Source organism: Muscardinus avellanarius, assembly GCF_963383645.1.
Source record: "Muscardinus avellanarius genome assembly, chromosome: 1".
NCBI classification, from domain to species: domain Eukaryota; kingdom Metazoa; phylum Chordata; class Mammalia; order Rodentia; family Gliridae; genus Muscardinus; species Muscardinus avellanarius.
This window is the reverse complement of record NC_137786.1, coordinates 88,469,990-88,542,078: the sequence shown is the minus strand read 5'-3', so window position 1 is coordinate 88,542,078 and position 72,089 is coordinate 88,469,990. Positions and strand designations below refer to the sequence as shown.

At 36.5% G+C, this 72,089-nt stretch overlaps 1 pseudogene across 1 annotated transcript; it reads left to right on the top strand.

Moving 5' to 3' along the window:
* Nucleotides 1-45,082: 45,082 nt before the first annotated feature.
* On the top strand, nt 45,083-66,061 carry LOC308272120 (large ribosomal subunit protein uL23-like; annotated as a pseudogene). Its single transcript has 2 exons — nt 45,083-45,245; nt 65,588-66,061. The product of its transcript is annotated as a large ribosomal subunit protein uL23-like (transcript).
* The last annotated feature ends 6,028 nt before the right edge of the window (nt 66,062-72,089 follow it).

Below are 72,089 nucleotides of genomic sequence, written 5' to 3'. Positions count from 1 at the left end.
AATAACATTTGTAAAATGTGATTTGCTTTTCCCTCTCAAAATTTATTTGGACAGGAGACTAAAAAACTACTTAATTTGTGGAAGTTTTTTTTTTTCAAATGTAAATATATTTTCAAAGACCTGTGCTTTGTTGAAGAAATACCCAGATTCCAAGTAAAAGGAATGTGAGCAGCTGAAGTCCTTCTTGGATAAGCCTTTGTACTTTCTATTTTGTAGTACAAGTTTCTAGGAATAGCCTTTTACATTATACGATTATAATGCAAACAAATTAGGAAGTTTTAGATTAAAAGGCTTTTTGTTATTGTGGAGGTGGGGGTACTGGAGATGGAACCCAAGGGCATTCTACCACCAGGATATACGCCCAGCCCTTTTTATTTTATTTCAAAACAAAGTCTCATTAAATTGCTGAGGCTGGCCTTAGTGAACTTGTAATCCTCCTGTCTCAGTCTACCAAGTACTAAGATCATAGGCATGCACTATTAAACCTGGCTTACCTGTCTTCTTTTTAAGAACTTTGTGACACATTTGTTATATTTGTAGCCTCTCTGCAATTAACATGACTGTATTATTTACATTTGAATAATAATCTTAAATCACATTCAGTTTATGAACTGTCCTGCAACCACCAGAGGTAGAAAGCATGACATTTCCAAACTCCTAGAAAGCAGTTCTAATGCCTGTTTTCTTTCCAAAGTACAAAAAGGATACTTGATAGTAAATGTATAAATGTGTTGGGGAGACCTGGGTGTAGTGGTGCACACTTGTAATCCCAGTACTTGGGAGGCTGAGAAAGGAGGATCACAGGTTCATGGCCAGCCTCAGCTACGTACTGAGGTCTTCCACTTAGTGAGAGCCTGTTTCAAAGTAAAGAATAAAAAAATAGGGCTGGGGGTGGAGCTCAAAGGTAGAATGCCTCTGGGTCCCATCCCTAGTACTGCAAAAAAATAAAAAAAAGTGTTGGGGAAATTCTGGTCCTACGATAATTTATATTAACATTCCCAAACATTGCTATTTTAATCTAAAGAATACTTGGTATTTGATAGAGACAAATGTTTCAGAATATTAGGACTGAGAACAGCTCTTCTATAGCACCGGATGATTTGAGCATGAAAAAGTTTAGGAATGAACCTAATAGGTGTTGTTTAATTTTTCTATCAGTGTTCATTTTTAAAATAGTTGCCATACTTATCCATACATCAAAATGATATAAAGTGATAAACACTGAGAAATCTCATTTCTGTATCTTTTCTCATTAGCCCTCTTTCACTTTCTTCTTTTGGTAAGCATTTGTTTTTGGTTTCTTACTTGTATTTCTTTATGTAAATACAAACACAGACAGATATATACATATAAATGTATGTATGTAACCTCAGTTTCCCCTTCCCATTTACAAGAGAAGGCTACTATATTTGTTGTTGGCACCATACTTTTTAAAATTTAATGTTGCATCTTGGAACAATCCCTATATTATTATACTGACTGAATGGCCTTGCTTTTACTTTTATGCCCTTTCCTTCATAACTAAGTTTCTTGAAGATTAAGTTTTCACTTCATGGCTCCAGCTTTTCTTTCTATGGCTTGATGGATGGCTGACCCCATCACACATCAATTCTATCAGTTCACCAGTAGACCTCTAGTTTTCAAATGGTTGTATACTCTCTTTTTCATTCTACTTAATATGTCCTATGAAATTTGACTCTTTAATCACTATTTCTTGAAATTATGGTCTCTTTTAGTGTTTTCATTATACTCTTTTTGCAGTATGCTTTATTTTTTTTCTAGGAAGAACTCATTGTATTACTCTTCAATTTTATTAATGTCTTCAGTTTGTGCATCATTTACAATGAGACATGTGCTTTAAAAAGCATTTTTAAACATAAATAGACCAAGGAACAGTTAAGCAATTGGTTCCTAAAACATGCACATTGAATTTATTCAAGTGTGTATAATAAAAGGAAATAAGCTTTAAGCCTCTCTACCCCTCATCTTATCCTTCTGCGTTGTCCCCATGAATCATGTTCTAGCATTTCACTGCTACCTGTATGTCGGGGATTCCTAAATCTATGTCTACAGTCCCCACCCCTGGCTTCCAAGATCAAGATATGCATGCCGAAGCGGCCTTATGGTGGGTGGTCAGAGATACCTCTCACACTGCTCAGAATTAACTCTCCCTCTGTATACCTCCTGTGTTCCTTGCAAGTCATGGCCACCCAGCCAGCTGCTCCAGCCAGGAGCACAGGAGTGAGCCCTGGCGCCTTGGGCTCTGCTCATCATATGTACTTTCTCTTCTGCCATTGCCTTCATCATTTCACCTCCTTAACATTCCCACATCACTAGCACTGCAGACCTTCTTTCCAGGTGTATCTTAATAATTTCTTAACTAGTCTATTGCATCTGATGCCATTTTTGCCCCAATATCTCATTCCATTGTTAGAATGGTCACTATTTTTTAAACCTTATTTGTGCATTGTAATTATACATCATAGTGATGTTCAGAGTGACAGAAACGTACATGCACGCAGCAGTCGTGGTATGTTTCCTACTGGGTCCCACCGTGCTCTCCCACACATAGATAATAGTAACATTGAAATAGGTAACTTTATGTATGATCAAAGGATTATCTGAGTTGTTTTCATTATCAGGTCTCCCTTTCACCTCTCCACCTCCCTCTCCAAATCCTTGTCCATTATGCTAAGGATGACCTTATTACTGTGCTTACCTTTCTTTAGTGCTTCCTCATAACTTTTATTTTATGTTTTTATTTATTTATTTATTTATTTATTTATTTATTTATTTATTTATTTATTTATTTTGTGGGTCTGGGGGATGGAACCCAGGGGCATTCGACCTCTGAGCTACACCCCCTGCCCTATTTTTTATTCTTTATTTTGAAACAGGGTCTCACTAAGTTGCAGAGGGCCTCACTAAGTAGTAGCTGAGGCTGTCCACAAACTGCAATCCTCCGGTCTCAGCCTCCCGAATGCTGGGATTACAAGTGTGAGCCACCATACCCGGCCCTCATACCTTTTAGAACAAAGTCCTCATTTCTTGGGTTGGCCTCTTAGGCTATTCATACTCTGATGCCTCCTGTGTCTTGCTTCATTGCAAATTAGCCCAAAACAGAGCTGGACTTGGATCATGGACTTTGGAGTTGGCCAAATCTGGCTTGAATTGTTGCTTTGCTGCTTATTCTCTTGGTTACAATGGACAACTCAGCTAACCTGAGATAATCTTTTCATCTGTAATGTTAAAAATAATATTTCTCTCTCAGGGTGGTGGGGAGGAAAAAGTAACTCTTATAAAGCAAGTATTACAATCCTGTGTCAGTTGCATGGTAAATCCCAATAATCATGTACATGGAGAGAATCCATGGCAACCTCATGTTGGGTCCTCTCACATTCTTTCTGGGATAATAATGCTGATCCAGACATCTGGAATCAAAAGAGGGCATGTGTGACTCATCCTGCTTACAACACTCTACTCCCTCTGTCACTTTCTACCCACTCACTTTTACTTCTCTGATCACTTTGATCAAACTACCTAATGTCTTTGCATCTTGATTTACCAATTCATGAAACAGGACCTGTACTGTTGCCCACCTCACAGGGGAATGGTAAAGAATCATTGTGAAAATAAACACAGACTGCTGGCCATTACCAGTTCCTTTGTTTTCTTCCACCTTAATATTTTATTTTATTTTGGGGGCGGTACCGGGGATGGAACCCAGTGGCACTGTACCTCTGAGCTACACCCCCAGCCCTATTTTTTAGTCTTTTTAAATTTTTGAAACAAGATCTCACTGAGTTGTGAAGGGCCTTGCTAAGTAGGTGAGGCTGTTCATGAACCACCACCTTCTACTTTCTGCCTCCTGAATGCTGGGATTACAAGCGTGCACCATCACGTCTGGCTCCCACTTAATATTTTAAGATGAAGAATATTAATATTCTATTATTACTGCTAAGCAGTTTTGAAATTTTGTGTTCCTTTCAAATGCAAAGTTGTTTCTGGCAAGGACTCTGCTGATAGTGATTGTGCTTTCAAGGAATATAAATCTAGTGAGAAAAGAAACATAGAAATAATCAGTCCTGGAAGGCACACAAAGTGCTAGGTTAGAGGGAAGACATGGAGGATGGAGAATGGAGGAAAGCACTGCTAGGGATAACAACGTGCCTGGCACATGCTAGGCGTTCAGTAAACACTTTAAAAAAATATTGATAAATTGTTGATTACGGCAATGCATGTCAAAAGAATTTGACATATAAAAATATATGCAGTGATTTAAGTAAGTCCACTAAATTTTCATAATATTAAGATACACTAATATTGATCTGTGTTACTTTATTTCATAGTAAGGCTTACAAGGGATATGTTTAAAGATACCTTAAGCTATTTTTCTTCTCCTTTTGTAGAATTCAAAAAATCTATCCAACAAAACCTTTGAGTTTGTGATAGATAAATGCTGACAAGTTAAGCAATCAGGCATTCTTTTCCTATCAGCCCCTACAGAATTTATTTAGTCCTGGAATTAGTTTTAAAAAATCATTAATTCTGTAATTTGTTGGAGCAGGACTTTTATTATCTTAAGTGAATTGCACTTATTTTCCCCCTCACCATATCCTTTATATGTGTCCACTTTTCATGTTACTAGGTCCAGAAAGCAAAAGGCATTCGACAGCAAAGGTTCTCAGACTATCTTTTAAGATCTCATGAAAACCAAATAAACTGGAACACAAAAGAAGTGTAGATATAAATGCTGAAAAGCAATCTGAATTTCTCTTTAAATTCTCTTTTATTTTTGTTTGTAGCTCAGTACAGATAGAAAAAGGATGGTTTTCTTGCCACTGCCTTATTGTTATTTCACATTTCCCGACATTGAGAAGCATAATCTATATGTTGATAATTTATCTTTGAAGTATAAATCATTCAGTATTTTCAGGGTAGAAGTCTTATGGTTTGGAGGCACCAGAAAGTCACATCAGTATTCCATCTTTATAAAGCATGACTGAGGTTTATTATTCCATTGACCTATGAAGCTACTTCTTAGAATTAATGTAGTGTACTGCATGTGTTATATACTAGGCTTGACATGTATAATATTATGAAAAATTACTCAGTTAGTTGGATCATTTAGCAGATTTAGCACTAATGATAATCATTTTAGTAAATATTTGTTAAAAATGACCAACTATTTCTTTAAATGTGTTAAATATGCGCACAATTTGTATCTACTGGTATCCATAAGAAAGATTAAAGCAGCTGTATTTCTGCAACAAATTATTTCATTCACTTTTACTACATCTTCAATTTCTGATATACATCAAGTGATCTCTATCTTCCTTAATCTTTAAGATTCCATTAAATATCTTGACCCAGAACTAAAACCAAATATGATAGCTAGCACTGCATTATATTTAATACTGGAATATGGTTCAGAAACAGACTCTTGCCTTGACATCTAAATGGTGATGGCCTCCTTTCTAAGGCTTAACATAAAAAATCATGCTATTTATCCGAATTGAGGGTTGTAATACTATGTAGGAAGTAGCACTCTCCTTATGTTTTTAAAATTAGCTTTAATGAATTGTATTTATATTGTTTAGAATTCTTCAGAGTTAGAAGTAAAACAGAATTATGATTTTTCTCCTAGTACACAATTAAAAAAGGAGGAAGAACTCAAATCTCCATGTTTCCAGTTCTAAAATGCTGATGGTAGATAAGTATATGTAACACTCAAAAGCTGGACACGAGAGCAAGAGTGGTAATTTGGCATTTAAGTGACATCTGAAATTGATGGTAATTTCTTTTTTTATAGTACTTTTATTGGTACATTATAGTTTCACATAATCATGTAGTTATGCTGATTGTGACATACACAGCACCTGGTGGACTTTCCCCCGCTCCCTCCCAAAGTGACAGTAATTTTAAGTCTGTGTGTATGTGTGTGTGTGTTTTAGGAAGGTATTTTTAAACCCATCAGAGCTTGCCTCCTCTTTGTATTCCCATGGACCTAGATTTTAAACAAAGAAAAAGACCTTATTAGATGTTGCTATGCCTGAATATTGGGGTCCTAAAATCATACGTTGGTGTTTGGTCCTCTATGTGAAAATATTAATAGGTGAGGCCTTTGTAAGCTAATTAGTTCTCCTAAAACGTGCTAGAGGAAACTCACTTGCCCCTCCTGCTCCTTCTTCCATGTGAGAACATGGAGTTATCCCTCCCACCCCCGGAAGACATAGCAACAGGGCATCGTCTATGAAGCAAAGAAGGAGCCGTCACCAGACACTGAACCTGTTGGTGCCTTGATCTTGGGTTTCTAGCCTCCAGAATTGTCAAAAATAACTTTCTATAATTTATAAATTACCCAGCCTAAGGTGTTTTGATATAGCAGTCTGAACAGACTAAGCAAGTCATCAAGTCTTGAGTCAAATCTTTAATCATCTCATAATTTATGGTAGAATCATTTTATTTTGAACTTATAATAATTATCTTTTAACCAATAGTCTAGAAATGTCCTTTAATTGAATGGCATTTGGCAGAATTTTAGCTTTTTCCTCACTACAATACACTACGTGGGATGGAGAGGGCTGTCAACTCTTTAGTGGTATGACCATGTCTTCCTTTTCTTTTGGAAGTTAAAATTTTTCATAGTTTCAACCAAATTCTCTGAGGCTATGCACATCATGGACATTCAACATATGATTTGAATGTAGCTGATATGAATGCAAATGATAAAAATTCTAGAATTCATTGCTCATATTAGAGGCCTATCAATTCTTGCTATAAAGATAGGAAGTTTTGAGATATCCTTTTCTTTTGCGGTATTGGGGATGGGATCCAGGGGCATTCTACCTCTGAGTGACAACCCCAGCCCTAATTTTTTATTCTTTATTTTTGAAACAGGGTCTCATTGAGTTGCAAAGGGCCTCGCTAAATAGCTGAAGCTGTCCAGGAACCACAATCCCCCAGTCTCCGCCTCCCGAATGCTGAAATTACAAGCATGCTTCACCACGCTTGGCTGAGATATCCTTTTCAAAATTAAATTTTTTCAAAATTTTGAAGAAATTTTTGCAAGACTTCCCTTGGGGTCACTAAAACTTTTGTTGCATGTTAAGTAGCAGAAACATTATATACTTGTTTTAGGGGTGTCTTTTCCTTATTCAGTTGTACTTGGAAGCCTGGATGGATGTAATTAATGAAGTCTTAATAGTAAACTGGAGGCCATCAGTCTAACTCAGTTTCTCAACCCTAGGCCTATTGATATTTGGAGTCAAATAATTCTTTGCTGGAGGGAGGTATGTCCTCATGTATTTTTAGATATTTTTAGCAGCATCACTGATCTTTACTGACTAGGTGTCAATTATATTATCCCAATTGTGACAACTAAAACCATCTCTAGGCATTGCAAACATATTCCCTGGGGCAAACATCACACTTGTTTAAGAACTACTATTCTAATAGATTGGTTTGACAACCATCTAGATTTGAATGGCTTTTTTTTTTTTTTGCCAAAGTATAGGTGACCTCTTCATGGGTCTATATTTCTTAACCCAGGCATGTGAGATAATTCTGGTCATACATATATTCATTGGTCTTCATGGAGTCCCCCTAAAAGGTATGAAAACCTAGCATCACAATGAAAATATGCTGGGCTTATATGGCACAGTTCTGGAATATCTTTCTAGGTTGACACAAGAGTCAGGACTATAAGCAAACCGAATTGCACAATGACTGGTACATAGATAATGCTAAGTAAATTACAGAGACTTTGTTGCTGCAATTTAATTGATTAAAATTATAAAATTTCACATTTTCTTCATTCCTAAAATCTTAAGTATCACTAAACATATGCTTGAGAATTTTTTGGAAAAGCAATCGTCTCTCTAGTCATATGTCCTTGGGCCTAGATAAGAGCTAGCTTACCTCCTAACTTACTTAATGAAGTTGTTTTTCCTTTACCTGCTGACAGTAAGAAAATGGTAGAAATTACATTATGAAACCAGTCAGTAGAGTTTGTCTTCTAAAGCAATAAATGTTTTCTTAAAAATTCTTTGGAATTAAGAGTTGAACTCTTGGGGAACATTATCTAATTTCATACACTATGTAACATGGCATTGGAACTACTGTCAATAACTCAGAAGCAGTCAACGGCTCAGAATCTGTCCCTACAATTTTGAATTGGTTGAACCTGGTGTGTAGTTGGGGCCCAATAAAAATCTGCTGATGAGTGAATGAATAAATAAATATAATGCAGTTTTCTGTCCAAGACATTTGATTTAAAACTGAAGGAATATTTAAACAGCTTAATGTGTGAAACTTTTATCATTCCTTTCCATGCCAGAGCACTTAACTGAGGCTCAGGTGTGAGGGCCCGGTGAAAAAGTGGGCTTTCTTGGGTTTCATTCCTTTTTGCTTCCATTTACTTCACAACACATTATTAGTCATAGTTGGCGTGACTGTTCTAGTTTATTTCTCTGTACAGGTAAATGCGGCTGACTGAGTAATGGTGGCAATTTTTCTAAAGGAATAATGAAAGCATAAAATAAGTCCACTCCCCTCTTGGTCATATTCAATGTATGAGAGGATTGGGACGAGGCTTCACAAGAAAAAAATCAGTCTCAAATGGAAAGAAAGTATGAACATCGTTTTTCTTTATGAAAGCATATTTTATGAAACACCTCAAGGCATTCTAGAATTCACTGAAAATTTCATCCTAGATATTTTTAAATGAATTAATACCCTCACATCTTATTTTTTGAGATATGACAAGTGCCAAATTTCATGTTTCTATATGTATGTGTGTTTATATTCTGTTTATTCCTCCAATTTCTCTCCAAATAACTAGTTTTTCTCTTTAAGCCCTTGCAACCAAAAAAAAAGAGCAGATGTTAAAAAATGTGACTCTTGCCTAATAACTACCCTACAAGTTAGTCATAAGGATTAAATTAAGTTGTTTTGTTTTTGAAAAAGCAAATAACTCAAGGTCTAGCACATAATAGGAGTTTAATAGGTATTAATAGCTTATAAATTTTAGTACTGCCAACTCACTGTTATTGTGCCTACTCAAAGGCTTGGTGTCTTTTGCAGACAGAATATTAAAAATAAATCCAAGGCATTTTCTTGAAGCTTGACTCTGTTTACATGGGCAGGGAGAGAACACAGTTTTAGAAACATGTGTTTTTGTTTATTTGTTTGATTTTTGCTATCCACCCTGACTTAAAGTGTTATTCTGCCATAATCTTAACTTTCATGTACTTCAGCTAGAATATGGAAACATGAAAGCAAAAAGGATTCCACTAAGCTACACACAGTGACCCATACTGTCAGTCATGCTCATGCATGACTTAGGAGGCTGAGAGAGAAGGACACAGCCAGCAAGTTCACAGCCAGCCTCAGCAACTTAGTAACCTTTGCCAACTTAGTGAGGCCCTATTTCAAAATTAAAAAAATAAAAAAGCAGGCTAGGGCTGTAGCTCAGAGGTGGAATGCCCCTGGGTCTAATCCCTAGTAACACACACACACACACACACACACACACACACACACACTAAATAAATAAGGAAGAATTCTATTCTTAATAAAATCCATTTCTATATCATTATGTTGAGTATTAAAAGAAAAATCAGCAACAAAATATTAGGAATCAGTAGGATACTCAGCATGATTCCATGTGCTAGAAGTTCTGGGTTATTTGTGATCAATCCATCGCTCAGGTGTGAATGTGCCATCAATGGACTTGATGGAATACATTACAGTGTTCATGCAGACAGAGGTGGCTTGTATATTTTAGATGGTTGTGGAGGGTATTAACAACAGGAACCATTTACTTGAGTAAATTTTCTCTAATTTCGGGTAAGTTTATGGTAAAATGAATTTTTTTTGATCCTGGCATGATGGCACAAGTTTGTAATCTCAGCATTTGGGAGGCTGAGACAGAAGGGTCACATTTCCCAGACAGCCTCAGCTACTACTTAGGGATGCCCTTTGCAACACAGTGAGACACTGTTTCAAAATAAAGAATAAAAAATAGTGCTGCGGGTAAAGCTCAGAGGTTGAATGCCCCTGAGTTCAATCCCCAGTAAAACACACACACACACACACACACACAATTTGTGTATAGTTTTCCACACACCCCTTTTTTTCAGTTGTTAGTAGTAATTTCCTTTATCCCCACTTTGAAGCATACAAGACAAGTTAGAGCCAATGACAAGATATGTTTGATTTTTTCTTTTCTGAGCCCCCTTTTTTTGGTGATACTGGGGTTCCTAGACACCCTTCTGCCTCTGGGCTATACTCCCAGACCTATTTTATACTTTTTTATTTGGAAACAGGGTCTCTTAAACCAGCTTGGCTGGCTTCGAACCTGAGCAATCCTCCTGTCTCCGCCTCCCAAGCGTGGGGATTACAAGCGTGTGCCACCACGCCCGGCATACTGAGCCCTTTTTATTTATTTATTTTTTAAAATGTGAAACAAGATCTTCCCAAGTTGTTGAGGGTCTCACAAAATGGCTCATCCTGGCCTCGATCTCGTGATCTTTTTGTCTCAGCCTCCTAAATACTGGTATCATAGGCATGCGCCACCATGCCCAGCTAAATACCACTGATTTGACATGTAAAGAAAAAATTCATTTTTTTAATGTAAGGAGATTATTATTCATACAGTCAGCAAGAAGGAAATATAACTGAAGGTGGTAGCTGCCAGATCCTTGTTTCACACAATAAAGGAGAACATGGAAACCAAAGGAGCAACATGACTTTAGTGCAATGCAGTGATGTATCATTGCTGGGCAGATGACTCCAGACTTCAGCTGGTTGGCTTTGTAGTCTGTTCTATACCCTAAAAGGCACAGGGCAAAAATCTCCACACATTGTCAAACCCAGAAGGAGATGTGAGAAACCCTTATGACAGCCACCTGGGAGAAGCAGAGAGGCAAGCTGGGGATGACCTCAGGTGGCACCTCACCAGCCTCCTATCTGCTCTGTTCTGAGAGGAGTGCAATTCATCGTGCCTACACCCATGTGGGCTGTGGTTCCAGCCTTTGACTGTGTGACTTGTGTGGATATGTGCAAAGTTACCCAGCAGCATGGCAGAGGCAATATACTACATTTAATAATTCTTCTTTTGCTTCAAATATTTCCCTACTACTTATTAGTATGTTTAATTAGTATCCTTTCCTTTTATAAGTCCAAAGTTGAATGATATTCTTGGTCTGCAACATGGTCATGGGATGTACATTTTACCATTTTCAAAACTCAGATGAAAAAATGACCTAGCTGGACACTGAGTTGTGTGAGTGTGCTTCCAGCTACTCAAGAGGCTGAGGCAGGAGGATCACATGAGCCCAGGAGCTTCCACAGCAACTGGGCACTAGAAAAAGACCCCATTCTCAACAAAGAAAACAAAATCCAATCCTTCAGTTTTTTTAAACCAGGTTGCTCATAACTGATTATAAAACCCTTGTTCATTAATTTGATTTAATGTGATTCTTTTTCTTGTAGTCTCAAGCCAAAGTAAGAGGAGTTTGAGGTTGTCCAGAAAAGGAGAGAAGATTTTCTCAACTTTGTGCCCTACGAGTCAGTGAGGAGCCCCTTACCAACGAAGCCTCTGTGGCCAGTGTTGAGATTTTTGCCCATCTGCTGACACATGGGCTCCATGAGGAGTTTGTCAACCTTGGCCGGGTTTCAGTTTTTGTGGGGTGGAGGTAAAAGGGTACTCAGCCATTCTTCAGAATCTTCAGAGCCCTGGCAGATATACTTGGTACAGTCTCTGCCACATTCCTAAACCCAACCTTACCTGCTGCCCTCTTTCATCATTTTTCTCTCCGTTCATGAGTCAGTCAAAACAGCCTCTCCTGAATGGGGTTTTAGCTGTACCATTTTCTCCGTTTTATTAGTGGGTGTGAAAGAATCATAAGGTAAAATCCATAATCATTTTATGTTTTGCTCCTCGTGCTGTTAAACATGTTGAATCATCAGTAGCCTGTGTGGTACAGGAGTGGTGCACTTAGCGAGTCAGCCTCGTTATAAAAGTCACTGAGGTTTGTCCCACAATTGTTAAATAAATGAGCATCTCTAGAGCTCAAAAGATGTCATTTTGAGTCAGTTTAGAGGTGTGCCAATGATACATAGAGGTGTTATTTTCAGTCTATTGTTTTTACTTCCAGATTTTTCCATTCATCTCTAATTACTTGAGAAGAAAATGTTGTTCATGACCTCCAAAAGCAAGACTTCACCTTATTTATTGCTATTTACTGATTATTGTGTCTGTTTAGTAACAGGATAGTTAATTATATTCATGCTGAGAGTGGGGTCAGGTCAGTGTAATTATGGGATAAGAGCTGGGATTGGGGTAATGGATAACTTGATAATGAGTCTTATTAGGTTTATGCAGAGATGCAGGTAGAACACCTGAATTAAAATATAAAATGCATTTCAACTTGTAGGGTGATGGCCAAATACCAACACTGAGAAGATAAGACCTGAGCCAATGGCAGTATGCTGTGAGTGTAGTGAGTCCTAGGAACAAAGCTCTGCCTCATGTCATTACCTATCTTTTCAGCTCTGGCTCAATAGAATTCTCTGAGGACTATGTGCAGCTTCAAATAACCAATTCCTGTACCAATACTGGCTTAGTCTGTCAATATTAGAATATTCCTGCCTTCTGTAAATGGGTGCAGGGTTGAACTTTGTGTCGCAACTATAAACTGGTGGTACTTGCAATGAGCCCCTTGGTGTCTGCTGGACCACCACACACAGCCTTCCTCCCAGCCCATCTGATGACCTGGTGCTCAGCCCATTGGAAATTTTGTTTGTTTCCTAGGTACCCACTACTCGCTTATTCCAATCATGAATTTCTTGATTATCTTAAAACTCTTGCTTTCTGCATCTATGGTTATTGATCCAGAGCTTTTTCTCAACTAGAATTGCTACCTGAGACCTAGAAATGTCTGTCCCCATAATACCTGCTCTAAGCCTGTTAGGTGTTAGTGCTGATCCCATTGCACCCAGAGCTCACCGTGACACTGTGGCAATCATGGTTCAGAGCATTGGTTACCCTTTGGGTCATAGGCCCTGCCTGGTTTTCCCTGTAGGCCTCTTCTTTCCTTAGTACATATGACCTCTAAGCCCACATGAACTATGTCCCATGATTCATTAGGCTGCCTACCACTCTACCTATCTTATTTGCCCTAGATACACACACTTCAAGTGGCCTTTCTAGCAAACCTAAACCCAGAAACCATACTGAGATTAACAACATATTCTAATTTTGGCAAAGTAAGGGTTTGATTTGTTTTTTTAGCTTTTTATTTATTTATTTATTTATTTATTTATTTATTTATTTGCTTGTGGTTTATGAAAAAGCCTATGATGGACACTTTTGCCTTACATGTTATTTCAGGGGAAGATTTCAAAATATGGTCCATGTGGAGATACTTCATTGTTTCCTTGCCATGAAGAAGGGTGAAGAAAGCTCAAAACAAGGTCAAAACTCCGATTGTCTGCTTCTTCCTATGATCCTTTCAGGACACTAACAGTTAAGTTCTTAGAATCATCTCTAGGACACAGCCCCAGACTTAAGTCACTCTCAGATGACCCCAGTGCTCTCAGTGAATGTCAACCTGTTGATTACCTAGAGATTTTATAGACACAAATTTATTTTAGTGAAAACCCTGGGATTTCCACTCACAAGTATGGCCAGTACAGATGTTTTCCTTGTTCGGGTGAAGTCGCTCCCAGTGAATGAAGCATCTCAGCTCATGAATCTGTCTTGTTGCTTGCCCTGAAGAGCTGGAGAGGAAAGGGCTGCCTATAGACGGTGTTCCACATGTGGGGTTCTAAACACACGTGGCTTTTCTTCAGGTTGCCAAACTCATTGTGTCCACATGTGTAATAGAATGGATTTGCTAAAAAGAGATCATGAGCAGTGTTTTATGATTAAAAGGGAATAAAATATTGATCTTCTGAGATAAGAAGGAAATTTAAGCTGAGCCCTTATGATGAAAAAAGGAAAGATGAATTACAAATTAAAAAAAAAAAACTACTTGTCCTAAATCCTCTATTTTTGCAGTGATTTTCCCAGTAGAGGATGTCTCCCTGGGGTACTGGGAGGTTTTAGTCATATATGTGATAGTTATTGTGAAAAATGACACTAAAGCCTTTGCCATTGTGACAGTTTCCTGTCCTCTTAAACTCTCTGCAAGACTTGTTACTGGTCACAGCTGTCCTCTAACCTTTGGCAAAGGGGTGAAAATTCCTTTCCATGTGGAGTAAAGGGCTCAAAGTTGGAACATGGGTTTGAATAACATAGGACACAAATTGGTATCAAAGATCTTTATGGAGAAAAGACTATTAAAAAACTAGAAGATGCATTGACAAGCAGAAATTTTAGTTTTTTGAAAAAATGGGTATTTTAAGTTACTTTGTTAGATTGAGAGCTTCTTGAAGACATCCAATTGTGTGTTGAAAGTAGGCACTCAACAAATGTTTGACTCTATTTAACTTAATTATTTTCAGAGTCTTTTTTTGTAATCTTTTTGGACTGGGAATTGAACCCAGGGCATTGTACTTGCAAGCAAGCACTTTGCCACTGAGCTACATCCCAGCCCTAACTGTGTTTTTAAAAAGTAGTAAGTGGCATTTCTTAACACCAGGATTGGTACTAGGATTATAATAGAATAGGTGACTTTTACATTTCTTCACTAATTTTCTCTTTGGGAAGTACCAGAGTGAGAGGAAAATGAGAAATTTTAAAAAGAGGAGGAGTTCAGTGACCATTCAGACTGATTCTCTTATTTTGGAGATTATGGTGGTGTCATTTATTTAGTATTTTCCATACCTGATATTGTGCTGAGTATTGAACATTGAATGTCTCAATGCTTTTTATCAGTGCCATAAATAAGTATTAGCCAGTATTATAGAAAAAGAAATTGGTGTATAGAGACAGGCTGCACAGCTAGTAAGTGATGTAGCCTGAATTAGCCCAAGCGGTTTGACTTGAGAGCTAGCATGCATCCTCATTTTGCTGCTTTGGCTATCACTGTAGTCTCACAGAGGTCAACAGATACATATAAAACGGTCACAGGATGAGTCTCAAACTTCATCTCATGATTCCAATCCCATGTATTTTTTCTCCTGAAGTATATTTGAACGAGTAAAAAGCCTCTCAAATAGCACATGATTCTAATCTAAATTTAAGATATATCTGGTGAACTGGTGTGATATATGCTAGGAGGCTGTCAATAGCAAGTAGAAAATCCTCAATCAACTGATTTTCATTATAAGTAAAATTTATTGTTCTCAAAATAAGTAGCCACAATATCGGGTGGTGTTGCAATGCTATCTAAGTATACGGACAGCCTTATGATTATTGTGCCAAGCCTTTATTAGTAAGCAAGTATACTAAAAGAACATATAAGGCTTGAGGAAGTCCCAACTCCTTACCCTTTTAGCATCTCAGACTATCATCTTCTTTGAAAGGATTCTAAAGGCAATTGCCAGCATTTTGGGGGCCACATCTACCATCCTTATAGCTAGTTGCAGGCAACTTGAGCTCTAGATTCCATAGCTAGAAATTATATTATTTAAAAATTTAGCCTGGTCAAACTCTCAAAGAATACAGTTTCTAGCCTACGAGATTTATTTTAACACAAAACCAAGTATTCATTCATTCATTCATTCAAAGGATTGAACCCAGGGGCATTCCTACACTAAACTATACACTCAGCCCTTTCTCTATTTTATTTTAAAACAGGGACTTCCTAAGTTACTACATACAGGCCTCAAACCTGCGATTCTCCAGTTTCACACATGTTGTTGCAAATGAAAGATTTCATATTTTTGTGGCTGAATAGTATTGTATTGTGTGTATATATACCATACTTTATTTTTTTCATTAATGGATATTTAGTGTGATTTCATATTCCAGCCACTATGAACAGGTATACAAAGACCATGGGAGTACAGGTGTTTCTTTGACATACTGATTTCAATTCCTTTAAGCATGTACCCAATAGTGAGATTCTTGAAGACCCTTCATACTGTTTTTCATAATGAATATACTAATTTACATTCCCACCAATAGTGTGTGAGCATTTCATTTCCTCTGCATCATTGTCAGTATTTAAAAATTTTTTGTCTCTTTGATAACAGCCATCCTAACGAGGGTAAGATTTTTATTGTATTTCCCTGATGAACAGTGATACTGGGCATTTTTGATATGCCTGTTAGTCATTTGTATGTTTTCTTTTGAGAAATGTCTCTTCATATCTTTAGCCCACTTTAAAATTGGATTATTTGCTTCTTTTATATGGAGTTGTTTGAATTAATTATATATTCTAGATATTAATTTCTTGTCAGATTTATAGTTTGAAAATATTGTCTTCTATTCTGTAGATTGTCTCATTTACTATGTAGGAGTGTTTTAGTTTGATGTCATCTTATTTGTGAATTTTTTCCCTTTTTGCCATTGAATTTGGAATGGTAACCAAAATATCTTTGCCAGGCCTATATTTTTTCATTTAAATGTTCATCTAGTAATTTCATAGTTTTGGAAGTTACCCTTGATTCTTTGATCCATTTTGAATTGGTATTTGTAACTGGTGAGGGAGAAGGGTCTAGTGTCATTTGTCTGCATGTGGATATCCAGTATTCTCAGCACTACCTATTGAAGAGAATGACCTTTCTCTATTGTGTGTTCTTGACTCCTTGTTTAAAAATATCAGATGGCTTTAAATATGCGTGGTAATTTCTGGGCTTCCCATTCTGTTCCACTGGCCTGTGTTCCTGTGTTCATGGCAATGCCATACTGTTTTAATTACTATTGTTTTGTAACTCAGGGTTACTTTTGATATTCAGAGTCTTTTGCAGTTCCATATGAAATTTTTTCACTTCTAATTCTGTGGAGAATTAAATTGGTTCTTAACAAGAATCGCATTAAATTTTTATATTGATTTGGGTAAAAATCCAAGATCTTGACAATGAACTAAATGTCTTCTTTTGACCTTGACAGCTAACAGATGCCCTGTTTCAAAGTTGACATTTCAGCCAGATGTAGTGGTGCATATTTGTATTCCCAGTACTTAGGAGGCTGAGACAAGAGGATTGCGGGTTCTCGGCCAGCCTCAGCTACTTAGTGAGACTCTCTTCAACTTACTGAGACCCTGCTTCAAAATAAAGAATAAAAAAGAGGGCTGCTGGTGTAGCTTAGAGTTAGAATGTCTCTAGGCTCAAGCCCCAGTAAAGTAAAATTTAAAAAGTAAATAAAATAAAATAAAATAAAAGCTGACATTTCCCTCCTTTATCCTTCCCCTTTCCTTCACCTTCTATTATCAAATAACAGGTTCTTAACTATTTACTGATGGGAGGAGCCCTGGCATCTGTGAATTTGAATAAGAACTGATTCAAAGAAGATTTAAAAATGAACTGTGTCCTTTCTGATAAACAGGGACCCTGGCCTGAAGATCTAAATAGGAGCCTACTCAAGGAAGACTTAAACATGAATTGTATCCCTTCTGATAAATATACCAGGTAGCCTTGCATCTATGGATCTGCATAAGAACTGACTCAACGAAGACTCAAATATGAATTATGCCCCTCCTGTTAAACTTACCAGCATCAGCTGAATAAGAACAGACTCAAAGAAGATTTAGAAATGAATTACATTGCTTCTGATAAGACAACAGCATAATCCTGAAGAACATACTCTTTTAAGGAATTTTAACCCTTTGTTCTGGGAATCTAGAGCTTGTTCTTTAGTGCTTAAGTTTACTGTTTTTTTTTTTTTTTGATTTGTTGGCAAATCATTACATTTTTTATTTACCCCAGAGATTTGTCCCAATTACTGGAGTTGCCTTTTGGGGGAGGTACTGGGATTCAGTAACAGTATGGACATTTTTGCAACATGAATCTTTCCAATCCATGGGATATATTCCATTTATTAGTATCTCCTTTGATTTCTTACATCAGTGTCCATTTACTTTCTTGGCAATTGTGCCTAGGTTTTGTGGGTTTTTTATTGTTTGTAGTTACTGTAAGTGGGGTTTCTCTCTTGATTTATTTTTCAGATGGCTTGCTTTTATTGTACAAAAATGTTACTGATTTTTGAGTGTTGATTTTTCTATACTGATACTTAACTGGATTTATTACTTTCATCAGGTTTTTGTGGACTCTTCATGGTTTTCCATATAAAAATTATGTCATCTTGCAACAACAAGGAAGTTTGTCTTCTTCCTTTCTGATTTGGATACTCTTTATTTCTTTCTCTTATTTGATTGCTCTAGCCAGGACTTCCAAACCTAAGTTGAGCAACAGTTGTGAAAGTCAACATCCTGTCTTGTTCTGGATCTTAGAGGGAAAGCTATTAAGTGGTGGTTGAGCTGATAGATCCTTAGACTCTATTTATGCAAGAGTAGAAAGTGTCTGTAAAATTATTTTATCAGAGTGACATAACTTGACTACCTTTAATTTTATCAGTGAGAGCCCAATTTTAACCTTCATCGTACTAGTCTACAGGCTGCTAATTTTATCACTGAAAGCTCTTTTCTGACATTTAGTATGCTAATCAGCAAAATACAGCCAGGATACAGGTACCAGAAGTGCTTATCAGGATTTTGAGCAGGATTCAGGTACCAGAAGTGCTTATCAGGGTTCCTTTGGCATATTGACTTCTTGATGAGAATGCCAGCAGACTCCTGTGCTCTTGATCAGCCTGCTCACTGATCATCCCTGGATGACTAGAATAACAAACCTCTGATTAGATACTTATAGTCCCTGAGGTAGAGTTCAGCCCAAACAATACACACACACACACACACACACACACACACACACACACACACACACACAATATCAGTTTCTGTATAATTTTTTTTTTTTTTTTTTTTTTGCGGTACTGGGAATAGAACCCAGGGGCATTCTACCTCTGAGCTACACCCTCAGCTCTATTTTTTAATTCTTTATTTTGAAACAGGGTTTCACTGAATTGCAAAAGGCCTCATTAAGTAGCTGAGGTTGTCTGCTAACCATGCTCCTCCTGTCTCAGCTGCCCAAATGCTGGGATTACAATCATGCACCACCACACTGGGTTTATTTATTGATGTATTTTAAAGTAAATTATAGTCATCATCACAGGTGGCTTCCACTTTAGAAGAACAGAAACCAGCTCCCCTGGTTCGTGTTCTGTTAGCTAATTCTGATTTTCACTAGCACCTCTAGTGGTAGCAAGATGATGCTGTCCAAGTTCTAGGCACACACAGACTCTTCCTATCATCTCAAAGGATATGGGTAATGGCGTCCTTTCTTTTGCTCCTCTTTTTAGCAGCAAGGAAACTTCAACCAGAAGCCACTCACTAGATTGCTTCTCACTTGATTGGTCAGAATCATATCACACATTCATTTTAAGTCAATCACTATGAAGGAAAAATAGGATTTTGTTCATATTAGCAGACTAATTAAGATTTAATCATAAGTCATATGAGGAGGAATGGATACCTGAAAAAAACTGGGGCTTGGTGACTATTAACAAAGAATGAAGAGGTAACTAGAAAGGCAACTGATATAGTCTGTTACATGTGGAATAATTATTTTCCCTTAAAAAAATTGACTTCATATTTAGGGGGCAATGTTCTTCTTTCTTTTGCCCTTCATCCCATAGTTATTGCTAGTCCCTACTGTCTTTGTTCCTTTCTGGTTGATTTGTCTTTGCTACTGTTGCATTCATGTTCACCGGGAGTCTTCACTTAATTCCCCAACATCTTCAGTTGTGGGAAGGAAGTTAGAGCTTTAATGAGGATTTTTAGCTTTAACAGTTAACCTAGAGTCACTGCGGCTCCCTGATGCATTCTTATCTCAGCACATGCTGTTTGTCAAGTTAAATCTGAGGTGAATTCTTCAGGGAATATTTCTGATTTGAGTACATAGGGGATAGAAGAAAAAGACTTGCTTGCGCATCATAGACACTGAAATCTTCCCTTAAGAATACCGTTGCCGAGGCATCTGCTTTCCAGTCAAAATCTTACTCAAATGCAATGCTCAACATAGTTCTAAAAAATGATCAAGTTCAAGCAATCACTTCCAACTTTCCCTCCACCCCAGCTAGTTTTAAGATTGAAGAAATTGCAAAGGCTTGTATCAGATGATAAGGGCATATTCACTAAATATTTACTTCTCCAATGTCTTTAGAAGGGAAAAAATGTGGAGACTGCACAAGTCAAGAATTGGTTGTCTTCATATGATAGAAAATGAACTAAACTTCGTAGTGATTATAGAATTGGTCTTTAAAAGCTAAGGTTTATTAATATGAAAAAGCAGCAGGTTGAAATGGCAAGGGTCCAAGATTATTCAAAAGATGAAGTCAGGAAAATAAAAACAGATTTAGTTGGTTTTTAAACTTCCATTTTGTATGAGTTTAATTAAGAGTTATTGACTAGAAACATAAATAACATTTAAAAACATTTAAATTATACTGTAAATTGCATCCTAACATTTATACCTCACAGAAATATTTTTCAACCACATTAGGTGGTGATGTTCCATCACACATTTACTTCCTCTTGCTGTTAGTGGGGTTATTCTTCACGCTTTGCCCACATCCTCTTTTACTAACACATACAAAGCAGACATAAATATATAAACTGGACCCTTTTACATGATGTCTAAGTTCATGAATGGTGTCTCTCTGATCCTAAATCTTCCTAGTTTGAAAAGTTTTTATTTTTGTGTGTGTGGTGCTGGGGATTGAACCCAGGGACATTCTAACTCTGAGCCATACATACCCCTAGCCCCTTTTCTTTTCTTTTCTTTTCTTTACTTTTCTTTTCTTTTCTTTTCTTTTCTTTTCTTTTCTTTCTTTCCTTTCCTTTCCTTTTCTTTTCTTTTTTGGTGGTACTGGGTTTCTTGGAAGCCCTTCTACCTCCGGGCTACACTCCCAGACCTATTTTATTTTTTGGAAACAGGGTCTCTTAAACCAGCATGGCTGGCATCGAACCTGCTCAATCCTCCTGTCTCTGCCTCCAAGCACGAGGATTACAAGCGTGCGCCACCACGCCCGGCTCCCCAGCCTTTTTTCTTATTCTTTATTTTGAAACAGGGTCTCACTGAGTTGCAAAGGGCCTCACTAAGTACCTGAAACTGTCTGTGAACTGTGATCTTTCTGTTTCAGCCTCCCAAATGCTGGGATTACAAGTGTGTGTCACCATGCTCGGCTCTATACTTTCTTTCTTTCTTTCTTTACATTTATTTATTTACATACATACATTTATTTATTTATTTATTTATTTATTTATTTATTTATTTATTCATTGCCAGGCTGGGGATGGACACAGGGGAATTTGACCTCTGAGCTACTATTTTCTGAAAGAACTATTCCTCTGTGATCCTTTGCATCTTTTAAATAACCTCTCCATATTTTTCACACTGTAGGATATACAAGTGTTTCTGTTATTGTATTCATCATGGTCTGTTTCAAATTATAATTGGTTATGAATCTCTTTTTCATTAATATGTCACCATCTAATGCAATGCTTTATAGATAGTGTGATTATTGCCTTAGACTGAATTTTAGAGTTTACTCTCCATTTTATTAGTTTATTTAATATAGGAGTCAATAGAATGAGGTCTTTTACTTTCCATCATAAGTCCAAGTTTCAGATAAAAGCCCAGTGGAGAATAAAATTTATAACTTAATATCTTAAACCCAACCATGACATTTTAATGTGTATAATTGCAAGAACATTTTTTTTACAATAATCAATTTTTTCCTCTTCCTCTTGGTGGTTTTTGCACCTGCTAAACTAACTTTGTTACCTAGCCCTCGTTCACTCATACTTTATAGATTCTATCATGCTCTACTTTTAATATACCTGTTTCAGGGTTGTGGTAAAGAACTTTGGCTTTTCCTTTCCAGAGTCATTTTTCTTTCATTAGTAACAGAAGCTTGTTTTCCTTTGAAGGATGGTTAGCATCAGCAGTAGGCACATGACCCTGTTCTGATGACTCATATTCCAGCTCCACTGTCACAGTGATTGGCAAGAGACTCAGTTTGGTCTGATGAAACTCTAACAAACATGCTGATATTATTTTGATGATTGGAATAGTAAAGTGCTCTCTTTGGTGGAATTGCTAAAGTGATGAAATTGAAACCTGAAAGTGTGAATGACTCTCGTTAGCACCCCAGGAAGAGCTGGCCTGAATGAAACCATCCAAAAGGAAAGAAGCTCAAAAGGCATAGAGACCAAGTACTGCATTCGCGCCCTTGAATCCAGGTTTTGGTTTATAGAAGCCAATAGATTTCCATTTTTATTAAGCCATTTTGAGCTGAATTTTCTTCTCATGTAGCCATGTATATATTCTTATATATACAAAAATAGGCTTTCTTATTAAGGCTACTTCTCTTAGCATCCTTTTCTTTAATTGTATAAAATTCTATCCTCCCTTCACCAAACCCAAGCCTTCAAAGGAAAATGGTTAAAAAAAAGGACAATGGCAATATCCTTGTACTATTTGGCTTTTATGAAAGTTATATAAATGTCATATACTTGAAATAATGTCTGTAGTACTAAACCATGTTAGTGTTAACTGTTGTCATTTCCAGTACTTAAAAATGATTTTGTTATAATTGTCAGTGCATATTAATTGTATAAAGCAATGGGTTTTGTTGTGAAATTTGCATACATGTACATTCATCTCCGTTATTGTCGCCATTATTTTCATATTACTCATTGCAGTGATCACAAATTATTATGAATTTTTTGTTACTGGGGATTAGACCCAGGAGCATTCTATCTTTGAGTTATACCCCCGGTTCTTTTTTGGTTTTTATTTTGAAACAGAGTCTTCCTAAATTAAAGGGGATACCCTCAATCCTGTGAGCTTCCTGTTTCAACACTGGGATTATAGGCTTGTACCACTGTGTCTTACAATTCACAAAATTTGAGACTTAACAGCCATTGAAACCTCAATTTCTACAAACACTTATTTATGAATTGACTTTTGGTTCAGAATTATGACCTTTGTGTATGTCCTATGTTGCTATTTGACTGAACAAATTTCTATGTGTTGGATAGTGCATTCATTAAAACAAAGTTTAATATAAAGATTATGTTTACTGAATTCATTCTTGGGTGATGCAAAACCCCCAATTCACAGAATGTAATTTGTGATTGTCACTAGCCCACAATATTTGGACTGTATATATTTAAATTCCTTTAAGATAATTGGAAAAAACATGTCTTTAACTTTTCGAACAAAAGAAAGGCAAAGAAGAAGAAGAAGAAGAAGAAGAAGAAGAAGAAGAAGAAGAAGAAGAAGAAGAACAACAACAACAACAACAACAACAACTACTACTACTACTACTACTACTACTACTACTACTACAAGATATCTATTAATGGGATGCACAGTAAGCCTCCATATTTCTAATATAAGAAATTAGTAATTGTTTCTTCAGACATTTCAACATAATCCTCTATTCAGCATAACATTGTTCAGACTTGGAACTATTACCCAAGTTCTGGTTTTTACTCTGACATTGACAAACTGGGTAATTTAGAATAAACCATGGAACATCTGTTGACTATAGTTTCTTCATCTGTAAAATATAGAGTTTATACTCTACATTTTTTGTGTGTGTTGGGGTGGTACTAGGGATGGAACTTAGAAGCCTTCTAAATGTAGGCTACATCCTCAAATCTATTTTATTTCTTATTTGGAAATAGGGTCTCGCTAAGTTGCTGAGGCTGGCTTTGAACCTGTGATGCTCCTGTTTCAGCCTCCCAAGTACTGGGATTTCAAGTGTGCACATGCCTAGCCTACACTCTACATTTAATGTATATTCCAACTTGAAAATCCTCTGAATTCCTTTCAAAGGAGATTTCTCATGAACACACTGAACACATTTTAGAATCATTGTTATCCACAAAGCCAAGGAGCTATAAGAACACTAAAATTCTTCCTGTACATATTAAGATGATAATCAGTACCTAAGATTCAGCTGGAAGAAAAAAGAGGCATAGCATGTGTAATGTAAATGGACTTAGATCAGTTTAAAGTAAAAGTTTAAAGATAGCAAGTTTAGTTCATTTTAGTTTGATGTAAGCGAATTAATCTTGAAGCTAAGACCCACACTGGAGAAATGGTGCTGAACTGTATAATCATCCAAAATAGTAATCTGGTTGAGTGGTTGGTGAATAGGAGTAAGATTGGTGAAATTATCATTTTTCTCCAAAGGAAAATAAGGAGAGGCACATTTAGTGGTGGATTTATTAGGAATCACACATTTGTCCAGAAATGAAAAAGTCTTTGAGACAAAGGAGGATTTTTCTTGGATCTTCCCCTGAAGTACCTCCAGACTATATATATATATATATATAAGTTGGCAGCCATCCCAAATCTGAGCTCTTTTCCCAAAATTAGCTCTTGGACAAACACACAAAAAAGATTTATTTCTTTTGGTTCTGTGTTAATTAAATTCAATCAAAGTGAAATTGATTCCTTCTGAAGAGTGATAGGACTACCGCATATAAGAAGTGTTGTAACAATTAGCGTACACCTAACAATTCAAAGCACTTACTCAACTACTGGGTCATCTATAGCTTATGTAGATGGCTATATATAGATCTCCATATATTTTGGTGTCTCTAGGTGTGTATTGTTATAGACTAAATTGCATTCCACTCAAATTCATATGTTGGATCCCTAACCCGTAATGTGACTATAGGAAGATAGGGCCCTTAGGGAGGCAATTAATGTTAAATGAGGCCATAGAGGTGGGGCCCTAATCAAACAGGACTGGTGTCATTATAAGAAGAGAAAAACACCCAAGAGTTTTTGTTATCTCCCTGCACACAGAGACAAGGACACATGAAGACACAGTAAGAAAGTGGCCATCTGCAGATCAGAAAGAGAACCTTCACTAAAAACTAACCTTGAGGGTACCTTGGCCTGGACTTCCAGTCTCCAGAACTGTGTGAAAACAATTATCTATTATTTAAGCCACTCCATCTTTTGTATCTTGTCATGACAGCCCCAGGAGAACAACACATTCATGTCAATATCTACCTATACCTGTTGCTTTACTTCATTCAGTGCTACTAAAGACAGAGTATCACAGACTGGAAATTTAAAAAAAAACACAGAAATTTATTCCTCACAGATCAGGATTTGGGAAGTCCAAGGTCAAAGTGTTGGCATCTGGTGTGCAATGTGCTGCTGCATCCTCACAGAGCAAAAGGAGGAAGAGCACAAAGGAGACAAACTTAGTTTTTCTCCCATGGTAGGAGAGCTGGAATGATAACTCACTCCTTTAAAAAAAAATACTATGGCCGGGCCTGGTGGCGCACGCTTGTAATCCCCGCGCTTGGGAGGCAGAGACAGGAGGATTGCGCAGGTTCAAAGCCAGCCATGCGCGCTGGCTTAGGAGACCCTGTTTCCAAATAAAAATGTAAAAATAGGTCTGGGAGTATAGCCCGAAGGTAGAAGGGCTTCCAGGAACTCCAGTACCACCAAAAAAAAAAAAAAAATACTTTGTACTGGTGCACTGTAATTACACACTATATTGAGGTTCATAGTGGTATCACTAAGCATAAAGGTGCATAAAATTTGGTTTGTTTCACTCCAGATCCCACCCCACTACCCACTTATTTTGGCACATATTAGTGAGATTGGTAGCAGTACTTTCATAGGTGGACTTACTCTTTCCTATGTTCTCTTTTCTTACCCCTCTTATCCAACCCCTTTCTTCTATCTTATTGATCCCCCATCTACCTAAAGTCCCTTTAATTTTCTATTTTATCTCAAGCTTCCAAGTATGAGAGAAAACATAAGACCTTTAACCTTCTGAGACTGGCTGAACTCACATAGCATAATATTCTGTAATTCCATTCATTTTTTCTGCAAATGACATAATTTTGTTCTTTTCAATGGCTGAGTAAAATTCCATTGTATGTACATACAACATTTTCTTTATTCATCTGTTGAAAATCACGTAGGTTGGTTCTATACTTTGGCTATTGTGAACTATACATCTAAAACTATGGATCACTGCAACCCCTTTTAAAAGTGGCATTAATCCTTTATGAGGGAAAAGCACGCATGATCTAAATACTTGATATTGGGCCCCACTTTCCAAGACTGTTGTACTCGGGAGGAGTTTCCAGTATATAGATGGAGGGAAAGCGCATCCAGGCCACAGCATCTGTCTATATCTATTTACATTTTCTTATACAGCTTCAAACAACTCATTTTCTTTTCCCATTCTCTCTACAGTTTTCTTATATTGAGTTACCAGTGAGAAGATAACTGTGCACTGATTTTTAATTCCAAAATAAGAAACATAGTTCCCAAAAGATTGCCCTATAATTCAAATTGCTGCATCTATGGTGGATGAGTCTCTATCTAATATTAATATAACCATTCAAGAAGATTTTCAAAACTTTCCATCTAGGATCACTTTCTTGGGTGGCTTTTCAGAAACTTCAAAAGAAAGAAAAATGGGATATGGCTTTTAAACATGGCAGTGTCTTTGCAGAATGTCTTTCTTCCTATATCCCCTGATTTAGGAAGGAAAATAACTCTTCTTGGACTATGGAATGGCTAGGTCCTATTTTTTTTCATTTTTATATAATTTTTTGGTTTTTTAATTGCTACATTTGTAATCATACATCTTAATGGAGTACAAGATGATAGAGGTATACATGCACACATTACTCATTTAGAATTAGATTTTCTGTATGCCAACCATAAATCCATTGAAAAAGAAATCCAGAAAACAATTCCTGCAGGATATCACACACAAAATATGTAGGAATAAACCTAACCAAAAAGGTAAAAGACTTCTACAAAGAAATCGATAAAACATTAGAAAGAAAGAACTCAGAGAAGACCTTAAAAAAAGATCTTCATCCAGGCATGGTGGCACACGCTTTTAATCCCTGCGCTTGGGAGGCTGAGACAGGAGGATCATGCATGTTTGAACCCAGCCTCAACTGGCTTAAGAGTCCTTGTTTCCAAATAAAATATAAAATAGTTCTGGGAGTGTAGCCCAAAGGTAGAAGGTTCCTGGTTCCATCCCCAGTACAACCACCAAAAAAAAAAAAAAAAAAAAAATCTTCATGTTCTTGGATAAGCAGAATAAATTAAATATAATCAAAATGACTATTCTTTCAAAAGCGATTTAAAGATTCAATGCAATACCCATTAAATTACCAAGGTCATTCCTCACAGACGTAGGAAAATCAGTCCTTAAATTAATTTGGAGAAACAAAAAACCCAGAATAGCCAAAGTAGTTCTCAGCAACAAAACCCATGTAGGAGGAATCACACCACCTGGCTTCAAACTATACTACAAAGTTATAGTAATATAAACAGCGTGGTATTGGCATAAAAGCAGACACATGAACCAATGGAGTAGAACTGAAGACTCAGAAACAAATCTACACACTTATGGCTAATTGATTTTTGACAAAGGGGCCAAAAATATACACGGGAGAAAAGATAGCCTCTTCAAAAAATGTTGTTGGCAAAACTGTTACCCCTATGCAGAAAAACATAAATAAACTCCACTTTCTCACCCTGCATGAGAGTCATTTCAAGGCGGATCAAAGACTTGTAAATCAGACCAGAGACCTTGAAACTCCTTGAAAAGGGTATAGGTGCAATACTTCAATACATATGCACAGGTAAAAACCGCAACAAGACTCCTAAAGTACAGGAAAATAAAAGGTGGATCAATGAGTGGGGTTGTATTAAACTGAAGAGCTTCTGTACAGAAAAGGAAACTATTAAAAAACTCAACTTAGAGCCAACAGAATGGGAGAAAAATTTTGCCGCCTACCCCTTCGATAGAGGACTAATATCTAGAATATACAGAGAACTCAAAAAACTCAGCGCTAAAAAAAACAAATAACCCAATAAAAAATGGCCAAGTGAACTAAATAGACATTTCAACAAAAGAAGAAATTCAAATGGCCAACAGATGTATAAAAATTGTTCAACATCATTAGCTATCAAAGAGATGCCAATCAAAACTACGAGATTTCACCTAACTCCAACGAGAATGGCAATCAATTAAAACCCAAACAACAAATGCTAGTGAGGATGTGGAGAAGAAGTGAGAACTCTAATATATTGTTGGTGGGATTGCAGATTAGTGTGACCACTTTGGAAAATGAATCAATCTTTAACTATCTTTATTTTCTGTTACTTAAATACATGTTTCACCTCCCCAAAGAAAATTTCTGAGTCCAGGTATATAGTTTCTTTTTTTTTTTTTTTTTAATTTGGTGGTACTGGGGTTCCTGGAAGCCCTTCTACCTCTGGGCTACACTCCCAGACCTATTTTATACTTTTTTATTTTTGGAAACAGGGTCTCTTAAGCCAGTGGGGCTGACTTCGAACCTGTGCAATCCTCCTGTCTCTGCCTCCCAAGCGCGGGGATTACAAGCGTGTGCCACCACACCCGGCCAGGTATATAGTTTCTATTTCTATAACATAGCCCGATATTGTAGAAAGTTAGTGGTAATTTTTTTTTTTTGATATGGAGCAAAATCATTAGGTTTCTTATCCTGGCATTACTTATTCTAGGGCCCCCACAGAACTATCTTCAATCAAGAGGTAGAGTAGTGCCCTGTGCTAGAAAAGTGCTTTCAAGATCTGGTCACGCATACATATCATCTGCATTGTCATCTGCTTTCTGATTTTATACCTGTTTTACTGCAGCTTATTCTAAACACAGAAGCAAGGGTTATCCACTAAAAATACCCACAAAGAGTGGAGCACAGTGGTGCATTGCTTGTAATCCCAGGACTTGGGAGGCTGAGATAGAAGGATCATGTGTTCATGTCCAGCTTCAGCAACTTAGCAAGGTCCTCCACAGCTTAGTGAGATCCTGTTTTAAAATAAAAAAATAAAACTAGGACTATGGGTATAGCTTAGAGGTAGAATACCCCTGTGATCAGTTCTCAGTACCCCCACCAAAAAAATCTGCAATGGCTTTCCATGTCATTCACAGTAAATTCTGAGACTCAGGGATTCTTCAGTTATACTGGAGTGTCCTACATTCTCCACTCAATATATAATAGGTTTCATTTAATTGTTTGTAGTTGAACATGTCTTTCTAGCAGGCATGTTACATCTTATTGTGCCCATAGAGAGCACTTTATAGTATCTTAATAGATGGTGACACCCCACTTTGAGTTTATTATACCACCAATCTTTAATCTCTCAAAATTTAAGCATTTCATTCCAGCTACTAAGTAATTTGATTCTTTTTTAGTTGCTGGCAAAGCCACCAACCTCTTATCTGGCGCCCTATTTTTATTGTTGAATCAACCAATCAATCTTAATTATATTTAGCTGTCTGACCCCCTTCTGAGATTTTATAACACAAGGTTCGAATTTAGGGATGTAATCCAGACCGTAAGAAATTAAAAATAGCATATCTGGGAAATTATAAGTTAAGTGTATCAATCCATTTGGTATAAAAGTAAAGAAAATAGGGAGTGAATAGCTCATGGTGAGTGTACACACACACACACACACACACACACACACACACACACACACCCCACAGCACTATGGGAGTGAATAGCACTGTAGAAAGGAAAATAGCAGGACTGATTTTCACTCATTTAAGTTAATTTCAATTTGAACTTGAATAGGAATTGGCATTTAAAAAGCTAAAATTATCTGCGAGGAAGTGCATGCCCCCCCCCATCGTGATAGTGAATTGTAGTTTGAGCAAGACATTTTGATTATAACAATATAGAAAGAAATTGTGTTATAAGAAGGTTTGCCTAAATTTACTAGGAGCACAATTTCTTATCTAGGTTCACAGTAAATGTTTAAAGAAATAAGCTGCACTGGAGATGGCTCAAATCTCTAATATGTTGTTTTTAATTACTAGCATTATCAGCACATATTTCTTACTGATTACACAAATATCATTACCATAGCTAAGAATCTGAAATGTTTGAATGCCATTATTGAGATAAAAAGAAGCATAAATAAAATGTTATAAAATGCAAAGAATTGACCCCTGATGAGTTTTCGTTATTCCCAATCACAACTATTCTACTTTGTGCTGAAACAACAAAGTAAAAATGAATAAGAACTCTTTTATTAATGATGAATGAAGTGACACTATATACAGAATCTGTAAAGGTCTGATAAACACAATCACAATACCACAAACATTCTAAGGTGTCTAAGCTATCCTGGAGACATTTATTATCTTTATTATCTTGCCTCTTTAAAATCCTTTTTTTGGGGGGGACCAGCTCTTCTTTTTTTTTAATTCTTTGTTTTACTTTTCATTTCTTTTATTCTTTTCATTTTTTTTTAGCTTTGAAGAACATCTCTCTACTACTTCCACTGTAGTTACCACCACATGGCCTGTATTGGTGCTTCTTATAAGTGGCATTCCTTTCTGTCTCCCTCCTCTGATGAATCGAAGCGAATACCTCAATTGCCCATTTTGAAGAAGTTTCAGACTAAGGCTGGGATGAACCTCACTAATATGTATGGAAAGAAGTTAGTAGCAAGGTGAGATCTGAAGAGAAACACACCAAGACCTGTGAACATGTATGTTTGCATCACTTTGAACCTCACTATAATGTACAATTACAAAGTGCCAATGAAAGTATTTAAAAAGCTGGAAGTGGTGGTTCATGCTTGTAATCCTTGTACTTAGCAGGCCGACACTGGAGGATCACAGTTTCAGGGTTAGCCTCAGCAAGTTAGTGAGATCCTACTTCAAAATAAAAAAATAAAAATGGCTGGGGTGTAGCTCAGAAATAGAATGTCTTAGGATTCAATTCCTCATACTGGAAAAAAAAGGGAAAAGGAAAAAGAGAATAGAGAAGAGAAATTCTGCTTTCTCTTGATGAATCTGGAATATATGAATCCAGGCCTAACTGCCACTATTCAAACAGCATGGGAAGGTCTGCTTGCTTCTGACGTCAATGAAGAAGCAAAGGGGAAAGACTGAGACATTGACAATAGATGAGTCCCTGCTTCCAGTTAGTCTTGCCCTTTTCTTTGTTGTTGTTATGAGTTAATGATGTCTCCATTTCTTCCTAAGTTAGTTCAAGTTGGGTTTCTCTGTTTGAAATATGAGTATATATATATATATATATATATATATATATATATATCCTGAATTCCTCTTTAGAAATTGTTCATGCATTTGTACAAGTTCCCCCCAATGGAGAAAAATGATTAAAGCAAGTTTAGTTTCTTCACTTACTTAAATTTCCAACAAGAATTTAGATATTTAAGCAAAAGTGACTTTAATAAATCTGTGTGGAGTGGGTGTCATGGTGCATGCCTGTAATTCCGGTACTCAGGAGGCTGAGACAGAATGATGTCAGGCTTGGGGCCAGTGCATGGTAATTAGTGAAGTCTTGTTTAAAATAAAAAATAAAATATGACTGAAAGTGTAGTTCAGAGGCAGAACATCCCTGGGTTCAATATTCAGTACCATTAAAAAATTTGCTGTGACAAAGAAATTCCATATAGTAAGTGTGATAACAAATATTATTTTTCTCTCACAAAATAAACTTTCAGTCATTAGTCAATGTTTTACTTACCCAAATTCCAAAAATAACAAAAAATTTAGATGATAATTCTGTTTTTTGTAATAGAATTTGATCCCTCTTCCCACAGAATAATTGATGGAAAGTTCTATCCTTATTTCCTGTGCTGAGGCCTGAAATTATTCCTCCCAGTTGATATAAATGAAAGTCTCATAAATAAAATCAGCAGCAGGTCTTGACCTCTCATTTACAGACTTATAATAGCTCTTCAAGTGCGTGCATTGTCTTGCATGAGAGAAAAGATTGTGCATATTTTATTTGTGTAGCAGTAGGCCCTAACACTGTAGCTTAGAAATAGTGTTAAATCAATGAGTGAATCAGTGCAAGACTGTCAGATCCTAGACAACTTTTCTCTTTTTAAAATAAGTAATTCTTTTTCATCCTATTGCTTCTAATTGCATTTGTAAATCTTTAAGATACAGTTACTGTGTAGTTTAAAAATGTACAAATAAAGATTTTGCTGATTTCTAAGCTGCTTTCTTTCTTTTTTCTATAAACAAACAACAAAAGGAAAGTAAAAAAGAGAAAAGCAATGCTCTACAGTATATTTTTATTTATAGTTTCTCCATGAGCTAGAAAATGACAGCACATCATAGAATTGATGAATTGATAAGGGCTGGTGCCAGATGTTGACCATGACAGGTGCATAATAAAAACACTCGTTGTAGTTTTCCCTCAGAATTCTAAATATATTTGGATATAAGGGAAACATCTGCTTGATACTTCTTTTATTGACGGGCTCCTATAGCTTGTTGAACTGTGATTTGGAAAAAATTGAGGACATTATTTTCCTGACTTTGTCAGTGCTTCCTCTACATGTTCTTCACAAGCAAATTGCAAAATTCTAGCACATGCTCTTAGGCCATTTTGCTTAGTAAATGGCTGCAGTGTTTCCTCCATTTCTGCTCATCTGAATTTTAATTTAGAGGAAAGTCAAAATTGTTAATAAGATAGAACAACTCTATTACAGAAACTCTGAGGACACAAAAATAGTGCTGCTACCAGAATCACCACAGGGTTACCATTCTTCTTCCAACCCTCTGGCTGGTGGCAACCAGGACTTGATAGCCTGTGCCACCATTTTTGGTAGCTAAGTTAAAGGTGGGTATCAAAGTTGTACAAAAAGTACCGCCTTATACTTGAATCAATGGTTTCTCTATTAAGACAATACTGTGATGGAGCTTAGAAGGACAAAAGGTTTTTCTTTCAATTTATTCAGCTGTAAATTCACTAAGAAGACCAGACAGAAGAAAGTTAGACATGGCTTCTAATGGTATATGAGCTCAGTTTGTCTAATGAAATGAATGGATAAATGGAGATAACTTTTAGAATTCATAGTGGATGGACCAGTGCAAAAGAACCAGTCTCCGATCCCTTTTGGATGGCAGTACCATGGCAGGTGTGGATTAAGTCTAAAGCTGGAGAAAGGGACAGGGGAAGAGGTGAGAGAAAATGTATTTTCTAAAATAGCAGAAGGAAGCCTGGGGCTTCTCTCACAGTTTCAAGACAATCTATGTCTCTATGATATCCAAAGTGCAATGGTATACTCCCTTTCTTCAGTTCCATTAGATTGTTACATGTGGTCAAGTAAATCTTGTGTAAAACAAATTTTATTCTGTGTTTTGGAATGGGTATTGAGGGTTATGGGAGGTACATATTATTTGTTTCAGGTTATTAGTTGTTAACTGTGAGTCATATGGAAATTAGGAGAAAAGAGCCTATAACCATGGTAGTAAGACTATGAGTTATGAAACAATGTGAACAGGTCTCCTTCTTTAGCTTTTAATCTTTCCTTTTCCTGTTGAGATTCAGGGACCCTTGAGCTAATATTTAGGGTTAAACTAACATTTACCAGTTATCAATCCTTTAATAAAGCATTTGAAACTTGAAGGTGTTGAGCTACTTATGGTGAATTTTTCATATATTTAGCAAATCAGCAGAAATAATTATTAAAAGTACATTAAAAACAACTTTTTGAGGTTTTAAAGTGCCATTTAAGTGGGGTTGCTCATGCCTGTAATCCCAGTACTTGGGAGGCTGAGACAGGAGTATTGCAGGTTCTAGTCCAGACTCAGCAACTTAGTGAGACTCTCAAAAACAGTAAAATCCTGTTTCAAAATAAAAAATGAAAGCGATCCCAGTAAAACACACACACACACACACACACACACACACACACACACACACACTACTGTTCACTTTTATATCTTTAGCTGTAGATAACCTTGTATACTTCCCTCTTTCCTTTGATGCTTTCTACTAAAATTGCTCTCAGGAAAGTGAAATTAGTCATAATACTAAAGTGTTATTTCTCAGAAAGAATTGATCTTTTTATTTCACTTCTGATTGTGGAACCAAATATATTATTGCCCCTTTGAGGACTGTCAATCTTGAAGAAGTGGAAGAGGTGGTGCTATGTAGGAGAATTTTATAGATTGGTTGAAATTATGCAAGCACAATTTAGGAGACTCAAGAACTCATAACATTTGTACAATTCTATTTTTTGAAGGGAGTTGAAAAAGTGACTGGGCTTTAAGACTTGCAACTGGCCAGCTTTGGCATTACTTCCTGTGTCTCTCCTCTCCTAGGGTTGTTGCTGTGGGTAGGATATATCATTGCTTTGAACTTCAATAGCATCTTCTATAAAATGACAGTTAATGATACCTCCATCACCTGGAAGTGACCATTGATAGAAATTTATGCAGTGTGAATAGCTAGAGCTATAGAGTAATGAAATAACACAGGCAGAAAACAACATGGTAAGAGGGACAAAAGGCAGAATCTATGGTAGTAGCAAGCTTTTATAGTGTTTTACATGTATACTCTTTTTTAATCTTCAGAATAAGTCAACAATGGCTTCCATTTTATAAAGAACTGAAATAAATGTGACTTAGCGACTTGCTTGAGGCAATTCCGGTAAAAATTGGTGGAGCCTGTGAAGTCTGTGAGTGGAGCCTGTGAAGTCTGTGAGTGTTCTCTAGAGCCCACTCAGCCCTCAGCCAGGCCACATTGCCTGGTGATGACAAGAGACATGGGCATGGGGTGAAGAAGCTAGAGAACTTTGAGGTTTGTAAGTATTTGATTTTGTAGTGTGTGTGTGTGTGTGTGTGTGTGTGTGTGTTATGTTACTGGGGTTGTGTAAAAGTATACCTCTAAGCTACCTTTAGCTTATTTATTTATTTATTTATTTATTTACTTATTTATTTTGCAGTACTGAGGAGCTAAATCCAGGGGCATTCTACTTCCGAACTACATCCCCAATCCTATTATTTTTAACTCTTTATTTTGAATCAGAGTCTCACTAAGTTGCAGAAGCCCCACTAAATAACTTAGGTTAGTTCCTAACCTGTAATTCTCCTGTCTTAGCCTCCCAAGTACTGGGATTACAAGTGTGTGCTACCACACCAAGTTATTTTTATTTTTTATTTTTTTTGAAACAGGATCTCACTAAATTGTGGAGAAACCCACTAATTTGTTGAGGCTGGCTGTGAAATTGTGATTCTCTGACTTGGCCTCCTAGTACTGAGATTATAAGTGTGTACCACCGTGCCTGGCTTGATTTTGTATTTTTGTGATGCTTGGGAACATAGGTTCACAAACTGTCATTAATATGTTCGGCCTTATTTACAGGTTTTTCCTCCATATTAGACAGAATTTTTACTTTAATGATTGACTTTCAGTTTAATAAACAAACTAACTAAAGTATAGCTCATTTGAAGTCAAGAGTGTCCCAGGCATTGTAGTCTGTGTGTTAGCCTTGAAGAACATAGAATTAGGAATGAGAAACAAATGCATAGGTATTTTAATGATTTTTGTTTGTTTGTTTGTTTTTGGTGGTACTGGGGTTCCTGGAAGCCCTTCTACCTCCGACTACACTCCCACGGGCTACACTCCCAGACCTATTTTTGTACTTTTTTATTTGGAAACAGGGTCTCTTAAGCCAGCGCGGCTGGCTTCAAACCTGCGCGATCCTCCTGTCTCTGCCTCCCAAGCGCGGGGATTACAAGCGTGCGCCACCACGCCCAGCTATTTATTTATTTTCTATTTGGAAACAGGGTCTCTTATGCCAGCGCGGCTGGCTTCGAACCAGCGTGATCCTCCTGTCTCTGCCTCCTAAGTGCAGGGATTACAAGCGTGGGTCACCACGCCTGGCTAATATATATATATATATATATATATATATATATATATATATATATAATTTAACTGGGGATTGAATCCAGGGGCATTATACCTCTAAGTTATACCCTAAGTGGATTTTTTATTTTTTATTTTTGTTTTAAACTGGGTCTCACTAAATAGCTGAGGCTGGCCTTGAACCTTTTAGTTCTCCTGTGTCAGCTTCCTAGGTACTGGAATTACAGGCTATGACACTGCAGCTGGCTAAAAATGGGTGATTTGAATATTAACAAGATAAGATGTAAAATACAGGTGAGTGGGAAGAGGATTTGTGCAGGACTTTAAAGGAAGAGGCTTCAGAGCCACCCTGAGAAATGGGGTGCTTCCTAGACAAGGTAATGGATAGTTAGGCTTGGTTTGTATTTAAGAACCAGCCAGACCAAGGAAGACAGAGATGCTGTTCCTAACAGATGGAACAGCAAAAGCAACAGCATGAAGACAGGAAACAAGTGGGGGTGTGGAGGCATAAAATTCACAGAACTGCAAGCATTTGCATGTTGTCAGATGTCTATCAACATGGGGCAGAAATGTGACCAGAGCATGCAAGGTGTCAGTGCCTGGGCTGCTATGTGATCTCTAAATAGTCTGATTGATTGGCTGTCACTGTTTAGATTAAAAGAATTACAGAAGGGTTAAGATACACTGAAATGGTCAAATCTCCAACCAGCTCCACAATAGAGAAGAAGGGGACATGCTTCATCTCCTGGATACCTTTTATTAACCACCATCTTTTATGGATGCTTTTAGTCACTCATTTCTCTCTCGCTCTCGCTCTCGCTCTCCTCTCTTTCTTCCTCTCTGCCTTTTGTTTCTATAGCCCAATGGTGAGATCCAATTTTACAAACTCGATGTAATAACTTACAATAGTTTCTGCCCTTTCTTCTATTCTTTACTAGTTCTTCATCTGTATATTTACTGTGATTTACTCAAACTTCCCTTTTATATTTATATCTGAGTAAGCCTCATTCTCTGATTAACCCTAGAGATCTGGCTCATGTAAATTTAAAGGTTCTGGGCTTTCAAGATATTCCAAGATATTCCAAGATATTTCAAGATTTTTCCCAGAAGTGCAATAAGAATCCCCAAATACCACATCTGAAAATTGTCTGTATTGTTCTCAGTAAACCTAGGGAAATCTTTCAGCCAAAACTTCTTTAGAGAGAAGTGTGAGGAGAAAAGAGAGATAATCTGTTCTTCACAAATAAAAAATATGGGTTCCCTGGAGTGGAGAGAGTGAAGTGGACTGATTTCTACTTAGAGCTTATAGTTAGCTTTATAATTGTCTTTCTTAATGACACAAGGGGCACGAGAGTAAACTCATCCTCTTTCCACAATTCAATTCTGCCTGGCAGTCTGGTGATTCTCAAGGGAAATAATGGCTACAAAACTAGCTGTGTACTTTATCAAACATAGGGTTTTGTGAAGAGTCTGGGACTTTCTCACTCCTGCACCCCTCTTGAAAGTCAATGTCAAAGTGAATAGCAGTTCCTGATAGAAATGTGTCATATTAGCCGGGCGTGGTGCACATGCTTGTAATCCCCGTGCTTGGGAGGTAGAGACAGGAGGATCGCGCAGGTTCGAAGCCAGCTGCTTGCTCTGGCTTAAGAGACCCTGTTTCCAAATAAAAATATTAAAATAGGTCTGGGAGTGTATCCCGGAGGTAGAAGAGCTTCCAGGAACCCCAGTACCACACACACACACACACACACACACACACACACACACACACACACAAAGAAATGTGTCATATTTCTCACGTATTTCTGGGTAAATAAAAAGCTGAGAACAACCATAGGCATCATGCAGTGGTAAGCACCAATAGTAACCAACCATGATGATACACAATTAGCTGCCATCTTTCTCCTGGTATTAGCTGCATTTTGTTGTTGATAAGGAAATAATGACTTTTAGAATGATTTTTCCTAATTCTGTGAAGTTTATCACTGATATTTTGATGGGGATGACATTGACTTTGTGCACTGCTTTTTGTAATATGGCTGTTTTAACAATACTAATTTTTCCTATTCATGAACACTGATGGTCCATCTAACTTCTAGTGTCTTTTTAAATTTATTTTTTAGGTATTTTGTAATTTTCTTTGTATAGGTCTTTCATCACTTTGGTTAGACTTTTTCTAGATATTTTATTCTTTTGGTTAATGTGAATGGAGTTGTTTTCCTTATTTCTTTCTCAGTGCATTCATTATTGGTGTATAGAAAAGCTTTTGACTTTCATATGTTGATTTTGCATTTTCTTACTTTGCTGAATTTGTTTATCAGTCTGGAAGTCTTCTGGTGGAACCTTTAGGGTCTTTTAAGTATAGTATTTGAAAACAGAGAAATTTTTCTTTCCTATTTGTACACCCCTTTATTTTTTTCTCTTGCCTAATTGCTCTCACACAATTTTCAATAGGCAGGTTATGGAATAAGCTTAGGTGTTCATCAACAGATGAATGAATAAAGAAGACATCATGTTTATATGTATGCAGTGAAATTTTACTCAGTTATAAAGAAGAATAACATTAAGTCATTTGTAGAAAACTGGATTGACCTGGAGAGCATCACATTAAGCAAAGTGATTGAGACTCAGAAAGACAATGTTGTATATTTTTCCTTCTATGGGAGACTTCTTCCACCAAAGAGGAGGGTAAAGGAAGGTACTGGGGTATGAAATTGATCAAATTATGTTAAATGCAATACCAATGTGCCACAATAAAACTCATCATCTGTATAACTAATATGCACCAGTTAAAAATAGTGACTCAAAATATACCATAATTCGCAGGCTGTTTCCTCACTTTTATTATTTTTTGGAGGGCAAGATCTGTATCTTATTTATCTTTTATCCTCACTGCCTTGAACAAAACCTGGCACAGAGCAGTTGCCCAACAGAAGTACTCCAAGATGAGTGAGAAGTGAGCTTGGGCAAGTACTTAACAAAAAGGTAAGGAATTTATAAGCTCCTCTTTATTCAAAACTTTGTGTTTTCCTACAGAAATGCTTGAATTGAGTCTTTTGCATATTAAGTATTTGGCTTATTTGGTAATTATTATTCTGTCACCTCACACTTAGAAAACCTAGTAATATGAATAAAACTAATTTGAGGGCTCTGTGCAACCATTGATTTTCAAATACTTTTCTTCCCTATAACAAATAATACTCTTTAGGGCATGTTTTTTCCCATGGATTTTAAAAATTTATCTTGATGAACTAAACAACAATAATTTGACAGTGAAGACATTTAAATCATGTACTTTAGTGCAATTCCCAGAGCTAGAAAAGCCCAGGCCCTTGTGATTGAAGCAATGGATTGAATCTCTGCTGCCAGATGGCAGTTGAAATATAATGGGCTTACAACCGTCAGCCACAGCTAGAGGTTTGCAGGCAAAGGGTAAGCCTTTCAGCAACGGAAAGCAGGAAGCTGGGTGGTTACTTGAAATTCTCACATTGTTCCTAGTGGCTCATAACAAGCAAGGAGAAAATTTTACCCATACAAATAATGTTTAAGATAGTACTTGAAATGGAGTTTTATAAACACACTTCTTGCATCTGGGTACTATTGATATTTTCTGTGTATGCTGTGTTTGATTTTTAAACACACACATCTGAAATCAGAACCAGCATTATATTTCTCAGTCCATGATATTTGCATGATTTTGCACTGGTAGTTCTCAGGGGAGGAAGGAACCAAAAAACACAATAATCAGTGAAAAATGGCTTTCTTTGTCTCCAGCATAGGATTTCACAATTTTTACTAATGATTAATGTGATTTGTGTGTGTGTGTGTTTGTGTGTGTGTGTGTGTGTCCTGTTGTATGTCACAATTGGTTTGAGGGAAAACACTTTGAATTTCCTGCTCTGTGTCAGAATAGCATCGAAATAATATAATACTTGATAAGATGAAGCTGTTCTCCATGTTTCTGTAAGTTCTGTTAGGGAATGCATCTGGATGCATTCAACCATGTTCAATGTTTTTAAATGCCAAATGAAAGCTTCAGAAGAGCCCCTTGAGGAAGGAGAGATGACATTTACTATGCTCTGCTAATATCAACTCAGGAAGAATATATCTGGCAACACATTTATCCTGATAAACATGATGATAGGGAAAATTTTAGTTTAAGCATTGGCCACATGCATTTATTGCTATATCCGTATACAGGCTGTCAGGTTGCATAAAGGAGGCCATAACAGAAGACAGTTGCTGGAAGTAGGTTATGTAATAAGATCAAGCCAATGAAAGTCTGGCATCCAGCTGTAATTTTACTAACAGAGTGAGGAGTCTGCTTATTCACCCAAGACAAGGGTATATATATTTTTCTTTTTGGTCACTCTTCATGAAATTACATTGTTATCTCCTTCAGCTGTTCAATGAGCCACCATAAAGATGAATAAAATATATTAAAATGTGAGGAAAAGAAAAAGGGCCTCAGGCTATAGAATTAATGGCTAAAGAATTCAAGATTTTTATGCAGGTAAATTTCCTAAATAGAAAAGGACCACAGATTCTTGGGCCATTCAGAAATAAATATGCTGTTTTAAGTTTATGATGTTCACAAAACCCTACCATTTTGTAAGTCTTGTTCTTGCAAATATAGGATACTAGTGTTTAGAACAGCCTGAAAAAATCATTCAAATGAGAGCAATATCAAAAACCAGTGAAGCAGGGATTGCTTAAGTAAAAGTTAGTAGGATTTCAATCGCTTTAGTATCACAATTTGATGCTATTAAGCATAATATATAAGTGCCTGCCAGCATAGCTACCATTTAGAATCTATCAGTATTTCCATTATAAATCCCATTTTTCAGGGGTTAATAACTTGGTCATAAAAATTCACTGCAGTCTGAAATCAATTCTTGAAAAGAAATCTTTTTCCTTAGTCCCAACAGAAGAGTTTGTTCATGTCCTTGAGACTAAGATGGTCAGAAACCAGAAAAGAGAATATATGGTTGCAGTTCTCTAGAGAAATATAACAACTGGGTTCTTATACAATTTATTATGGAGAACTGGCTCATATGATAATAGAGACTAAGTCCTATGATTTACAATCTGCAAGCTGGAGGCCATGAAAATTGGTGATGTAGTTTCAGTCTAAAGCTAAAGCCTGAGAAACAGAGTGACCAATGGTGAAAGTTGTAGTTTGAATCTGAGAGCCTGGGAACCAGAAGCACTAATGTCCAAGGGTAAGAGAAGGCAAATGCTCTGGCTCAGGCAGAGAGAAAAATCTGCCCTTCCTCCACTTTTTTGTCCTATTTGGGCCCCAGTAGACTGGATGGTAGACTGATCTTCTTTACTCAGTCACTTACTTTAGAGTAATCTCCCCCACAAACACTTTCAGAGACACAACCAGAAATAATGTTTTGCCAGTTTTCTGGGCATCCTTTAGCCCAATCAAGTTGGTATATGAAACTAACCATGACTGTATCTTTTATTTATAAAAACTTATCACCAGTCTTTGATGTGGTCAGAGATGGCAGTGTGTATGGACATTTGTTTCTTGGAGTGCTTTATCTTCTACTGCTTTCCTTTTTCTCTTTCCCCTCCTTATTCCCTTCCCTCCCCACCTCTTTCTTCTTTTTTTTTCTATATCATGGTCCTGAACTGAAGTTGCTCCTTCTAACATGATCACCATTTGAACTTTACTCAGGAGAAAAAGCAAAAAAAAAATGTTTTATTTTTTTTACATTTATATTAATATATTATATTTATTTATATTATATTTATTATATTATATATAATTAATAATTATATTAATTATATTTATATTATATTTATTATATTATATATATAATTTATTATATATAATATAATAAATATGATATAATTTATTATATTATATATAATTATATTAATTATATTTATATTATATTTATTATATTATATATATAATTAATAATTATATTAATTATATTTATATTAAAAGTCAGAACTATACATACATCATGTAGAAAATAAGCTCTAAGTCCCTTTTTGTACTGGATATTTGAGATATTTTCAGCAGTTCAATGTTATATATAGAAACATTATAAAGTTTTTCAATACTTTTAAAAGCTCTTACTTTGTGGCTGAGATGAAGAAATTGATTTATCTGTCCATAACCTTTTTGACTGACCAAAAAAATATTTACTGACTTCCTTCACTTATCAAATGCATAATAACTATGAAGGGGTATCATATCAGTGTAATAGCTCTAGTAAGGAATTAAGCAATTCTAAATTTTCCTACCTCAGATCTTTAGATCGGGCTACTTTCTTTTAGGCCCTGGCTTTCTGTGCATATTCCAAAAGGTAAAGGCTCATCTACTTCAGGACCAAACTATTTTGCTATAGTTAAGCAATACTGAAAGTTCCTTTTTTATTTTCTTGGGGTAAAGACTGACCAAACAACTCTTTATCATAGACCACTGAACTATTTAAAATATTTGGGGCTCCTTTTCATTCATGCTTAAAGGCATTTAATAAATAGAAATTCACTAGGCTTCTTTCCCCAGTACCGTGGATTGAACCCAGAGGTGTTCTGCTACTTATCTACACCCCCAGACACTTTAATTTTTTATTTTACTTTATTTAAAAATGGGTTCTTACTAAGTTACCTAGACTGGCCTCAGATTTGTCATCCTCTTGCCTCAAACTCCCAGGAAGATTAGACTACAGGTATGTGCAACTGTTCCTAGAAAAATTAAATAAACCATTGTTTTAACTATGAAAAGTCAGAGAAAATTAATTTCAAACATTTTGGACAATTATAGCAAATTAGTAAAAGTATTAGAAATTGCTGGCACAAATTGATATCTAGAAGCATAAGTAGTTTCAGTTCTATCTCAAGCTTTCCATTGCTGTGCATGATGTTTTGACCTGTATATTCTTGTCTTTTTTTCCTATTAGTGCTTGTCTCTGACCTAAAGATTTCTATTTCTGCACATCTAATGCTGCTATGTCTCCTATTGGTCCTCTAGACTTTTCCTGGCAAGCCTCCTCCTTCTAGACATTGAGGAATCTTGCTGCCCCCTACTGGTAACCAAAGACTGTAGGCTGGGAGGGGGTCCCCTACAACCTTAGATGTTTTATGTTAATGCTAACATTTGAGAATTACTTCTTATGAGAGCTTTTACAATTGTTTTTAAGACAAATAAATATTATGTAGATATTTTTGTTCCTTTACAATGAGTGATTTCTTATGGGTTTGAACATAGTTCTTTCTCTCCTTGAAAACATGCATATTGGATTAGCATATTGCTTCCTTGAAACAGGTTTTACATTTTAATTATATATTAATCTAATTGAGCTGTCATAGCAAAATACTGTAAGCCTGGATGGATTTAACAGCAGAAATGCATTTTCTCATAGTTTGGGAGGCCGGAAGTCCCTGCTAAATTTTCAGCAGGCTGGTTTCTGATGAGGTTGCAGATGGCAACCTTCTTACTGTGCTTCCCTTGGTGGAGAAGGATAGCTCAATGTCTCTTCCAGTTATAAGGGAATTGTTCCTATTGTTTTTGGACTTCACCCTTAAGATCTCATTTAATTTTGGTCACCCCCTCACAGGCTCCATCTCCTAAATGTAGTCACATTGGATATTAGGATTTCAATATGTGATTTTTGTGTGTGTGTGTGGTACTGGGGTTCCTGGAAGGCCTTCTACCTTCAGGCTACACTCCCAGACCTATTTTATTTTTTGGAAACAGGATCTCTTAAGCCAGTGCAGCTGGCTTCGAACCTGCGCGATCCTCCTGTTTCCGTCTCCCAAGCGTGGGGATTACAAGCTTGCGCCACCACGCCCAGCCTCAATATGTGAATTTTGAGTGGGTAGAATATTTCACTTACAACAAATGGTGACATGTGGTTATTTAAAATCAAACAGATCTTTAATGAATTAATTTTATTATAATTTTATATTATAATGATATTTTATTTTATATAATAATATTTTATATAATTTTATATAATATCTTATTTTATAATATTTTATACATTATAATAATATAATATAATAATGTTTATTTTAAAATAATATTATTTTATAATATTTTATAATAATATAATTTTATTAATAAAATTAATTTTATTAAATTAATGGCTTTGGGGTTGATAAATAGACTGATAAGGTCTGGTCCATGCCACAATTTAGAAAATGTAATATAGAAAGTGAATCTAAGCCAGGTGTGGTAGCACATGCCTGTAATCCCAGAATATAAGAGGCTGAGACAGGAGGATGGCAGGTTCAAGAATAGTCTCAGCAAATAGTGAGGCTCTCAGTAACCTAGCAAAACTCTGTTTCAAAATAAAAAGAAAATAGGGCTTGGGTTTAGCTAAGAAGTAGAATGTTCTTGGGTTAAATACACAATATCAACATACACATACATACATACATACATACACGCACACACATACACACACACACACACACACACACACACACACACACACATGCACGCACACACACGAAAGAAAAGAAAAAAGAAAAAACAAAGAGCATACTTGTAATTCCAGCACTTGGGAAGCTAAGACAGAAGAATCACAGGTTCATGAGCAGCTTTGGCAACTTAGTGGGGTTGTCTGCAACTTAGTGAGACCCTGATTCAAAATAAAAATATAAAATAGGGCTGGGGGTGTATCTCAGAGGTAGAATGTCCCTGGGTTCCATCCTCAGTATTAAAGAAAAAGAGAAAAAAAAAAAAAGAAACATTGAAAGAAAACAAATCTAAAGTCAAAACTAAACAAGAAAGCAACAATGAAAAGAAAACACGAGAATGCAAATATCAAATTGTCATATCATCTATAATTACAAAAGAAGTTATAAGTGAGGCCTGGAACATTTGGAGAAAGCTCCTAAAAAGAAATTATATATAGCTTCCTACTGAAGAACAACTAAAGTTTTATTAACTTCAGGGGGTACAAGGAATATTTTACCACTAGAAAGACTTTAGCTCAAGAATGAATATAAAATATATATTCCCACTTAAGGAGCCTGGCCTGATCATCAGAGAAGATGTGTAAAGGCTTTTTGCAATCAAGTGTTTATTGTTTAATATTCCCTGAATATCTATAGAATGCTGGTTCAGAATACACACATGATCTTTGTTCTTGATAAGTTTGTAATCAAAGACGATAAATGCTCAAGTCTGAGAGCTCAGTGCTTTCAGAATTTGCTGTTTAAATCACTTGATATTTTTCCCACCAGGCTACCACTCCTCAGTAAAGCAGTGGGTTATGTGTCCTGGGCTGAAGCACTCCACAAAGAGTCATTGATGTTGGGCTCAAAACAAAACAAAACGGAACTCTTACTCCCTTGTTCCTTTCTTTGGCTGATGCACTGGAGGGTCCAGAATGATTTCAGAGCATCCAGTGGACCACCGGCTGTTCCAGGGGGAAGGGTTAGAAACACCAATCGCTTTAAAAACCTTCACCGCTTCTCTGCAAGTTCCACTCAGTAGTTCACTTATTTATTCCTCAACCCCCGGGGAAAAGAGACGTGGATTCATAGCACCAGGTTATGAATGTTAAACACACAGCTCTACCTGGCAGCAATGCCTGTGGGCAGAGCCCATCCCACCAAGGGTGCTGGCGTGTTTCTACTTATACCACCTCTGATCATATAGATGTTCAGGTCTGATGAGCAGTAACAGAAAGTGTTGCTGCTATAGAAATAAGCCTGTAATTTAAACTGGTTTCTATACCACTATCAGACTAAAGTATTTTTTTAAAGTCATTGTGATGTAAATCATATCTCCTTCTGCAGGGTCTGGACTGGGGGATAAATTATGTGGTTGCAGAAATTTGTCTTGACTTTGTCTTTTGTTTTGAGATCATTTTCTTCCCTTGTGGATGGTCTTCTGAGCCCAGGCTACTCAGCTGCACTCCCCCAGAGCTTTCACCCCTGCTCTGTCACATTAATCAAAAGAAAGTAGTATTTGTTATCAGTCCTCTAAAACCTGGTATGAATTTAAGCCTGTGTGTTATCTTTCTTTGGGGGATTTATATATTTGGATTTATCTATAATTCTGGCATAAATGCCTTTGTTTCTTGTGAAAGAAGCTTTAGACATGAGCATAGCAAACAGAATTGTTTTTGAAGTCAGGGAAACTTTCCATTGCTATTGAAATCACACAGAAAAGCCAGCTGTCAACTTTATCGGCAAGATTAGTATTCTAATTACAAAAGTATCTCAAAGTATCTCAGAGTTAGGAATTTATGTAAAAATTCAAGGTCAGAATTCAACTCTAGGTCATATTACTAAAGTATTTTGGAAATGGAGAAAATCAGACTAAGGATGATTGGGTGTCTCTTATATGCCAAGCAATGTCCCAGGCACCCTCTCATTTGCTTCAACTAATTTTGAAGTTGTAGGCAATTCTGGAAATTCTTCACTTCATTGTGCTATCAAGGAAACAAAGGTCAAGTTTCACAAAAGTCCAGTAGCTGGCAAGTGATGGAGCCTTGTCTCAACAAATTTAAGGTCTATTATGTTAGTGCCATGAAGAGAAGATTTGTCAAAGCACATGGCATATGAACATATGATTTCCTTTGCTCTGTTAAAAAATTGCTTTGAATATTTTAAACTACAATCCTTTAACCCAGGGGTAGTATGTAACTGCACCACATCATCTTGCTGGGCTTTAGTATACAAAATGAAAATGAATTGTCCTTTAACTCATTTCTGTGGTCAAAACTACCAATAGAAGTGAGTGGTAAGGTCATTGCAGAAAGTTACAGGATTATTTATACCTAGGTGGCCTATGCTATTCTCCAACTAACCAGTGGGGATTAGTATTTTTGCACTAGTTGAAAGTAGCCAGCCAGAGACAAGCCACACAAACATATATATGGAGTAATCAAATATCCTAAAACAAAAACTGAGATGCCCATCGGAATCACCTCTTAGAAATAAGGGATTCCCTTTTAAACTCAGACCACGTGGTTAGCTGAGTAAGGGTTCACAAGGCTCATTGTGAACTTCTTCTAAATTTTAGGATTTTTCTGCAGGTTCACTTGGAAATGTGTGCTTTAACTCTTTAGAACACGAATCTATACATGGTTTCATGTTATTGAGCAATAAAAGGAAAATAAAGCAATATATATATAAAACCATTACTTTTTAACTAGTTTATAGAGCAAAAACTGACTTAGTGACTTACTTGCCAAGCTCATTTTTCGTAGGAAATACCCAGACCATTTGGAATTCTCAGAGTAAAAACATCTAAATACAATAATGAAGGGAGTCAAAACTAATTTTGTTTGGGTCAACAAATACACCTTTTCCCCTTTCTGGGTGGAATGCTTGCGTAGCATGTGTGAGACTCTTAGTTTAATCCCATATTAAATAAATGTGATTAATAACAATAAACCACTTAACATAAAACATTTTCTTTATATGTATATTTTAGAGTTCAATATTGTCTTGTTTTTCTCTGTTCTGGGATTAAACCAGGATTTCTTGCATGCTAGGCAAAAACTCTGCTGCTATGCTATAACTCCAGCCCTTGATTATTTTTTTAATCAGATAGAAATATTCATCTAAAATGATTTAAAAAACCCTGCTAGCTCTAAATTAATCAGTATAATGCCGAGATCATAGTCTGGCTGTTTTGCCTAATTTCCCTCCAGTTATCTCCTCTTAAAAAATCTCTTCTGCTTATAATTTTTATAATCAGAGATTGGATAGGAAAATGAAAGAACACAGACATTTACTTAGAGCTTACGCTCTCCTTGCACTCCATAATGAGAGGGGAACAAATTGAAACAGGTAGAATGGGTGGGACTTAGGTTCTCTAAGATTTCTGCCTTAGTCCATTTGAGTAGCTCTAACAAACTAACACAGGCTGGGATGATGCTTCACAGAAACTTATTTCTCACTGTTCTGGAGGCCAGAAGTCCAAGATCTGGCCACCCACAAATTCAGTGTCTTTTGAGAGCAGGCTTTCTGTTTCATAGATGGCACCTTCTTGGTGTATCTTTACATGGTTGAAGGAGTAAGGGATCTCTCTGGGTTACTTTTAAATTAATACTAATCTTCTCTACTCTTAATGGCCCCATTTCCTAATACCTACCACCTGGAGAGTTAGTATTTCACCATAAAATTTTGGGGGAGAGATAAATATTCAGAATAGCAGGTTCATTTATATGCCCTATTCTCTTCTCAGTTTGCAATAAATAAATCTAGGTCCTCAAAATGCAGACAGATCTGTGCCATTATTAAAGTGGGTGCTATTAAAATATATTTTAAAATGTTATACCACATATTTCTGCCATCTTTAAAAGATAGGTTTTGACTGGTTTGGAAGTGCCCAGAACACTGTATGAGAGTTTTTAAGAGTCTGTGGAAAGTAATGTTTATAACAGCTTGAAACTGAAAAGAAAAGAGACTTGGGGAGAAGCATATTCCATAATTTCCAGGATACCATGGACACATACTGCGTGTGATTCTTTGACGGCGTTTCTTACTGCCGCAGTCCTCCGGGAAGGAAAACAATCTATTCTTCACAAACAAAAAGACAGAGAAAGCGGTGTAAAAAAATGCACTTTGAAAATTAGTTGATGTGTTCATACAGCAGGTTAATGCCTTTCTGCTAATAACTTGGATATAGAAGGAGTTTTCCCCATCCCCACCCCTCAAAATGTAAAAGCAAAATTAAAAACCAAAAGTAAATGAACAGAAAAAATAATTTTCTAATAGTTTTTAAATGTTGAAACTATTTTATATGAGATTTTTAGTAATGTATATAGATATATAGGTATGCATATCTATATACATATACCATATACATACATAGTTTGTATGTATTAGCATAATAGAAGAAAATCAACATTACCTAGGCAGTGTGAATTCACACTAAAATTTGGGTGCAGGAGGAGCACCATTATAATCCCCATGGCCAGTAGAGGACAGTAAACTGAAGTGAGCTGGTGGTAGGCTGTTTAAAAAGGCTGGCTTCAAACTCTTGTGCTGTGATGCCGTTCATATGGGTTGGAGAGCTAAGATCCAACAGAGATAAAACAGTTATCACCAGGATCAAAAGAGATTGGGGCAGGAAAAACTTGGATAGCTGTGATGATAAAGTCAAGGATAAGAATTCTTGTCTCCAGGGCAGTTATCTGGTCATAAAACATGTCATTAAGACTGATCAGAATTCAATAATTTCTGGAAAATTTCCTGTAAAATGATTCTTGCAACTGTGGGTCATGGTTCTTTTCTTACATGGACTACTGAGAAGTCTCATTATGAATTAAAAGAGAAATGTAAAAACATGGGAGAAACAAACAAATTTTCTTTAAGTATATGGGTGAAAAACAGGACATAGTTCTGTGTGTGTGTGTGTGTGTGTGTGTGTGTGTGTGTGTGTGTGTGTGAGAGAGAGAGAGAGAGAGAGAGAGAGAGAGAGAGAGAGAGAGAGAGACTGGACCCAGAGGCATTCTACCTCTGAGCTATATACCCCCAGCTTTATTTATTTATTTATTTATTTATTTATTTATTTATTTAGAAACAGGGTCTCATTAGGCTGCTGAGTATCACCATATTGCTAAGGTTGTCCTTGAACTTGGAATCCTCCTGTCTCAGTCTCCCAAGTACTGCATGGATAACAGGCATGCACCATCGTGCTCAGTGGGGGCATAGTTTTTTGTTTTCTATAAACAAAAACAAATATATAAATAAATAGACATTTTTTGTCAGTTTCTAACAAAGTTGAATATTCTCCAAACATTTAATCAATTAATTTTAGCGGGCCAAGAAAAGCAGTGGAGAGATCGCAACCACAAGAATTTTCTTCTTGGGAAGTGCTGTGATTGAGTAGCGAGAACAGCACATGCAGAATAGTGGGAACCTGGGAAGGAGAGTTTAAAGGAGGGAGTGCGAAAGGAGTTCTGTGAAACTGCTCGCCCCCAGGATTTAACAGAGTTACCAATGAGTGGCACTCACCTGCCTCATTTGAATTCTGTCCCAGTGGTCGACACAGGTTATCCCAGGACTTGGGATAGAAGAGCAAGCCACATAAAAGATTCAAGAAGCCCTCTGTGCCTAGAGAATGTTTTATGATGTTAACCTGCTAGGTCAATGGCAAAGAAATTTGAGGTCTAGCTTTCATTGAGATACAGTAGTGTTTGGCTGAGGAGGTTCTATAAAGGGTTTATGTAGGTGCCTGCCTTTACTGGAGACGTGCTCAGAGTGGCTAGTCCTAGGGCTACTGGTTGAGTGGCATTTCTTTTATAGAGAAAACAAGCATTGCCTTGAGTAGATGTTTATTTTATCCTGTGTGGTACCTTCCCTCTGGGCTTTGACAGCCACCCAGCCTTCTGTAGGGAGAGTCTAGTCTGGTTACTTTCCTGCTGTCTTTGATTAATGCACAGGACCATTCATCCCATTCATGAGCATGTTAGTGACTTTTGCAAGGGCTCTCAACTGAGGAAGTCAGCAGATGGCTGGGAAATCCCCACCTGCTGTTTAGAGTCAGTATGTAGCTTGTTAAAATGGTTCATCCAGGAATCTCATGTGGATAAGAGTAGCTACCATGCAAATTTACACACAATGAACATTTCTCTTTTTGCTCTAGGTTCAAGTATCAAATGGCTTAAGTAAAATGAAATATAGTTGCTGTTTTAAGTTCCCATTTTTAGGTTAAAAAAACTGTAATTAAATATAGTAGTTAGTTGGAAAACCCAGAATTAAATGACTAAACATAGCAGTCAGTCCATCTATCAGGCATTGCATAGGAGAGGGAGGGAGGGAGGGAGGGAGGGAGGGAGGGAGGGAGGGAGGGAGAGAGAGAGAGAGAGAGAGAGAGAGAGAGAGAGAGAGAGAGAGAGAGAGAGAAAGATCCTGATCCTTTTCTTTGGCATATCATTGATTTATCATCTTAGTGACCCTAGGTTTTCCAATTAATTGCTCTACTTAATTGCAATTTTCTTTAAGCTGTAAAATGGGGATTTAAAACAGCAAGCCAGAATTCTTTACTGGGTTATTATAAGGATCTAAGGTGACCATATAAATGAAAGAATTTATAAAACACAATACAGGTATGGACAAATTATTATGGCCAGTAAGTGGTATGTGAAAACCATATGCAATGTTCCTAAAATAGGCCTTTTGTACTCTAAAAGATCCAAGATGGATAAAAGGTGTGATCCTTGCCCTCAAAATGTGTATGGTTCAGTTAACAGTGAGCAACATAAAATGGTACTAATCTAGACCCCAGAGGCTGTTACAAAGTAAGTGACTTCAGAGGTTAGAGGAGAATCAGAGGCAGGAAGGAATGTGCAGATGAGTTGTTTTAGGGGAATTGTTGCCACTGATTTTACTTGGAAAAAGAGAAGTGGTAGAGGTGAGAGGACTGAAATTAAAAGAAGCTAAAAATGTAAGTTCTTAATTTATGCCTTTTCCTAAAATGTCCTCTTCCTACTGTGTTCAGTTCCCTTAATTGAACCCCCTTTCCTAGGCATTCTTCTCTCATCCCCTAGATGAAGCTGTTTCTTCCCTCCCTTCATAGTTTCTAGCCTGGAACAATATACATTCATCTTACCAAAAATATCTTATGGTATCAACTCAATAGAGTGATCGTTTTTAAGTGAGGCAGATCTAGGTTCTAGTCTCATTTTCACTGGAACCTGGCTCTCGCACAATGGACAAATCACTTCTACTCACTGAACCTGAGTTCCCTTAGCTGTCAACTGCAAGTGGTAAAAACAACATAGGTTATTATGAGTATCAAATAAGGAATGGTGTCTAAATAAGTCCTGCATTGAGTGAACATTTCAGAGATAACACCCACTATTAGTTTTTCTGAATCTGTTATTGTCTAGATGGTGTGGCGCTCTCATTATGTTCTATAGATTCTAGCACTTAGCACAGGGTCCAGGTCACTGATAAGTGTTTGGACCAACATGAGCTTTCAGGGTGGAGAGGCAATTTAGGAAATGAAAGCAGCAAAGATATAGAAATAATTTATGTGAAAGAAGAGTGGTGAGGGAGAGAATGAGGGTAGGAGTGGGGAGGAAGAGGAAATAAAAAACTTCTTTGATTTGATCAGATAAAAGATTTGTAGAAAGGAATTAACTTGTGCTGACTGGGTTGGTCAGCACAACTACAGGCAGAGGAGGACCTGGCCCTGGAGTTTGGGTCTGATGTGGTAGTTTTTAGCGGAGTGACATGACAAAAAATTTTGTGATCTTTTGTGGTTCAACAAGAAAATTATTTATTTATTTATTTATTTACTTACTTATTTATTTATTTATTTATTTATTTATTTATTTATTTATTTGGTGTTACTGGGGGTTCCTGGAAACCCTTCTATTTCTGGGCTACACTCCCAGACCTATTTTATACTTTTTATTTGGAAACAGGGTCTCTTAATCCGGCATGACTGGCTTCGAACCTGTGCGATCCTCCTGTCTCTGCTTCCCAAGCCCGGGGATTACAGATAGATGAATCCCTTTGAATGTTGATGACTTTAATTTGCCTTCTTATTTGATTACAAGTGGAAGAGATCAATATTTTTGTCTCCACTCAAGTTTTTTAAAAAAGGAAACATTTGTTGCTATACTAGGTATGGCTGTGTGGCTAGGAATTCTTAAGTCAGTGAAGACACTCCATTCTGAAGAAGTTGAGGGGTGTCTTCAGTATAATGATTAAAAACTTTATGGTAGCCATAAATCTTTGAGGAATGAATGCACCACCATTAGAGCCATATGCCACTCTCATTCTTTGCAAGAAACTTCCATGAGAGTCACTAGGAGTTCAGTGGAATGATGAAGGGAAGCATATGGCCCTAGATCTGAACTAAATTAATAACAGTATGAAAACACAGTCAAATAGTGATAATCTCCCTTGTTATCCAGCTTTTTTTCTTTTTTAGACAACCTCACAGTATATAGTTCAGCAGCAAAAAGACACTTGCTAATAGGGAGCCATGTGGCACATCTTTTGAAAGAAGCTGAAGAGGCAGTGATTTGGGGCTTCCATGCTCAGGACCGCCACAGAGTCATTTAGAGATCAAAACAGAGCCTCAACCTGACTGCGCCCGAGGCTCTCCAGCTGCCTCTGCCCCCACTGTTGCCATAGCCACCCATCTCCTAGCAACGATGAGCAGCACTTTCATGTCTGTAAAGTGACAAAGCATGGAAGAAAAAAAATAAGTGTGATCACAATAGGCTAATAATCCAGAAGGTTATCTCATGGTTAAAGTTCACAGTGAAGATCTATACAAATATTTGGTTTCATAATCAGGTCTTTCTGTGATGAGTTTTGATAAGAAAATACTTTGTCTCAAAGTGATGCAGCCTGATAGCCTGACAGGAAATATAAGACTAGAGATATCATTATAGAAAAATAATAAAGTTAACTTTATTTTAAATCATGTGGAAAATACAGTGATCATTTTGGATAACATGATCATTGTCCTGGGGAGGATGGACTGGGGGTGGAAAAACCCAGCCTTAAAGCTGGAAAGGACTATTTTATCCTAATGGACTCAGACCCAAACAACCCATTAGCAGCCTTTGCAATGAGCAATGAGTCTCAATTGAGGTCACTAATCAGAAGCAATAAAGAAGCTGAAATAAAGATAAAAGGAAAAGACTATAGGCATGCTCATCCTTGAGGCTAAGTGAAAAACAAACTATGTAGCAATTCTTAGGGGATCTTTAGCTATTTCTTTTTAAATGTTTGCATCATATTTTGAATTAACTTTAAATATTCGGCCAAGAGAGATCTGTTGAGGTGCCAGTCTCATTGTTTAAAAATGCCATAGTCCTGAATCCTGATAAACCTGGCTTTTCTACTGATCCATGCATGTAAAGTAGGAACCCAGATGAATTTAGATATTCACAGAGATTTTGGTAATGAGGATATCAATGACAGCTTTCCTTTTAAAATGGTACTTTGTGTATTATTTACTGTTTTCATCAGCTATAGTCCAACATTCTTATTTCTTTTGGAATAAGAATTTCTTTTGGAAATAAGACTGTATGCATGTCATGGCTTGAACATTGCTCTCCTGATTTCTATAACAGTGTCTGTGCATTTGGTAAATGTCAGTGAAAAGATACACACAGTGGGAAGCAAATTCAGGAATCTTACGGAGCATTTTCACTGGAGGGGAAGTAGAGCATCCAAACAATGTTGTCTCCAAAATGAAATAAATAATCCCCACATTTAGGCAGGCCATTCTAATGTGTTTACACATTACATGCAGAGTTGGCTTTGGCTGTGCTGTTTTGTTAAAGAGAAATCCTCCTAAAATTAAATAATCAAAGAGGATAGGTGAGTACTGATTTTGTGAAATAAACAGTGATTGAGGGAAGAAGAAAAACCAGCAGGACCCAGCGTGAAGCAAATTAATTCATGTTGGAGATTTACTCTCCTGAAGAAATTAAATTGCCCACTTCCTAATCAGTACAGTCCTTGGCACGTTGCTTCTTTCTCTTTCTTCCTAAATTTGTTTTATGGAAAAGCCCTTAATTTTTCACTCCATTATTTTTTCAACAAGACTTTGAAGCTCCATTTCTTTTTGTGGTTTTGTTAATTCTGTACTGAATTTGTTTATCATTTATTTGTTTTGGAAATTAAAATCATTTTTAATCATTACATTTGTCTATTTCATTTTTTCTGCTTCAGAGGAGAATATAATAAGTCTTCATTATTATGTCTCTTCTGCAAAATACTGACTCAATGGCTTAAAGGATAAGCATATTTTCATTATATTAATTTGGAATAAGTGAAGAAAAGCTGAATCTTAGTGCTCATTCTGGATGTACACTTGATCAAAGTAAATATAGTTACAAGGTTCTTTTTCCTATTCTCATCCTGTCCCAAAAAGGAAAAGGAAAAAAGAAAAGCACAAACTGTTGTTCCTCCAGTTAATTCGGCACACAGAGAAAGATGTCAACACACATTAAAACTGAAACCACATTTGAGAAGACATGCAGAACTTCGCAAATGCCATTGCTGTTTGCAGAGCTTTGAGCTGGAGGGGGTATCATATGTTTTTCAATCTGTTTTTTTTTTTTAACTCTTCTGCTGTCTTAAAATAAACCGTTTAATTCTTGTTCTTGGCCTTCGAACGTGAGTTTTGCCATCAGTCTGTTGCTATTCATTTGCTAAAATATTCCCAGTGTCTCTTCTTTCCTACAATCACTGTTGGGCACCACTTTAGCCTAATTGTGTCTTTTGGAAGGCCAAGAAGCAAAGAAGGCAGCTCTGTGGCATAAGCACTGGAAAATAATCAAAGCCTGTCATATTTTACTAGACCCCTTTCTCCCTGACAGGCACTCAGCCGGTGGGAGAATTTCTTTAGCACCACTTAGACCACCGTTAGTATCAAATGGTGAGATTGGATTTCCAAGGATAAGTAAGGTATTGGGACCTGACCATGACCAAATGTTGAAGCCACCATTACCATTTGCTCTGTAAATTATATATGTGAAAGCAACCTTTGTGAGGATTAACATGTCTAAACCATCCCCTCTGTCTTATGCTTATGGATTTGACTGGTTTACAGAAGGGGGAAAGTGTGATATTAATAACTTTGGGGCATTAATTATCTCTTCTTGTGACCATCAGAAGACATAAGGGCTACCCTAAATATCTAAACGGCTTAGTTATGTCAAATACAGAAACTACTAAATTCATGGAAAACACTCTTTTTAGCTTTTGGTGCAAATCGAGTCTGTTGTTGCTACTGTGGTTTGAAGATGTCTTTATATTGTAAAAGGTCATTCTTCTCGTGGGATGGTTGTTAAGAGGCATCCCTTGGAGAGTGAGACATTGATAAAATAAAAGATTTAAAACAAAAAAGATATGACAAGACAGTGGTCTGTGGAATATCGGAATTTTTCTTAAATTCACATTAAAAATAGAGCTTGTAATAAGATAGACTAATGATTTCAAGATAAGGGTTAGAAACTTTCTAGGGCTGGATATAAAGCTGTTGAAATAATTATGTGTGGCATTTATAGCATGTGCTCATAATGAACCCATACTCAGATATTTGGTAGGACAGGACAGAATGAACCTCAACACCTAATTTTGTTAAAGATAGTAGCTATAACAAACTTTCAAATTTCAGTTCTTAACAAAATAGAAATTCATTTCCCCTTTGTGTAGTAGTCCAGCATATGTTTTTCAGGTAGGCAAGAGTCTTTCCTTCATGAGGCTCAGAGCTCCTGGATCCTTCCTTCTCATAGCTCTGCTATCAGTAAGGACTTCTGATGTTTTAATTTAGCCAGTGAAAAGACACAGAAGGTCACAGTGAAGGTGTCCCCAGTTCTTGTTCCCATTGTCCCAGCAGTAACTCAATGTTATGCAAAGGGAAACTTTAGTGACTATCCACTTTGAAAATATGTTTGTGGATGCTGAATAGGACAGAAAAGAAAAGGCTTGAGAAAATTAGCTAATTCTAGAAAACTAAATCACATTCTTTCCAGAAGAGATGAGAGAGATAACTAATTTTAAGATTAGTGTATGGCCATATGATGTACACCCAGGGAAGGAGTCTTTAAATCTCACATGGAAAAGAACTCTTTGTTATACATATGTGAAGGACAAAGTCAGGGACCATACAGGATAGTTATATAGGCAGAGAGAATAAATTAGCCTGGAAGAAAATAAAAGGAGCCATATCCTGTGAAAGGTTAGGGATTCCAGGAAAATTTACAGCAGTATCAATATAAAGTTCTGTAAAGACAAAACTGACTAGCTGGGTCAAGCATTGCCTAGAAGGTTGGTTTTAGAGTCAGGTGTTAAAAGAATGAATACATTTACAAGATATATATATATATATATATATTTTTTTTTTTAATCTTTTTAGGATAATGAAGAAAGGAAAAACATTTGTGTTCAGATGATGTCTGTACTGGAGCCCTTGATGGAGCTTCCCTCATAATTTCACTAAATGTCAGTATAGACCAAGAAGAAGGTGAAACAACCTACTGAAAATTAAGATTGTCAGGAAACCTAATGTCAAAATCTGGGATATATTTTTGCCATATGTGTAAACATAGAGCTGGACTGAGAAAAAATAACCTATCTTGGCCTCTAGTCACTAGAAAATTGTTCAGGTGCCCCCTCTAGTGTGACTCTGAGGCTTAGTCCTGCTTCATCTTTCCCCAGACAGAAACAGAGGAACTTAAAGTACACACTGTATCCTGCTGGATAGAGACTAGCGGAGCATAGAAAAAAAAATCTGGCAGCAATGCAAGCTGGATGCTGGTTTGTAATTTTTTCATAAACTTTATTAAATTAGAAAAGCAGCCAGGGAAGCTAGTAGAAAATCCTCATTTGGTACAAGAGAACTGCATTATAGGAATACCTGTGAGGTACTGAGACTATAGGAATATTCATCCAAATGGATTCAATTAAGATTCTTAATGGCCTCATGTCAATTCTAGCTCAGTTTTGAGGCCAAATGAGCTTTGATGCCAAATTGAAAACCACATCTTTATATGTGCATTTAGAATTTTATCATTGGGACAAGGGCTTGAACCATGTAAAGAACCTGTCTTCCCAAAGTGAGACACCTTTTAACCTTTCCCCACAGGCCAGCCGTGAAGATCTTTTGGGTTTGTGTCATTTAGTGTGAGATCCTGGTTTGGTATGGCCTGCATCTTAATTCAATGAGGGCCCTTAATAGAAAAATAATATGCATTGCAAATAGAATATTAGATCCATAAATGAGTATTTATTTAGAATGAAAAAAGAATGATAATAAAGTGAAACAAAAATCAACTAATGGATATCATAAATATCTTCTATTTATGTTATTAGCTTTTACTGGGTTACTTCCTTTTGGTATTTTAATTTTTCTATGCTTAATAATTCTGAAAAAAAGAGTAATAAGAAGTTAAGAAACACACAAGATGAATTCAAATGTATTTCAGAATTGGTGCTATATTATAATGGGCTATAAAATTGCATAAGCAAATGTCTCTTATATAACACACATTGCATAAATATATGTAGGATATTGATCATAGAAACACATGTATCTTTAGGGAGTTTTTTTGAATAGGTAGTATTTTGTGAACCTCTGGTCTTCAGCATGACAGTGCATCAAATATATAAGGATTTGATCCTGTATATTGGGTTATATAAAACACATGACATCACATTCATGAGTATTTGATTCTTTTGTAATTCTATTCCAGGTTTGTGCCTTTACAAACACAAGCATTCTGATAAGTTTTTTTCATTGTTTCATAAAAATGCATATTTATAATTATACATGTTGTATTATGAAGTAATTTATGCTTGGAGAAAACTTTGACCTTGATGAGTCATTTATGATAACTGATTCATTTTATTTTAATTCTACCTATCTGATGAGTAGAAGAATTTCCCATGGACTAGCTTCTGACCCTGGATCTTAAAACCTCATTTCTCTACTACCCATATACTTAACTCACAATGTAACCTTTAGCTCTGTACTTTCTTGTAGATGAGACATTATTCATTCTGTCCTGCACATGCAATATAAACATGCAGAAGTCACTGGGAGCCACACTAAGTCCATGTTAAATAATCCACATTTTAAAGTTTTTCCAGCTAGATCTCAAAAGGCTCACAATTACCTCAGAGCCACCAAACATAGGAAATACGACAGAGAGGGAGTTGGGAGTGAAAAAAAGCAAGAGTTCCACTTGATAACAGTTAAAATAATTTACTTTGCAGCTGGGCATGGTGATGCATGCCTATAACTCCAGTACTTGGGAGGTTGAAACAGGAGGATCACAGATTCTAGGACAGCATCAGTAAGTAGTAAGGCTCCCTCACCAACCTTGCAAGACCTTGTTTCAAAATAAAAATAAAATAGGGCTTAGAGTGTAGCTTGGAGGTGGAATGCCCCTAGATTCAATCCCCAGCACCAAAAAGGAAAAAAAAGAACTTACTGTGCAAAATTTCAAAGACAAAGACTCAATATAAATGTCTCATTAAAACTTCTCAGGGCCACAAAGTCTTACAAAAGTGAAGGTCCTGAAGATTAAGTTTCACAAAAATAGTTCTATCTTTCCCTTGTAGAATAAAACTTAGATTACTAGGCCCTTACAGGAGTAGTTCAATTTTACTATCTGGAACATCTAAAGTTTTTCAGGTCCTGAGAAATGTGAACTGTTGAAGTTGAACAAAACCTTTTAAAGCCAATCAAAGCTAAAAATGAGTTAAGCAGGCTTATCCAATGCTCAGTGCCTGACACTTCATAAGCTCTCCTTTGGGAAGCAGTAGAGAACAACAGGAAGCAGATTAGAATATTAAGGAAGTGGGTGGCAGATGTAGAACCCTGGCCCTACCACTTTGTTGTTGTATAACTTTGGGCCTCAATTTCCTCATTTATAATATAAAGTGATAGAACTACTGACATCTTAGGGTTGTTGTGAGAATTATACACACACACACACACACACACACACACACACATATATATATATATATTATATATACATATTATAATATGTGATTTATTTTTCAACATTTGATGAAGATGGTCTTTTAATGAAAGTGAAATTGTGGGTTATAATGATAAAGGCTGTGTTACGGTGGATAGCAATGTCTTATTACCAAAATTCTCACACACTGCCAAGTTTATGCCTGCTATCAGAGGCTACCTATGATGGCAGAGTTAGTGCATGGATAGGAAATTATGCAGCTGCCATCGACAAAATTAGAATAATTTCCTTGCCTTAGGTTTTGATCAAGTTTGAACTGCAAATGAATACAGTGTTTGGTTGCATCACTGAGCCCTGCTCCATTTGAACACTTGCTGGAAAAGTGGCAGAAATGGGCCTTTGGCTCTCAATGCAGACAGAGCATTTGAGCAAAAAAGTGGAGAAGGGAAATAACTGAAAATACAAGCAGATTTGACCAAAACAAACCGATCGTATCTTACATATGACATAAAACTAAAAAAATGAACCCCCAAATCATATATGACAAATATTTCTACAAAATATTAAATCATGGTGTTCTCTTAATAAAACAACATATTCTTTGTAAAGAATGTATTTTTAATTTTTAATTTTATGACTTTTTAGATGGTTTTGCTCCATTGCAAAGAATGATATCGAACTCTTGGGCTCAAACATTTCTTCCACTTTAGCCTTCCAAGTAAGTGAAACCTGCAGCTACTCTTAAAGAGGTTATCTATCACCTATCTATTTATTATCTATCTATTTATTGATTGATCACCTATCTATCAACATGTTATAGTTTAAGTTTAGAATGTCCTCCTCCAAAGCTCATGTGTTAAAAGCATGGCCTCCAGTGTATGGCTGGAGAACATGGGTTGCTAGTGGTGTGGCTTGGGAAATATATATATATATATATATATATATATATATATAATTATATAATATATTATATAAATATATATATATGTATATATATATATATATATATATATATATATATATATATATATATATATTCTTGGTCCCCTTCTCTTTCTTTCTCTTTTTATGTCAGGTCACCATGACTGAAAGTGGCTTACCTCTGCCACTGGCCCTTCCACTGTGGGTTCTGCCTCTGAGCTGTTCAACCATGGGCTGATCTCTAAAACTGTGAGCCAAATAAATCTCTCCTCCTCTAAATTGCACTTATCAGCTATTTTGGTCATAGCTCTGGAAAAATCTGACTAAAATACATCTATTATCTATCTATCTATCTATCTATCTATCATCTATTGATCGAAATGTTCTCATATCATGCTCACTTCAGCAGTAATATACTAGAATTATTCTAGTAATATGCTATATTACTAGAATATCCTAGTTTAATATACTAGAAAATACAAAGAAGATTAGCATGGCCCCTGTGCAAGGATGACACACAAATTCATGAAGTGTTACATATTTTTGAGACCAAAAATGGGCAGGGTTAGCAGTGCTAATATCCAACAAAACAGACTTTAAGCTAAAATACATCAGAAGAGACAAAACAGAGCACTTCCTTTTATTAAAAGGAACAATCCACCAAGAAAATGTAATGATAGTAAATGTTTATTCCCCAAATATGGGTGCAACCACATTTTTAAAACAAACCCTCCTGGACATCAGATCTCAAATAGACCCAAATACAATAATTTTGGGAGACTTCAACACACCTCTAACACCACTGGATAGATCTTCCAGGTTAAAAAGATTAATAAAGACTCTTTAGAACTAAAGAAAACTCTAAACCAAATGGGCCTAATAGACATATACAGAATATTTCAACCAGGAACAACAGAATACACATTCTTCTCAGCAGCCCATGGAACCTCCTCCAAAATAGATGACATCCTGTGACACAAAGCAAGCACCATCAAATTCAAAAGATGTAATATAATTCCTTGCATCTTTTCAGAGCATAATGGAATGAAAGTAGAAATCAACAAAAGAAACCCAAAATAAACTATTTAAAATCATGGCGATTGAATGATACACTATTGAATGATGAATGAGTAAGATCGGAAATTACGGGAAAAATAAAGAAATCTATGGAAATAAATGAAAATAGAGAAACAACATACCAAAATCTATGGGACACTTTGAAGGCAGTGTTGAGAGGAAAGTTTATAGCATTATGTGCCCACATAAGAAGGACAGAGAATTGCCAAGTAAACAACCCAATTACACAACTCCAAGACCTAGAAAGACTGCAACAGTCTGATCCCAAAGCAAGCAGAAGGCAGGAAATTATTAAGATCTGAAAAAAATAAATGAAATAGAGAATAAAAATCAATTCAAAGAATCAACAAAACAAAATCTGGTTCTTTGAAAAGATTAATAAGATTGACAAACCCATGGCCAACCCTAACCAAAAGAGAGAATCAACTCCAGTTATTAAAATCAGAAAAAAGGAGACATTACCACCAGACAGTGGGGAAATTCAAAGGATTATCAGAAACTATTTTGAAAATTTATACTCTAATAGACTGGAAAACATGGAGGATATCAATAGGTTTCTAACAACCAATAGCAAGCAAAGAAATAGAACCAGCAATAAAAATTTTGCCATCAAATAAAAGCCCAGGCCTTGATGGATTTCCAGCTGAATTCTACAAAATCTTCAGTGAAGAGCTAATACCAATACTTCACAACTTGTTCTGGGAAACTGAAAGAGATGAAATTCTCCCAAATTCCTTATAAGAGGTCAGTATCACATTAATTCCCAAACAAAATAAAGACAACTTCAAGAAAGGAAAATTACAGACCAATATCCTTAATGAACAAAGATGAAAAATTATAAAAAAAAAAATACTAGCTATATGCATTCAAAACCAAATCAAGAGAATTGTACAGCATGACCAAGTTGGTTTAATCCCAGAAAAGCAAGGCTGGTTAAACATAAGTAAATCAATACATGTTATTCACCACATAAATAGAACTGAGAACAAAGAACACATGATTGTATCAATAGATGCTGAAAAAGCATTCGACAAAATCCAACAGCCATTTATGTTAAAAACACTGCAGAAAATTGGAAAGAAATAATATATTTCATTAAGCCAATATACAATAAACCCAAAGCCAACATCATATTGAATGGGAAAAAATGCAAGAATTTCCTCTAAAATCAGGAACAAGACAAGGATGCCCACCATCACCAATCCTTTTCAACATAGTCCTTGAGACTCTTGCCACAGCTATAAAACAAGAGAAGGAAATCATAGGAATTGATATGCAAAGAGAAGAATTAAGAATATCCTTATTTACAGATGACATGAACCTTTATCTAGAAGACCCAAAGAACTCAGCCAAAAGACTTCTGGAACTGATTAACCAATTCAGCAAAGTTGCAGGATACAAAATCAACCTAAAGAAATAAGTTGCTTTTCTTTATGCCAACAATGAATCCACAATGAAAGAAATAAAGAAAACAATTCCATCCACTATAACCTCAAAACCAGTAAAATACCTAGTAATAAACCTAACCAAAGATGTAAAAGTCCCTTACAAAGAAGACTATTAAAAATTAAAGAAAGAAATTGAAGAAGACCTTGGAAGATGGAAAGATCTCCTGTGCTCATGGATAGGCAGAATAAATATCAACATGGCCATTCTGCCAAAAGTGATCTATAGATTCAATGCAATTCCCATTAAAATACCAATGACATCCTTCATAAACATAGAAAAATCAAATATGAATTTTATATGGAGAAAGAAAAGATCCAGAATTGCCAAAGAAATTCTCAGCAATAAGAGCCATGCAGGAGGCATCACAATCCCAGACTTCCAATTATACTATAGAGCAATATTAGTAAAACAACATGGTATTGACACAACAGGCATACTGACTAGTGGAACATAACAGAAGATACAAAAACAAATCCACACACCTATAGTTAATTGATCTTTGACAAAGGGGCTAAACTAATACTCTGAAGAAAAGACAGCCTTTTCAACAATGGTGCTGGGAGAACTGGCTATCCATTTGTAGAAAGATGGAACTAAATCCTTATGTCTCACCATGTACAGGAATCATCTCAAGATGGATCAAAGACTTAGAAATCAGATCAGAGACTGTGAAGTTATTAGAGGAGGGTGTAGACTCAACACTTCAACAGATAGGCACAGGCAGAAACTTTCTCACAAGACCTCCAAAGCTCAGAAAATTCAAGCAAGAATTAACAAGTAGGATGGCATCAAACTAAAAAGCTTCTTCTCATCAAAGGAAAACATCAAGAACCTAAAGAGGAAGCCTACAGAATGGGAGAAGATCTTTACCAGCCACCATTCTGATAGAGGGCTAATATCCAGAATATACAAATAGCTCAAAAGACTCTACACTAGCAAAACAAAAAACCCAGTCAAGAAATGGGCAAATGAACTGAATAGACATCTTACGAAAGAAGAGACACAAATAAATGGCCATTATATACATGAAAAGATGTTCTACATCATTAGCCATCAGGGAGATGCAAATCAAACCCAAACATCTAACCCCAATCAGAGTGGCAAGCATAAAGAAATCAAATAACAACAAATGCTGGCAAGGATATGGGGAAAGAGGAAGTCTTTTACAACTGTTGGTGGGAGTGAAAACTCATTCAGCCACTATGGAGATCAGTTGGAGATTCCTTAGAAAACTGGGAATAGATCCACCATATGATCCAGCTCTACCATTCCAAAAGGGTTGAAATCATAAAACTACAGTAAAATATGCATACCTATGTTTATAGCAGCACAATTCATAATAGCCAAAATATGGAACCAGTCTAGCCTCCATCAGCAGATGAATGGATTGCAAAATTTTGGAAAATATACACAATGGAATTCTATTCAGCTATAAAGAAGAACAAAATCATGCCATTTTCAAGAAGATTGAAAGATCTGGAGAACATTATGTTAAGTGAGATAAGCCAAGCACAAAAAAAGAAGTGACATATGTTTTCTCTAATATGCCCAAACTAGAGAACATTGGGCATACCAGAGGGACTCCAGGTAATGGAGGGGAAATCTCAGCAAAGCTAGAATGGAAGGATAGGAGAGGAAGAAGGATGAGATTGATTAATGGAGGAGTTACATCTGAATATGTGTAAAAAATGAATATTGCATGGTTAAACTGGACTCTAAATGGGAAGGGGGGAGAGCACCAAGCACAGTTTAAATGTATACCCTTTTCAATATAAAAGCAAAAAAATGGTCTTATATCACACAAAAATTCTTCGTATATCTAGAAGAAAGCATGACATTAGAACCTGCAGTGTATAATGTTAACAGATGCCAGTATTTGAGCTAAGTTCACACTTTGGGATTTTTACTGCAGTTTATCTGTAACTATGAGCTATGATTAGAGTGTATCCTTAAAGTATATTGCCTCAAGGAGGGGTGCTAGGTACACAACTACTGCTTTCCTTCCCATCTCTGTCCTCATCCACATTTTACTTCATAGCATGACAGTTGTAGAAGCAGACCTAAACAGTGACAGTATTAATGCCAGATCCTTTCTTCTTGATTCTTTAAAAAAATTGTTATAATTATTGTGAATCAAGTCTGTTTAAATTTCTTGTTCTTTCTGTTATCCAAAGAGCTGTATCCATAGTAGGATCATGAGACATAGGCAATTTCAAAAGATTTTACAGATGTCCATGTACAGCTATTCAGAGATCAGAGAAAGCAGTCTCTTCCTCTTTAGACCTTGTAACTATTTCCCAGGCTTTAAATTGTAAAATAACTATACAAATACTCAGTGAAAAATTTGAAAATATTACAACTTAGTGAAACCCTGTTTCAAACATTAAAAGGACTAAAAACTCGGGTAGGGTGTGTAGCTTGGAGGTAGAATAATCCTGGGATCCATCCCCAGTACTACAAATTTTTTTTTAAATATATTTTGATTTTAAAAACGTCTTACATTTGCCAGGCATGGTGGCACATGCTTGTAATCCCCATGCTTGGGAGGCAGACACAGGATGATTGCGCAGGTTCGAAGCTGGCCTCGCTGGCTTAAGAGACCCTGTTTCCAAACAAAAATATAAAAAATAGGTGTCTGGGAGTGTAGCCCAGAGGTAGAAGGGTTTCCAGAAACTGCAGTATCACCAAAAAAAAAAAAGTCTTGCATTTATTTTTTGCATAAAATTCTATTACCAAAGAGACATTAATCAAATTATGGCGAGATACAGAAAAATCAGAAACTACCTATAAACATTTATGTATAGTTAATCCACAGAAAGTTAAAATTTAGTTGCATGCTATTATAAAATTATGAATTTAAAACTAAATTTATAAATTATGAAATAGTTATAAATTATTTTACATATAATTATACAATTAAATTATTTTAAAAGTTAGTAACTTATACATTATGGAACTGATGAATTAAAATTTTGGAAAAAGTGGTCCTAGAAACTTAACCTATTCCCTTTTACCAAGATGGCGCTAAATCGAAGAAGAGAGACCCTGCCCCTGCCAAAGCCAAAGCCAAGGCAAAGGCTTTTAAGGACAAGAACATAGTGTTGAAAGATGTCCACAGCCACAAAAAGAGGAAGATCCACATGTCACCCACTCTATAGTGGCCCAGAACACTCTGGCTCCAGAGGCAGCACCCCCAAGAGCACCCCCAAGAGAAACAAGCTTGACCAGTATGCCGTCATTAAGTTCCTCCTGACCACTGAGTCAGCCATGAAGAAGAGAGAAGACAACAACATACTTGTGTTTATTGAGGATGTCAAGGCCAACAAGCACCATCCTTCCCAGGAAGATCAAACAGGCTGTGAAGAAACTATATGACAATGACATTGCCAAGGTCAACACCCTGATCAGGCCTCATGGAGAAAGGAAGGTGTGTGTTCCATGGCTCCCCATTGTGATACTTTGGATGTTGCCAACAAAATTGGGATCTTCTAAACAGAGTCTAGCAGGCTAATTACAAATATATGATTTTTCACTATGAAAAGAAAGAAAGAATGAAAGAAAAAATGAAAGAAAGAAGAAATAAATAAGTAAAGAAAGAAAGAAAGATGCTTAACCTACTCTTTTTGCAGATGGAAATACCATGCTTAGAGTTATTTGGCCACTATATAAATTAACTGAATATTCAATTCTGTAAACTTTAAGAGCAATCTGTTTTAAGTTCTGCTCTCCTTATTGCAGTTATTGAGGAAATGCACTAGCTTTGTTCAGTGGCAAAGTTAAGTGGGGAATGTGTAAGCACAGCAGCAGAAAGGAGTGAATCAAGGTTTTCTCTCTTCCCCTGGGAGCTTCTCTACTACCTTTACAACTCATAGAGTAGTGACAGACTCTTCCCTTCAGGGGGAGTCACAAGCTCCATCTCTGTTCTTTTCCACCTCTCCACTGAGATTCCCCCATCTCACGCCCTCCTCCAACTCTAAGAGATGTGGATTCAGTTGGAGGGGGGAGAAAATCAGTTAAATGCTATCTTCTGCAGGTCCCCCTTTTGTTTATGCTGTTTTTTTCTCTTTCTCTCTTCTTTCCCAGTAGGAGTAGTCCGAAAATGTAGCACCGCCCTGGCTTGGGGGCCTGCCTTTCTTCAGCAGTGGGAGCAGTGAAACCAAGAAAACATAGCTTGCAGCCAACTGTGTGCAGGAAGGGACAAAAAGAAGCCTTGAACTAGCAGGGTGTGGTGGTGCATGCTTGTAATCCCAGCATTTGGGAGGTTGAGACAGGAAGATCACAGTTCATGGACAGCCTCAGTTACTTAGGCTCTTTGCAACTCAGACCCTGTTACAAAACAAAGAATAAGAAATAGGGCTGGAGGTATCACTCGGAAGTAGAATGCCCCTGGCTTCCATCCCCAGTATTTAAAAAAAAAAAAAAAAAGTCTTAAACTTTAATTGGACTTATGGAGATGGAAGATAACTCAGAGGTTTGGGGCAGCAGTCTTAGGGGGCAATTAAGAATTCATTTACCTTCTATGGCTTTTTATGCCCAGGTGTGTGGGGCATCTAAGGCTAGCAGGATTTGTGACTGGGGATTGTAGCAATAAGTATTTTCCCGAGACACTGCTAACGCAGGGCAGTCCAGCAGTCCCCTTTCTTGGTTGATGGCCACTTTAGTGACCAATATTCTCAGAATATTTTTTCTAAGTGAGATAAGTCAGACAGAAAGTCAAAGGGCCTATATTTTCTCTCATATGTGGAAGCTTGAGGAGAAAAGGGACCTTGTGAAAATAGAAGTTGTTTATGTTGTTTCTCTCTCTCTCTCTTCTTTCCCGGGAGGAGTAGTCAGACAATGTAGCTCTGCACTGGCTTGGGGCCTGCCTTTCCTCAGCAGGGGGAGCAGTGAAACCAAGAGGAGGATCAGAAAGGGATGAGACTGAAAGGGTAGATTGAAGGAAGGAAACAGACCAAATGATACCATAGCCATATAGGAATATATCGCTATAAATTTTACAGTTATGTATAATTTTAGCATGCCAACCAAAAAATTTTAAAAACCTTTTCTTTTTCAAAGATCACTGAGACCAACCTTTAGGAAAGAATCTGGTAACTTAAGAATGGTCAATTATAACTGAGAAGGCTATTTCCTGTTCCGTGATTTGTTTTTGTTTTTGTAGTAACTCATGGTGTAAAACCCTGCATTATAATGAAATACACATGGAATACAAAAAAATAACAAGTTTTAAAAGTTCAGGCATCTTTGACTGTAGTCTAGGAGAAATTCCAAAGGCTTCCTGGCACTTCCCAAAGGCTCCTCCAGCCTGGATAAGGCTCCTGTCATGGATGGGTGGGACGCCCAGCTGCTCTTGCCCCATAGAAAGTGAATCAATTTGTTGCTTAGTGACCATGACCAGCATCTGATCAGTTTTCTAAATGCTGTATAAAGTGTGAAGAGCAAAGGAAAATTGACCTCCAACCTTTATTAGCCATTTCCATGCTGGGTGCAAACAATTTTATTGAATAAAAATCTCACCACTTACTTGCTGCTTAGGGGTTTGTGATAAAAACACCTCATAGCAAACTAGAAACAAATGCTTTTTTTTCTTCCCTGGGGTTATTTGGTACAAACCTAAAGAGTTATTGCCATATTGTAGAAACTACTTGTAGTTCTGAAAACACTGTGATCTTATTCTTTGGGTTATCACAAAATTCCTGGTCGTTCTAGATACCTCGTCTGTATTATAGCTTATTTTTCTCTCTATAGATCAATGTTTAAAAAATAATCTGCAAAAATTAAATGTAATCTGTTTTCTCTCATGCGGAAGCTAAGGAGTACTGGGGATATCAGAGACTTCAGATAATGGAGGAGAAAATTCCGTGGAGCCAGGGAGATGGACAAGGGGAAGAGGTGAAGGGAGGGGAGGGGAGGACCAATGAAGGAATCATTCCCTTGGAACTATGTTTGAATATTAATGTCAATATCAATACTCTGTATGAGAAAGGGGAAGGGTAAGGAACCAAAGGGAAGCTCATAAGGTGCTGTATACATGTATACCATTATCACTATGAATACATTATAATGAGAGACTATAATGCACAATTAAATTATAAAAATAGAGTAATCTGCAATATCATTAAAATAAGAAGAACTTGCTGGTATTGATGGCACGTGCCTATAATCCCAGGACTTGGGAGGCAGAGACAGGAGGACAGCAAGTTCATGACCAGCCTTAACAATGTAACGAGACCATGTCTCAAAATAAAAATAAAATAATTAGAAAGGGCTGGGATGTAACATACTGTTAGAGCATCCCTGGGGTCAGTTTTCAGTACTGCACTAAGCATGCACACACATGAAATGAAAAATGACTTTATTTAGAATATTGTATAAACTGTTGCAATCTGTCTACAATCATAACACAACTTTCTGGCACACTGTGAGGGTGGCATGGCCACAACATCTGCTACTTCTTTGATTGCCAGGGTGGATTCAACCTTTTCTTTTTCTTTTTATTTGGGTGATTCTTCCTAAGTTTACCCAGTCCCAATTTACTTCCAAGTTTTTGTACCATGATGATCATTGAAAACAAAATGAACTGCCCCTGTATAATGTGTCCTTGGACATAAACCTTTGTGTGACATAAAGAACATATTTCCAGATACAGAAAATTCCTTTATTGGATGACTTTAAAGCAGCCATATCCCTTCTCTACAGTGCTTTGGCAAGCTTGGGTGAGGCGGCTCATTAGCTTTGTATCCTCTTGCAGATGCTTGTCAATCAATTCCAGGCATCACCAACTCCGAGGCAGGGCTGCCTGCCAGCCACAGCAGAGTCCCACTTACCCTTGGTGCAGGGCAGTGGGCACTGCAATAAATGGTGGTGGACTAACAGCAAATATATGGCATGGTAGAAGTGAGTGGGCACTTATATATAGTCTGGCCTTGGTAGAGAAGGATGGTTTGGGAAAATGACAGTCCTAAGAGAACTTCTAAGTGAGTCTTAAAGAAATTTCAATTTTGTTTTATTCAGTAAGCAATTCAGTTACTAAATTTTTTTCAGATACTTCCTATATATTAGTATATTCGGAGGCATTATTTATGAAAATTTAGGCTTCATTCTGAACACAGAATCATTCTGAACACAGAATCCAGTTTTTTTATAACTGTTTGTCCTGGATTAAAATGTATAGCCCATCTCCCAAACACCCATGGTTTTAAATTTGGAATTAAACTTTAAGGATTAATATTCTAGCTATGCACTCACTCTCCTTTAGTCTTGATTTGCTTTTCCAGCTGCCATAAGGATAGTCATGACTCACAACTTCACATTCTCATTACTTGCAAGAAACTGGAGATTAATTCAGCGAGTTGGGGGAGAGGTCTTTTAAAATTATGATGGTGACAGGTCAGGGAGAAAAACCAAGTGATGAAGTGTATATTTAATACTGTTGGAAAGACTTGGAAGTCACTAGGGAAGGTTTGAAGCATCAGCTTTGCCTCTAGGTAGGTATGGAATGTGCCTTGAGTACGGGTGAAGTAATTGTTCTGTAGATCAGAGCATTGCTCCCTGCACTGTAGCATTCAGCTTATTATACTTCAATAAGCTGAAATTGTAAAAAAAAAAAAATCATATAAAGAAACTGAGTACTCGGCACCTGAAATTAGGTGATTGTTTTGGTTTGAAGGGTGGATTACACAAAAAAAAGAAGAATTAGCATGGTTCACAGTTCACACCTGCTGGCTGCAACATCCTCCAATTGCTTGAGCTTGCTTCTAGCCTAGTCTAAATCTCCCTGCACTTTCATGAATTCTGGTCTTCCTATCTATTTGGAAGAAAGCAGCTCATGATGCACACCTCAGCATAGCAAGGATATACTAATAATAGCTTTCACTTAGACTTCTGTTTTGCAGCAGGTTTACGGGGATTACATGCATGCACCATCATGCCCGGCGGGACAAACACATTTTAAATCACCAGGCAAGTTACTGGTTTATATAATGTATGGAGAAATGGAAGTTTCTTTGAGAATTTGGCAAGATGCTCAGTATAGCTACTGTTGGTCTCTGTCTGAATTTAACTGATTGGGAGAAGAGGCGTCATTCCAGTGTCATGGGGGACCTGATAGTTGAGTAAAAATGGCCTAAAATAAGAATGGGGAAAAGGAGGAATTGTAATAAACCAGACCTGCATATTTCAAACTGTCCATGATAAAGATTAATTAATGAAAATTCCAATTGGTTGTGAATTTCTACTTTTGTAAAATACAATAAAAATGAATTACTAAAACAATAAAATTGAAAACCCCAAAACATAGAAATGTGGTACATATTTTTTATGCTTCAATCCGACAGACTTTGATTACTTTGCCATATAGCTAAAAGCTTATGCTCAAATTTGTAACTCTCTTGTTGTGGACCAGTAACAGTTAATACACTGATAACACTGTGTGAATAAAGTTTAGAAAAAGAGCATAATGTTAATATTTAAAGTATTAAAAATATTTGCAAATAAGATAAAATATACCTTGGGTAAAATTCGACCAGCAGCCTCAAGTTGTGAACTCCTTGTTAGATAAAGACTAGGGAATTTTCGTTTTGTATATTTTATAATTTTATCAGTTCTTCCTGTATAATGTAAGCATGGTATAAGACTTTCAGTGTTTAACTTCTCTTATAACCTGGATTCAACTCTTTATGCCATTCCAGACAACTCTGAATTTTAAATAATTCAGTTAATTTCTCATGTAAGTGTTTTCATCTCATAAAAACCTGAAAGTACAGTGATATAATTTTCTAACTTATTGACATTTATTTATTTATGAACTCATATTTCTGTAGGAAATCACTGTAAGTAGAATCATCTTCTCTGCTGAAATTCTATAGGGTGAATAGAACTGTATCATATCATTACTGGGTGATTTTAGGTCATTGTTTTGAACATAATCCAGCAATGTCCTCAGGGTTTGTTATGTGGGGCTATAAGGTATCTTTCCAGAAAATGATTTCAAACTTCCCCTTTTATGTCAAATAAAGATTTTGGATTTTTGTTGTGGAGGCAATAATTTGAAAAAAATTAAGCAGGAATATGGAAAATCAAATTTACATTTTAGAAAAATAATATTCTGAAAGCCATTTGGAGTACAGGCTTTGAAAGAATGAAGAAAAGGGAGAGGTGATGTGAAAATTAAAATGTTAAGATACTTTGGTCATATGGCATTGCAAAAATAACAAAAAAGAATAGAAAATACTCACTCAATAAACTTCTGCCACCATTTAGTAATAGTGAAATTATTTTATTTGAAGAATCAACTTGGGAAATTTACTGTGCCACATTACTTTCTTCTTTGTGGATCTGCTGTATTAGTGAGTTTTATTCTAGCACATGTTTTCTTGATGATAGTTCTTATCCTTTAACTTCTAATACATGACTTTATTAAGCATTTCTTATAAGGTTGTTTTAATGCTGATGAATGCTTTTATTTATTTTTTCTTGTTTTGGAAAGATTTCACTTCTCATTCATGTCTAAATGATAGTT